At 42.4% G+C, this 72,089-nt stretch overlaps 1 protein-coding gene across 1 annotated transcript; it reads right to left on the reverse strand.

The window, feature by feature from the left end:
* Positions 1-22,506: 22,506 nt before the first annotated feature.
* Positions 22,507-30,171, reverse strand: LOC120534724 (zinc finger protein 684-like). The gene is made up of 2 exons (XM_039762308.1): positions 29,682-30,171; positions 22,507-23,439 (listed from the first exon to the last, which is right to left on the reverse strand). Exons 1-2 carry the CDS (start codon positions 30,169-30,171, stop codon positions 22,562-22,564), a joined length of 1,368 nt encoding a protein of 455 aa, XP_039618242.1. The 3' UTR covers positions 22,507-22,561.
* Positions 30,172-72,089: the final 41,918 nt, after the last annotated feature.

A 72,089-nucleotide genomic window follows, 5' to 3' on the forward strand; every position in this document is an offset into this window, starting at 1 on the left:
AAGTGTTCACTACCCAAATCGGTACTCGTGAATCTAAGATGTTTAACAGGTATTCCCGGTATTAGGTTGTGGATTTGCCTGCGAATATTTAGTGGCAGCGTGTCTATGAACTTAATTTAAACTTAAGCTTTACACCTTGCTTTCCTATTCGTTTGCATAAGCACAGTCCTTCACCAGCAATTTTAACTCCTTTACAGCAATTTTAACTCTGTTACAAATTAAGTGATCAAAAATCTCGTTTATACCCTGCGTCTTCTCATTAAACTTCTATCTCACGAAAATCGTATTTGTCGTAGGCATGACAAACGCCAGCGGCAGTGTGTCTATGAACTTAATTTAAACTTACAGTTTACACCGTGCTTTGTTTCCTCAGTAGCTGCACTTATGAATATGCTTGTATGCATCACTCGCTTCATATTCTTTTGCTGCCTTATCAATTGTGTAATGCGTTTTTTGAACAGGTTTCATTCATCGAAGTGATCACTACCCAAATCGGTATTCGTGAATCTAAGATGTTTAACAGGCATTCCTGGTATTAAGTTGTGGATTTGCCTGCGAATATTTAGCAGCAGCGTGTCTATGAATGTAATTTAAACTTAAGCTTTACACCTTGCTTTCTTATTGATATGTGTACAAAGGCTTGTTCAGCGTCAGAGGGTTGTTCGTTTCCTACTGCATCAATAAGCAGCTCATCTTCCTCTTTATCTTAGACATCACACATTGCATGCACAGGTTTACCTTTCCAAGACTGCAAAGTCAGTTCACATGAGCTGCTCAGAGTACATGCATCGAAGGTTCTCAGCTGTGCTTGTGCTATGTCGTGCGACCTTGCAATGTCCATGGCTTTATTTAATGTTAGCTAAGACCCGGCACTTAAAAGTTTCTCTCGCACTTTTCTTGAGCTATTTGCCAAACACTAGTCTATCCCTGACCATCTTATCTTTTTTTGCATAAGCTCAGTCCTTCACCCGTGAATATTTTGCGGCAGCATGTCTATTGGATAGCTGCTGACGGACGGCCTTATATGGGCAGGCACTCAATTACGTGGGAGGTGTGATGATGAGGGACGCAACTCCACCTCACATGGCGACCTAGCTTCAGGCTATGGCCGTATATATGTACGTAAGTCGGTTCCAGTTATGACCGTTACGTGTAGAATTTCAAAATGAAACCTGCCTAACTTTTGTAAGTAAGCTGTAAGGAATGAGCCTGCCAAATTTCAGCCTTCTACCTACACGGGAAGTTGGAGAATTAGTGATGAGTCAGTCAGTCAGTCAGTCAGTGAGGGCTTTGCCTTTTATTAGCATAGATTAAGCCAGAGTCAAAGATTGGGATTTAAGTGTCTGCTTTTAATAAATCCAGTTTGGTATTGTGATATTACCAAAAGAATTTTCTCAATCCTTCTAGCTAGGACTTTGGGGAATATCTTAATATCATTATTGAGAAATGAGTTTGGTCTATATGATGCACATTGTAATAAGTCATTATTTTGCATAGGAAAGATGGTAATTAATGCTTGGCAAAAAGTTTCAGGTATAATGATATTGTCCCTAGCTTCTGTAAATGTTGCTAATTAAAAGGGGAGCTAACTTATCTGAGAATTTTGCATAAAATTCAGCAGGGCAGCCATCAGGGCTTGCTTCTTTCCTACTCTGAAGTGAGTTTATAGCATCTAGTCATTCTGAGAGTGCCAGAGGTTTATCTAATTCCTATGCACCAAGAATATCTAGCTGTGGTATCCATAATGTATCAAAAAACACATTAGGTTGTGTCTTGTCATCTTTAAAGACAGTAGAGTAGAATATAAGGATTTACAGTAGTTTCTAAATGTGTGCATTATATTTTTATGGTCAATGATTTTATCTCCATCTGTGCTGGTAATTGCTGGGATTTCATTGTGAACTTGTGGATTTGTTGAGCTAAGATCTTATTAGCTTTCTCTCCATGTTCATGGTAATGATGTCTTGATTTAAAAATGAGTTGTTCTGTTTCTTTAGTTGGCAAGATGTTGAGTTCTGAATACAGAGCCTGTCTTTTCCTATGAAGTGCATCATTTGCACACCTGGCATGTTCTTGATCTATTCTGGTAATTTCACTGATTAGCTCTGATAACTTCTTGGTTTCCAATTTATTTTTGTGGGAAAGATATGAGATGATCTGTCTTCTTAAGAAATCTTTCATAGTTTCCCAAAGAAAACCTACAGAGACCTCTAAAGATGTATTTGTCTGTAAAAAAAAAAAAAAAACTTTGTTTGGATATATATTCTGCACAGTTCTCGTCTACTAATGAAAGTGGGTTAAAACGCCAGCTGTGGGATGAGTATTTGGGGCATGATGATTTGAGTTCCATAATCAAAGGGGCATGATCAGAGATAACAATAGCATCAAACACAAAAGATTTATTCGTATGCAATAAAATTGTTATCTATAAAGAAATAATCACTTCTTGAGTAGCCGCGATGCACTGGCGAGTAGAAGGAATATGATCTTGAGTATGGGTTTAGAAATCTCCAGGTGTCTTATAAGTTGCGATCAGTTACAAACTTTGTAATTGATTTTGCAGTGTTAGATCTCATTGCCCCTGTGGCAGGAGACCTATCTAAGTCTGGATTTAAAACACAATTAAAGTCCACAGCCATTTTAATTTTATGTGTGTTCACATTGGGAATGGATGTAAATACGTTCTGCATGAAGTTCCTGTCATCCACATTGGGTACATAGATATTTATCAAAAACAGTTTATAGTTAAATAAATTACCCATGACGATCGCATATCTCCCTTCAGGATCAGATACTACATCTGATACTACAAATTAGATTGTTCTGTGTATAAAAATTCCCACACCTCTAGTTGTCTTTGTAAAGCTGGAATGGAATATTTGCCAGTCTAGTCTCTGTGAGCTGAACTTAATCCTTGGTTAATAAGTGAGTCTCCTGTAAAAATACTAATTTAGCGTTTAGACCTGTTAAGTGAGAGAATATTTTCTTTCTCTTTAATTCATGATTGAGACCTTTAACATTACAGCTCATAAAGTTAACTGTTCAGTCATGGAGACATTCTGAACTTTTGTTGTCATTCTGTATTTTTAATTTAAGATAAGACATCTTTAACTGTAATTCCCAATTTTCCCAGGAGATATTGCCATGAAGCCTATTGTTACTTTGGCACTTATAAAGATTGAAAGGATAGATTAGAGATAGCTTGCTCTCTTTCCCTCCCCCACAGTCGCCCCCACCCCATTTTTGCCTCCACACTTGAGGATAGATCACACTTCAGAATGTTCCAGTTCCAGTTCCAGATAGATACTTTATTAATCCCAAGGGGAAATTCACATACTGCATCAGCATCATACTGTTAAAGAACAATATTAAATTTAAAAGTGATAACAATGCAGGTATAATAGACAGACAATAACTTTCTATAATGTTAACGTTTAGGAATGATCTCCTCAGTCTGTCAGTGGAGCAGGACGGTGACAGCAGTCTGTCGCTGAAGCTGCTCCTCTGTCTGGAGATGATACTGTTCAGTGGATACTGTGGATTCTCCATGATTGATAGGAGCCTGCTCAGTATCCGTCTCTCTGCCACGGATGTCAATCTGTCCAGCTCGGTGCCTACAATAGAGCCTGCCTTCCTCACTAGTTTGTCCAGGCGTGAGGCGTCCCTCTTCTTTATGCTGCCTCCTCAGCACAACACTGTGTAGAAAAGGGCACTCGGCACAACCATCTGATAGAACATCTGCAGCATCTTATTGCAGATGTTGAAGGATGCCAGCCTTCTAAGGAAGTATAGTTGGCTCTGTCCTTTCTTGCACAGAGCATCAGTATTGGCAGTCCAGTCCAATTTATCATCCAGCTGCACTACCAGGTATTTATAGGTCTGCACCCTCTGCACAAAGTCACCTCTGATGATCACAGGGTCCATGAGGGGTCTGGTCCTCCTAAAATCCAGCACCAGCTCCTTGGTTTTGCTGGTTTCAGTCGCATCATTTAACAAAGTCCTTGATTAGGTTCCTACACTCCTCCTCCTGCCAACTCCTGATGCAGCCCACAATAGCAGTGTCGTTAGTGAACTTTTACACGTGGCAGGACTCTGAGTTTTATTGGAAGTCCGATGTATATAGGATGAACAGGACCGGAGAAACTACAGTCCCTGTGGCACTCCTGTGTTGCTGACTACAATGTCAGACCTGCAGTTCCCAAGACGCACATACTGAGATCTGTCTGTAAGATAGTCCATGATCCATGCCACCAGGTATAAATCTACTCCCATCTCTGTCAGCTTGTCCCTAAGGAGCAAAGGTTGGATGGTGTTGAAGGCACTAGAGAAGTCCAGAAACATAATTCTTATAGCACCATTGTCTCTGTCCAAGTGAGAGAGGGATCGGTGTAGCATATAGATGATGGCATTCTCCGCTCCCACCTTCTCCTGGTATGCGAACTGCAGAGGATCGAGGGCATGGCAGACCTGTGGCTTCAGGTGGTGAAGCAGCAGCTGCTCCATGGTCTTCATTACATGTGATGTCAGAGCGACAGGCCGGAAGTTATTCAGCTCACTAGGACATTTATGTTAGGTAGAATGCCCAGAGGGGACTGGTCAGTCTAATGGTCTGGAATCCCTATGGATTTTATTTTTTTCTCCAGCCGTCTGGAGTTTTTTCTGTCCACCCTGGCCATTGGACCTTACTCTTATTCTATGTTAATTAATGTTGACTTATTTTATTTTCTTACTGTCTTTTATTTTTCTGTTCTTCATTATGCAAAGCACTTTGAGCTACTTTTTGTATGAAAATGTGCTATATAAATAAATGTTGTTGTTGTTGTTGTAGGACATGATACCTGTGGGACTGGGGTGATGCAAGATGTTTTCCGAAGTCTCAAGACTCTCCCCTGTTTCAGGCTCAGGTTGAAGATGCGCTGTAGAGGACTCCCCAGCTTCAACGCACAGGCCTTCAGCAGTCGTGGCGATACTCCATCTGGACCAACTGCTTTGCTGGCACAAAGTCTCCTTAGCTCTCTGCTTACCTGGGCTGCTGTAATTGGGGGTGGGGGGAAACTCTCTCCTATGCTGGTATCAGCAGAAGGATGGGTGGAGGGTGCAGTACTCTGAGGTGAGTGGTTTAGGATGGTAAAACCTGTTAAAGAAGTTGTTCATCTGGTTTGCTCTCTCCATGTCTCTCTCTCGATGGTGGCACCCCACTTTGATCTGCAGCCAGTGATGATCTTCATCCAATCCAACACTTCCTTCATGCTGTAATTCTTCAACTTCTGCTCCAGCTTTCTCCTGTACTCCTCCTTCACCACCCTGAGCTGGACTCAGAGTTCCTTTTGCATGCGCTTGAGCTCATGCTGATCACCGCCTTTAAAAGCCCTTTTCTTCTGGTTCAAAAGGCCCTTGATGTCACTTGTTAGCATAGCAGCGTACTGTTCTTACTGGAACTGCAATGTCCATACAGAAGGTGATGTAGTCAGTAGTGCAGTCAACAACCTCCTCAATGTTCTCCCTATAAGATCCTTGCAGGATATCCCAGTCTGTAATTCCAAAGCAGTATCTCAGAGCCTGCTCTGCTTCAGGGGACCACTTCCTGAATGAGCGTGTGGTTGTAGGTAGCGCCTTCACTCTTGGTTTGTAGTGAGACTGAAGCAGAACCAGGTTATGATCTGCTTTCCCAAGCACAGGCAGCGGAGTGGTGTTGTATGCGTCTTTAATGTTTGCGTACAGTAGGTCGATACTCCTATTTCCCCGAATGCTACAATCCACATATTGGGAGAAGGCAGGTAATGTTTTGTTTAGCGTCATATGGTTAAAGTCTCCATCGATTAGCCTCAGTGCCTCAGGGTGCTGTATTTGTATTTGCTGTAGAGGAAAACTCCATCATATATATATGAGAACTAAGCTGAGTTTGCTGTATATATTGATTTCATTTCAGGAAGGAAGAAACATTTTTGTGAAATTTAACCATTTTTAAGATCATACTAGCTGTGTGCTTCACCTCGCTGCTCGTCCCCCACCACAGCATGGCCGTTCTTTCCTCCAGCACATACTTTTCACCTGAAGATTTGTCTCCAAGCTCCATATTGATGACTGATGCCTAATTGTGAACTGCTGCCACTGTTCTGTAGGCCACTAGACTATAATCACTGAAAAGGGTCACTTAAAATAGTTCACAGTCTTTTTCTACATATGACAAAAATAATTTAAAGTTAATTAAAAACTGTTGTGAATCACATCCCAGAATTTCCTCAACATGTTACATGTCTGTCGAGAAGAAGTGAAATGTACTAATTCAGTAGGAATGATACTGTATGTGGAAGCTCTGTTGACCTCTAGTGGTATTGCAAGCACAAACCTATCTGGAACTAATAAAAGGCAAAGCCCTCACTGACTCACTCACTGACTGACTGACAGACTCATCACTAATTCTCCAACTTCCCATGTAGGTAGAAGGCTGAAATTTGGCAGGCTCATTCCTTACAGCTTCCTTACAAAGTTAAGCAGGTTTCATTTCGAAATTCTACGCATAACGGTCATAACCTACTAATGTACATTTATAAGGCAATAGCCAGCAGCTTGGTTGCCGTGTGAGGTGGAATTGCGTCCCTCATCGTCACGCCTCCCACGTAACTGAATGCCTGCCCATCTAAGGCTGTCAGTCAGCAGCAATCCAATAGACACGCTGCCGCGAAATATTCGCGGGTGAAGGACTGTGCTTATGCAAACGAAGATGAGATGGTCAAGGATAGACTAGTATCTGGCACAAACTCAGCGAAAGTACAAGAGAAACGTTTAAGTGCCGGGTCTTAGCTAACATTAAATAAAGCAATGGACATCGCAAAATCGCACAAGATAGCACAAGCACAGCTGAGAACCTTCAATTCATGTACTCCGAGCAGCTCACGTGAATTGACTATGAACGCAGTACGCAGAGAACAAGCAACACCTCCAAAGAGCACGGAGACTTTCGATCACGTGAACGTGTCTGCAAAAAGTGGCGTCTCCTGCCCTGCAAAAATACTATAAAAGTCGAGCAGCCGGCGCTCGTGCGTAGCTGTGCCGGTCTTTGAGACGCTGACTCTGCTTCTGCCTTAAGTGAATGTAAACACTTTTAATTTTTTCATACTTCCCCTGAGCTATAGCACAGACAGCTGCAAACACGGGATCCCATTTCTAGACCGCGGCAAACTAATATTAAGGCGATTCGTACTTTCTTTTGCACGTATACGATTATGAGGTCGCGGAAGACACGCACAGGAGTGGAGGACCGACAGTACCATCCAGGCTGGTTAATGTCAGGGCTGTCTCTCCAGTCTACACGAGACCAGCCACGACGGTCCCCAAAAGGCGCTCATATCATCAGAGAAGACGTCTCTCTACACTATATAAAAGTATATAAAATATATATACTGCTCAAAAGAATTAAAGGAACACTTTTTAATCAGAGTATAGCATAAAGTCAATGAAACTTATGGGATATTAATCTGGTCAGTTAAGTAGCAGAGGGGGTTGTTAATCAGTTTCAGCTGCTGTGGTGTTAATGAAATTAACAACAGATGCACTAGAGGGGCAACAATGAAATGACCCCCAAAACAGGAATGGTTTAACAGGTGGAGGCCACTGACATTTTTCCCTCCTCATCTTTTCTGACTGTTTCCTCACTAGTTTTGCATTTGGCTACAGTCAGTGTCACTACTGGTAGCATGAGGCGATACCTGGACCCTACAGAGGTTGCACAGGTAGTCCAACTTCTCCAGGATGGCACATCAATACGTGTCATTGCCAGAAGGTTTGCTGTGTCTCCCTGCACTGTCTCAAGGGCATGGAGGAGATTCTAGGAGACAAGCAGGAGAGGGAGAGGGCCATAGAAGGTCCATAACCCATCAGCAGGACCAGTATCTGCTCCTTTGGGCAAGGAGGAACAGGATGAGCACTGCCAGAGCTCTACAAAATGACCTCCAGCAGGCCACTGGTGTGAATGTCTCTGACCAAACAACCAGAAAGACTTCATGAGGGTGACCCAAGGGCCCCATGTCCTCTAATGGGCCCTGAACTCACTGCCCAGCAGCATGCAGCTCGATTGGCATTCACCATAGAATACCAGAATTGGCAGATGCACCACTGGTGCCCTGTGCTTTATACACATGAGAGCAGGTTCACTCTGAGCACGTGACAGAAGTGAAAGGGTCTGGAGAAGCCATGGAGAACATTATGCTGCCTGTAACATCATTCAGCATGAGCAGTTTGGTGGTGGGTTAATGATTGTCTGGGGAGGCATCTCCATGGAGGGTCACACAGACCGCTACAGGCTTGACAAAGGCACCTTGGCTGCCATTAGGTATCAGGATGAAATCCTTGGACCCATTGTCAGACCCTATGCTGGTACAGTGGCTCCTGGTGCACGACAATTCCTGGCCTCATGTGGTGAGAGTATGCAGGCAGTTCCTGGAGGATGAAGGAATTGATACCATTGACTGGCCACCACACTTTCCTGACCTAAATCCAATAGAACACCTCTGGGACATTATGTTTTGGTCCATCCAATGCCACCAGGTTGCACCTCAGACTGTCCAGGAGCTCAGTGATGCCCTGGTCCAGATCTGGGAGGAGATCCCCACAACACCATCTGTCATCTCATTAGAAGCATGCACCGATGTTGTCAGGCATGTATACAAGAACACAGGGGCCATACAAAGTGCTGCGTACAATTTGGAGTTGCTGCAATTACATTTTGGCAAAATGGACTAGCCTGCCACATAATTTTTTCACTCTGATTTTTGGGGCGTCTTTGAATTCAGGGCTCTGTAGGTTGATCATTTTCATTTCCATCAAACGATGTGGCATCCTTTCGTTCCTAACACATTACCCAGTCTATATCAGTATAGATATCCAGGAGGATTTCTTTTTCCAATTGAGATCTGATGTGTTTTCAAAGTGTTCCTTTAATTTTCTTGAGCAGTTTATATATATATATATGTGTGTATATGTATATATATATATGTATATATATATATGTATTGTCAGAGGAGCCAGGGTCGACGACCCGGCCGGGACGCCATAAAGGACCGGAAGAGGGCGTGTGCCCGCCTTGGATCACGTGGGGGCCACCACCCTGGTTGCTTTGGGGGCCACGGATTGAGGGCATGGAAGCCCAACCCTATAGGGGCCCGTGGTCACCGCCAGGGGGTGCCCCAATGCCTTGGGAACCCTGGACCTCAGTACTTCCGCCACACAGGAAGTGCTGGGGGGAAGAGAAGCAGGGACACCCGGAATGCACCAGACCCGGGAGTACAGCCGACACTTATGCCACATAGGGGCGTGTCGGCTGGTGATTGCCGGGGAGCACCTGGAGCATATCCGGGTGAGGATAAAAGGGGCCGCCTCCCTTCGTTCAAGGCTGGAGTCGGGTGGAAGAAGGACTAAGCAGAGGAGAGTGGAGGCGGCCTAAAGAGTGAAGGCATTGTGTGGTGTTGGCCAGGACTTTGGGGACTTGGGGTTTGTGTGCACTTGGTCTTTGTAAATAATAGTGCTGTAAATAAACATGTGGTGGTGGAAAACAACATGTCTGCCTGTCTGTGCCCGGGTAACGTTCACAGTATATGTATATATATATATATGTGTATACCTATGTAGATATATATATCTAGATATGTGTATATATATATATATATATATATATATATATATATATATATATATATATATATATATATATATATATTGTGAACGCTGGCCCCGGCACAGACAGACGGACAACATGTTTTCACCCATCACACCGTTTATTTACAATATTATACAATATAAAAGTCACGTGCACTCACACAACCCCAGTGCCTCTAGCACTGATTCCCCCAAGTCCAGGGCCCACAGTTCTGTGCCTTGCTTCCTGGCCGCCTCCTGTCCTCGCTCTCCAGCTCAGTCCGCTTCCTCCCGACTTCCACCAATGACTGGAGGGAGGCGGCCCCTTAAATAAGGCTCCCGGATGAGCCCCAGGTGTTCCGTCCTTAGCCACGCCCAGCGTGGCGGAAGTGTCGGCTGTCTTCCTGGCAGCTCTCCGGGTGCCACACAAAGTCTTCCCCCCGGCACTTCCTGGTGTGGCGGAAGTGCGGGCTCCCGGGATAATTAGGCACCGGGGCGCCGCCTGGCGGTGGCCACGGGTCCCTACAGGGCTGGGCTTCAAAGCCCTGTACCCGAGGCCCCTGCCTAACCAGGACGGGCGCCCCACTCTGTCTGGAGGAGGCACTCGCCCTCCTCCGGTCCTCCAAGCGTCCCGGCTGGGCTCCAGCCCCGACCGGCAACCGCACGGGATAAACGGGCATCGGGGCGCCGCCTGGCGGTGACCACGGGCCCCTACAGGGAAGGGCTTCCATGCCCTCAACCCGTGGCCCCCAACAGAACCAGGACGGCGCCCCTCGCGGTCTGGAGGAGGCACAAGCCCTCCCACGTCCTCCTGGCCCCGGCGGGCTCCAGCCCGGCGGGGCCACAGTGCCCCACCGTTAGCGAGCACGTGGGTCCGAACGGCACAACCCGAAAGGGCAGCACATCCCCAGCGAGGGTCCTACTATGTCCCCAGGGCCCAACACGGCACCCTGGGACATCTGTCTTCGGCACCCTCACCGGCGCAAACGTCCCCTGTGGTCTGCGCCGCTCTCGCCCCCGCTGTCCCCCCCAGCGGGGTCACCGTAGGCCTCCCGGCGTGGAGCACTCCCGCGGAGCGGCCCGTTCCAGGAGGGCAGGTCCCTGTCGACGTCGGCCTCAGCGCTCGTCGGGGCTTCGGGCCTGTAAAATAAAGGAACAGAGGGCCAGAAGCACAGCCAGGACACTCACCCCGAGCGCCCCGTCGGTCTCCGTACCGACCGTGCTCCTGCCCCCCTCCGACAGCCCCCAACTTGCCTGCTGAAGTCCTCCGCTGCAGGTTCCATGCCCGTCCGCTCGTCGGCCTCGGCACCGCTCTCGCAGGCAGCTCGCCCCGCCCAGGGTATCTCCTCTGTCCATCCAGAGGACGGCCCTTCTCCGACGCGCGCAGCAGCGCGTCCTCTCTATCGGAGGAACCGGCATTCACCCTTCGGTTCCTCCTTCTTTTCTTGGACGCGCTGACGGTCTGGGTCTGAGCACAGCGAAACCTCAAAACCAGCCCCGTCTGCGTCCCGGCAGAGCGACAGGTGACAGCCGCGGACTTGGAGCACAGGCGCTAGGACCCAGGGCACTCAGCAGCCCCGATCCTACCAGCCCCTGCATGTTCGAGCTCCTCGCCTCGCTAGCCGTCTGCACCGCGGCGTCTGCTGTCGGGAGGTTGCTTACTTGAGCTGATCGTCCCAGAAGCGGTCACAGCCATGTTCGGCAAACCCCCACTTGCTTTACGGGGACGGTAATACTCACCACCCCCGCCGTGTTCTGCCGGCCTCCGGTTCCAGCGCCGCGCCGATCCTCCGTCTCACGCGGCGTCTCTCCCGACGCGACCGCCTTTCCCGTCAGCTGCTCACACTGAGCGGCGAGAACACGTAGCAACTCCTCTAAAGACGGCTTGGCGGGCCGAAGGGACTCCTCCGACACGCCGAGCCGCTGGTGGAGAGAGAGAGACAGACGTCGGTGGGCTTACCTGTCCATCAGCTCCACGCGCGCCTGCCTCCTCTGGGCCACTCCCTCTGGCCCAATCGGGTCTCGGTTTGGCACGAGACTGGCGTTCCTTGGGCCCGCCTCTATCCAATCATCGGCGGGCACGCAAGACACACCGGCCAATCCCGTGCCTGTCAGCGGGCGGGACCTCCGGCCGCGCCATCTTGCCTCCCCTGCTCCGAGTGCGGAGACGCGCCTCTTCGCCGCGTTGTGACTGCGGCGATTCCTTGAGCTGCAGCGGCTCCCTTTCCGCAGCCTTCTTTGCTGCCGCCGACGCCGCGCTGCCGACAGCCCGTGGTCCGGCGTGCCTCTGCCACGGACGCGGATCCGGTTCGTCCCTCCCTGTCGAAACAAAGGTAAGTCCGACCCCGAAGAGCCGATGATTGCAGGGCAGGGCACTCACCTCCCGAATCCCGTCATGCCTCGGTGTGGCCTTCAGCGAAGCAACGCCGGCCTGGCTGTCCGCCTCGACAGTGTGGCTGGAGCTCGCTGCGCTCCGGCGTGTGTCGAGTCCTCCTCCGCACCCGGGGAAAGTCATCCCGCTGTCCGGCGGCGGTCTCTGGGGCGAAACGCTCCCGCGGGGTTGTGCACGGGCCGCTCCCGCGGCCAGTGTGTGGGTTCCGCTGCTGCGCCGGGCCGTTCACAGAAATTTGTTTGAATGCAGGTCCCCGCCTTGCACCAGGCGGAGCATCCTGCCGACTACGCCACTGTGAACGCTGGCCCGGACACAGACAGACGGACAACATGTTTTCACCCATCACACCGTTTATTTACAATATTATACAATATAAAAGTCACGTGCACTCACACAACCCCAGTGCCTCTAGCACTGATTCCCCCAAGTCCAGGGCCCACAGTTCTGTGCCTTGCTTCCTGGCCGCCTCCTGTCCTCGCTCTCCAGCTCAGTCCGCTTCCTCCCGACTTCCACCAATGACTGGAGGGAGGGCCCTAAATAAGGCTCCCGGATGAGCCCCAGGTGTTCCGTCCTTAGCCACGCCCCAGCGTGGCGGAAGTGTCGGCTGTCTTCCTGGCAGCTCTCCGGGTGCCACACAAAGTCTTCCCCCCGGCACTTCCTGGTGTGGCGGAAGTGCCGGGCTCCCGGGATAATTAGGCACCGGGGCGCCGCCTGGCGGTGGCCACGGGTCCCTACAGGGCTGGGCTTCAAAGCCCTGTACCCGAGGCCCCCTGCTAACCAGGACGGACGCCCCCACTCTGTCTGGAGGAGGCACTCACCCTCCTCCGGTCCTCCAAGGCGTCCCGGCCGGGCTCCAGCCCCGACCGGCAACCGCGACGGGATAAACCGGCATCGGCGCGCCTGGCGGTGACCACGGGCCCCTACAGGGAAGGGCTTCCATGCCCTCAACCCGTGGCCCCAACAGAACCAGGACGGACGCCCCCTCGCGGTCTGGAGGAGGCACAAGCCCTCCTCACGTCCTATATACTATATATATATATATATATATATATATATATATATATATATATATATATATATATATATGTATATGTGTATATGTATATATATATGTGTGTGTGTATTTATATATATATATATATATATATATATATATATATATATATATACTGTATATATGACAGCAGCACTCATAATAGTGACAAAACAATTACATTCACAATCATCTTACGTTATTTTTAAAATGTTTCCTTTTCTTTTTCATTACTTTAACACACTACTTCTCCGCTGCGAAGTGCGGGTATTTTGCTAGTCCTTGATAAAACACTCTCTCCTACAATTCTTTAGCAACATGACCTAAATGAACTCAAAAGTGTTTCAGGGTCAAGAAAAATAAAGTCAAACAACTGCTTTACTAGGTCATGAGCCCAGCCTGGACTGCACTGGATTAAGAACTTAAAGTGGTTATGCACCTTGTATTTCACCAAACTCCATTATATAGCGCCTTCCTATCCATCTGTTGCTTTGTGTGCCCTTCATGGCTCTCCTTAAAATACTTGTCACAATACGTTCTGAGGTTTATCAATTAAGGCAGAGAGAAGTTTTGAGGTCCAGGAGTTGGATTTGCTAAACATGGCACTCGAGAGTGGAGATTAGGACACGCAAGTAAGAACTTCACTGGATGCTGCACACAGGAAATAAGGAGCCAATGTACTGTAGAGTCAGGCCTGGAGGGGCACCCAGGTGATCCACTTGGCTTTCACAAGCTAAGGGGCGAGAGATATGGAGGAAGCGGTGAACTTAGGGCCCTTAAGTTTCACCCTGCAGTTTCAGATCTCTGGTCCATGCAGCAGATGTTGAGACTTTAAAAGGTTTGGTTACTCATTGCAGGCTGTTGTCTCACAGATTAGAATTTAAAAAGCCTGACCCACCTTTACCATTTAATGAAACCCATAAAATGACATCCCCACCAAATTTTTAAAACCAAAATAATAATAGAAATGTTTAGCGTATTTATAAAAGCGCAAAAATGAAATACAAAGTTTAAAAGATTAAATTAAAATATAGGCATTTAAAGATTCTATTATTAAAACAGTAAAGCAGTGATGACACAGATTCAGAGCTTCCTCTCTGTCTTCAGGATGATCTGTAACTCCATTTGAATCTCATTCTGCTTGTTTAAAATATTTTATGTCCAGATTCATCCATTTATTGATTTTTTTTAGTTGAAAAGGTCAGTTAACTGTGCAGTAGAGCACAAACTCTGGTTTCTATTTGACTTAGCCATTATGTGAAATGCACTATATAAAAGTGTATAACTTTTACCCTATAAACCTGTTACCTGCGTCTTTCTTATCTATCAGTGCTCATGGTGGTGGAGAGTGCTGACGAACTTCTTGTCAATTAGCAGATGACTTTCACTGTGCAAGTGACAATAAGGATCCAGTCAAGCTATCATTTATGGTTTATAGCAAAACAACACACCTTGCTCTGCAATTGTCAATGAACAAAAGGACCGCGTCTAGAGAGACACTGGAGGAGTCACTTGTTTCATTGCTTTGTCTGTGTGCCTACTAGATGTCTTCGTACTTTCCTTGGGTACCATGTGATGTTTTATTACAAGCTGCCCCCAATCTACCACACCATTTGGTCACTTGTTCAACGTCACAGTGATAACGTCACAGTGATCCACACATTAAAGAAACACTTTCTAAAGGTTATATAATGCAAGCATTCAAGGCAACTCAGGCCCCCACTTCAGGCAATATGTAATACAGAAACTGGAGTTCCCTGTGTTTATATACACACTAGGAAAAGTAACAGCATTGGTAAATCTTTAAGTGAGAAATCTTAAATATAAAAAGATTAATAGACCTCCTCAGGCTAAGATTCACTTAACAAGAGAGAAGAACAATGTATGGTCAAGATCTTTGGATAAAATAACTGTCTAACAAAGTCTTTTGAAGTTTATGATATGTTTTTCCATACACACAGGAACCAACAACAAGCAGTTCCATCAACCCCACCAATAAATCCACATGGACACCAGATGCTGGCAGAAACTCCACCTTGGATAATTATATAGACTTCTTCTGACAGAGAGTGAAAACAGGGATCTTAAACATGTAGCAAAATCGGATAGAAAACATTACTTTGGATGAGCGGAGAGCCATACATTCACAAAGGGAAAATCCAGAGATCATTATCAAATCAGCAGACAAAGGCGTGATTTAGTTGTCATGGACACATCAGATTATATACAAGAGGCACAAAGACAATTGTCCAATACTACACATTATTACAAACTACAAGAAGACCCAACAGATCTCTAACAAGAAGGAACTAAAAAAGATCATAAATAGCTTTCCTGATCATCAGGGAACATGTAAACAGTTTAATTCCAAAGAACCCCAAAATGGGTTACTTCTACATGGTTCCTAAAATCCACAAAGAAGGAAACCCAGGAAGGTCTCTAATCTCAGGAATTGGCTACCTTACAGAAAATGTTTCAGGTTGGGTGGAGCACATCCTTAAACCCCTCTCCTACAATACAACCAGCTACATCCAGGACACCACTGACTTCTGCTATAGGTCCCTTACCTGAGAGAACCTTACTGGCCACAATGGATGTTGAGGCACTTTACACAAATATCCCCCATGACAATGGCATATTGGCATGTGAAATGTACCTCAGACAACATGATTTACCCACAATGTCAGTAATAGAAATGATAAAATTCACTGTGACACATAATTTATTTTCTTTTTGACAAGATTTCTACTTGCAACAAATGGGGACTGCAATGGGCTGTTGGTTTGCACCTCACTATGCAAACCTATTTTTGGCAAAATCGGAAGAAGATTTTATGTCAACGTGCATCTTAAAACCAATGTTGTATCTCCGTTACATAGATGACATCTTCATAATCTTGATTGCCATTGAGAAGGACCTCCTACATTTTCATAATGAATATAATTCTTTTCTCCCCAACATAAAGCTGAAGCTGAATTACTCTAAAACAGAAGTCCCCTTCCTTGACACCAGCGTTCAACTGAAAGACAACACCCTTGTAAACTTCTGTTTTTCAAAAACCAACAGACTGACGGACATAACAGAGAAGTGATCGTTTCCACCCCAAGCATATAAGGCGCTCCACTATTTTCAGCCAAGCTATATGATACAATCTTATTTGTTCAGACCTGATAGACTGGGATAAACAACTGCAGGAGCTCAGACAAGATTTCATCAGACAAGGTTATACCCCCAAAACAACAGACACTAAAATAAGAGGAGCTATTGAGATACGCAGAGACAACCTTCTGGAATATAAAAAAAAGACAAGAACCACATCTCCCTTGTTTTCACCTACAACCCACATCTTAAAGAACTTAGAAAAATTATAAAAGAACTTCAGCCAATGCTAAACAATGACCAAATACTGAAAAATGTATTTCCTGAACCTCCCCTCCTGGCATACAGACAACCACCAAATCTTCTTCTTTCGACTGCTCCCGTTAGGGGTTGCCACAGCAGATGATCTTCTTCCATATCTTTCTGTTCTCTGCATCTTGTTCATCACCTGCATGTCCTCCATTACCACATCCATAAACCTTCACTTGGGACTCCCTCTTTTAATCTTCCCTGGCAGCTCTATCCTTAGCATCCTTCTCCCAATATACCCAGCATCTCTCCTCTGCGCATGTCCAAACCAACGCAATCTCACCTCTGTAACTTTGTCTCCCAACCGTCCAACATGAGCAGACCCTCTAATGTACTAATTTCTAATCCTATTCATCCTCGTCACACCCAATGCAAATCATAGCATCTTTAACTCTGCCACCTCTGTCTCCTGCTTTCTGGTCAGTGCCACCACCTCCAGCCCATATAACATAGCTGGTCTCACTACCATCCTGTAGACCTTCCCTTTCACTCTTGCTGATACCCGTCTGTCACAAATTACTCCTGACACTCTTCTCCACCCATTCCACCCTGCCAGCACTCTCTTTTTCACATCTCTTCCACAATCCCCAGTACTCTGTACTGTTGATCCCAAGTATTTAAACTCATCCACCTTCACCAACTCTACCCCCTCCATCCTCACCATTCCACTGACCTCCCTCTCATTCACACACATATATTCTGTCTTGTTCCTACTGACCTTCATTCCTCTCCTCTCTAGAGCATATCTCCACTTCTCCAGGGTCTCCTCAACCTGCTCCCTACTATCGCTACAGATCACAATGTTATCAGCAACCATCATAGTCCACGGGGTCTCCTGTCTAATCTCATCTGTCAACCTGTTCATTGCCATTGCAAATAAGAAAGGGCTCAGAGGCGATCCCTGATGCAATCCCACCTCCAACTTGCATGCATCCGTCACTCCTACCGCAGACCTCACCACTGTCACACTTCCCTCGTACATATCCTGTACAACTTTTACATACTTCTCTGCTACTCCCGACTTCCTCATACAATATAACAGCTCCTCTCTTGGCACCCTGTCATATGCTTTCTCCAGGTCCACAAAGACGCAATGCAACTCCTTCTGGCCTTCTCTATACTTCTCCATCAACATCGTCAGAGCAAACATTGCATCTGTGGTGCTCTTTCTTGACATGAAACCATACTGCTGCTCACTAATCGTCACCTCACTTCTTAACCGAGCTTCCACTACTCTTTCTCATAACTTCATGCTGTGGCTCATCAATTTTATTCCTCTGTGGTTACTGCAGTCCTGCATATCCCCCTTATTCTTAAATATTGGCACCAGTACACTTCCTCTCCACTCATCAGGCATCTTCTCACTTTTCCAAGATTCCATTAAACAATCTGGTTAAAAACTCCACTGCCATCTCTCCTAAACACCTCCAATGGCCTTTCCATTTTTCATCCTCTTCATAGCTGTCCTTACTTCCTCCTTGATAATCCATTGCACTCCCCGATTCACTATCTCCACATCATCTAACCTCTTCTGTCTCTCGTTCTCTTAAATTCACCAGCCTCTCAAAGTACTCTTTCCATCTGCTCAACACACTATCCTGGCTTGTGAGTACATTTCCATCTTTATCCTTTATCACCCTAACCTGCTGCACATCTTTCACAGCTCGGTCCCTCTGTCTAGCCAATCAGTACAAGTCCTTTTTTCCCTCCTTAGTGTCCAACCTCTCATACAACTCATCATATGCCTTTTCTTTAGACTTCGTCACCTCTCTCTTCACCTTGCGCCTTATCTCCTTGTACTCTAGTCTACTTTCTGCATCTCTCTGACTATCCCACTTCTTCTTTGCCGTCCTCTTCCTCTGTATACTCTCCTGTATTTCTTCATTCCACCACCAGGTTTCCTTTTCCTTCTTCCTCTTTCCAGATGTCATGCCAAGCACCCTTCTTGCTGTCACCCTTACCACATGTGATGTAGCTTCCCAGCTGTCTTGTAACTCTTCACTGCCACCCAGTGCCTGTCTCACCTCCTCCCTAAACTCAACCTTGCAGTCTTCCTTTTTCAGCTTCCACCATTTGATCCTTGGCTTTGCTCTCACTCTCTTCCTCTTCTTGATCTCCAACGTCATCCTACAGACCACCATCCTATGCTTAACTACACTTTCCCCTACCACCACTTTGTAGTCTTCAATCTCCATCAGATCAACTCTTCTGCATAGGATGTAATCTACCTGTGTGCATCTTACTCCTCTCTTGTACGTAACCCTATGTTTCTCCATCTTCTTAAAATACATATTCACCACAGCCTTGTTTGTTTGGCAAAATCCATTATCCTATGAACTTCTTCATTCCTCTCCTTGACAGCATACCTACCCATCTCCTCCTCGTCTCCACTGTTCCCTTCACCAACACCAACAGACAACCAGCAAACCTGCAGCAACTAATTGGCCGAAGCTCCCCAAGTGAACCAACAGAAAATGGCACATTTCCCTGCCTGCAGAAAAGATGTAAACCGTGTGCTCACATTTATAATGCAGACTGTGTAGTTATACCACACTGCTGACTAGAACATTACATAAAGGGATCATTTTCCTGCAGATCATCTAATGTGGTCTACCTAATTCTCTGCATGAAATGTCCTGACACTACACTCTATTTATGTATTTATTTATTTATAAAGCACTTTAAAAACAACATCAAGGCTGACCAAGGCTCTGCCACCTCCAGCACTGTCTCCTGCTTTCTGGTCAGTGCCATCCTATCCAACCCATATACTGTACAATAAAAACTCAACGTATCAGACACACAATTACCAAAGGGTAAAAGAAACAGAAACACAAACGCTGAAGAGATTCATAATAAAAAGTACTCAGATAGCCAACAAACCTACTGGGTTAAAAGCCAGGGAGTAAAAGTGTGTTTTAAAAATAAGATTTAAAGACAGCTAGGGAAGAAGCATTCCTATTGTGCAATGGCAAATCGTTCCAGAGTTTTGGGGCTGCAACTGAAAAAGCCTGATCACCTTGGAGTTTGCATCATGCCTTGGGAACACGTAAAAGCATCTTGTCTGCTGACCTGAGAGAGCGAGACGAGATATAAGGATGCAGCAGTTCTGACAAATAAAATGGGGCACAACCATTAAAGGATTTAAAAACAAATACAAGGATCTTAAATTGGATTCGCAAATGAACTGGAAGCCACTGAAAGGAAGCCAAAATCGGGGTAACGTGTTTATGATTTCTTGTGCCAGTTAAAAATTGAGCCGTGGCATTTTGCACCAGCTGTAGGTGAGCAATGGAAGCCTGGCTAATTCCAAAAAGAAGCGTGTTGCAGTAATCTAGATGAGAGGTTATAAAAGCGTGTATTGCTGTTTCAAGGTTGCGTTTAGACAAAACAGGCTTGATTTTTGACAGCCACAGTAAAAGGGTTGATGTAGGGGGGTCCCGCTGGTGTCATTGGGTCTAAATAGCATGTCTTCTGTCTTGGTCTCATTAAAATTTAGAAAATTTAATGTCATTCAACTCCATATGTCAATAAGGCAATCCAGCAGGTGACTCTTGATTACAAGTCAGCAATTCTTACCGCTACGTCATGGAAGCTGTTGTATCATCCTTGAACCTATTGTGAAAGTGTTAATTTGATCTTTGGACTTCAGGCTTCACATATTATATAGTTTATGTCTACATTTTGTCACTTATTACTAAAATATGAAAAACATTTCTGTTTTAACAATGTGTTTACACAGATTATTGCAGAAACGAAACACACATGAAATGCATGTGTTCCAAATAACGATCTAATACTTCCAGTCTAAAACTCTAGCACTTCACTCCCAGATAATCAAGGCTGGAACTGGAAGAACTTTATGGCCATTCTGTGGCGGTGGAGGAATGATTGCTGATTGTCTTTATCGGCACATTTACAGGACAAAAGACGCTAACAGAGAGGTGCGAACGGATTTAAGGTGGGCTGGATCTACGAGATTTTTCGTGGCTTTGGTAATTCTAGTCCGCCTAAAGTTTACATTGAAACCACAAGAGGACTACAAGAAGTCAATATTCCCTTCTGCTTATTATCTGTTTGCTCATTCTTTCTTACTGGACATTATTTTATACACCTAAATTACTGTTCTTGCTTTACATCATATAGAGAATTTCATACTATCATATAGAGAATTTCATACTGTTCATTATTATACACCACTTAATGATTATTATTTTTTATGTTTGTATAGCTCCTTTCAGTATAAACACTCAAACACTTCATGACTGTTCTTTCTTTCTTTCTTTCTTTCTTTCTTTCTTTCTTTCTTTCTTTCTTTCTTTCTTTCTTTCTTTCTTTCCATTATTATGTACCACTTAATACATAATCTTTCTTTATTTAATGTAGAAACTTTAATTTTAAAAAACAGAAGACAGATTGAACTTTATTTCTTCCCACGGGGAAATTTACCTTGTATGGGAAGATCTTTAAAAAAATAAACACCTAAATAGACAGATACATATATATATATATATATATATATACCTATACATACATATATACACACACAAAAACACACACACCAGAACATGCACCAGAATGTCTAAAAAGAAAGAAAATATAAAACAAAATAAGGTGTCTGACTTGGCTGTCCCAGTACCAGTGAGGTGTTCATCATACAGACATATTGCTGTTAGTGTAAGAAGCCCCAATCACGTTTCTTGACATGGATCCATGGTGTGCATATTTTGGGCGGTGCACAATACCAAAGTCTTTTAAGATATTCCAGTCCGACCATTTGCTCTGAACAAATTGTTTAATATAGAGGAATTTATCGTAAGAGTATTTCATACAGCAAAGCCAGTATTTAACTGTCAAACTGCAAACTGACGTAAAAGCAGAGCAGCACAGCGGGGAAGGTGAGAGGTGACAACAACACAGTCAAGAGTCCAGCAGAAAGCTTGGGTGTCCCAGTACACAGAAACGGGCAGTCAGCAGGTGTTATCGCCTTAGTGTCACAAGACCCCATGGAAGGCCGATGACAAATAGTCAGCAATCCACAGAAAAACACCATGAAACATGGATTGAAGTACAGAAAGAAAAAAAAAAAAAACAAATTGGCCAGAAGGGTCACCACAACCGGGAAACACTTACAGGTGGGCCAGGACATTGGGTCATTTCTTAAAGAAAGTGCGGATAGCATTCCAGTATATTAAAGAAAATGGAACTTTCCCAAATACTCGACCACCATGTCAGGCAACAGGCTGGACAATTGAAAAAAAAGTTTCATTCAGTGAAGCTCACAGAAATTCAAATCAATTGTCTCACAGGCCGCAAACGCAGCAAAGGCATAATCCCTAAAAATAAATTCAATCTGAAGACAAAAAGTATCTGTGAAAGGCTCATTGCAAATTTCAACATAAAGTGTTATTCACAGAGAGGAGCGGCAGCAAGCGTGCCTGTCTTCCCACCCTGCGTTGTCTTCAGTTGACCACTGGACTCTCTGTAGTTTCCTTAATTTATTACTCATGTTACACATTTGTGTCCTACCATGTCCACTGTGGTGGGACCAGCAATACTGTCCATTTGGACTGACACCACATTTGGAAGTCATCTGTTCATCTGAAGATGTTGCACAATCGTTACAACCATCACCTACCATGTTGCTGAGACAGTGGGTGGGCACCTTTCATTAAGGGAGGTGGACGGCCACTTTGAATTTCTTTTAGGGTCCTTTTTAAAACAGTTTTACCTTGAGGAGGTTTGGTGTGCAACAAAGCCCACAATATGAAGATACTCATCAAGCCCTGAACAGTTTATAGACTTACATTTCTCTCTTCCCTGTGCATTCTTCACCCTCCAGCTTACAACTTTAAGACTTCTATCTACATTAAATTCTCAGCAATTGACTCATTTCAGTACTTTTAAGACAGACACAAACCTAACTCTGGAATCATGATGTGATCTTTTTACTGCTACAGGCCTTGTTTTAATACTTGAGTCATCCCTATTGAGCCTTCTCTCCACTATGAGTTCTTGTGAAGATCTGGAGGTTATTCATTACGGCAAATTGTTTAAAACAATCAGAAGAACATGGTTTTCTCCCGTGTGCATTTTTACTTGTTTTGGTGTTTCTGAAGGTTGGCAATGCTGGTAAATCCCATACCACATTTTGGACAATAATATGGCTTCTCTCCAGTGTGAATTCTTCTGTGCCTATAAAGATTGCTCATTGATCGGAATCGCTTTCTACATTCTGAACAACAATAGGGCTTCTCTCCAGTGTGAATTCTTCTGTGCTCCTGAAGGTTGCCCATTGTTCGGAATTGTTTCCTACATTCTGAACAACAATAGGGCTTCTCTCCTGTATGAATTGTTATATGTTTATGCATGCTGCCAATGGTGGTAAATCCATTTCCACATTCTGGACAGGAAAAAGGCTTCTCTCCAGTGTGAATTCTTCTGTGCTCCTGAAGATTGCTCATTGTTCGGAATTGCTTCCTACATTCTGAACAACAATAGGGCTTCTCACCTGAGTGAATTTTTACATGTTTATGAAGGTTGCCAATGGTGGTAAATCCTTTTCCACATTTTGGACAGGAAAATGGCTTCTCTCCAGCGTGAATTATTCTGTATGTTTTAAGGGGGCACATTTGACTGAACAACTTGCCACATTCAGAAGACTCAAATGGCTCCTGTTGTGTTTGACAGAGATTACCATCCCTAGATTCACGTTTGCTTTTCACCCATTCACTCTGTTTCTGGTAGACTGTGGTTAGGTCCGTATTGGGTATCTGAGTTTGAGTGGTGATCACATGTACTGTGTTTAGTTTCATCACCGACTGAGAATCAATCAGCAAAAAGGCAGGTATCCCAGTCTCTGATGCTAATGTCAGGTTCTTCATATTCTTATCATCCACCGTCTGTTGAGATCTGCACTGAGGAGATGTCTGAGCCAATGGGGATAAGAAGGAGCTGCCACTGGCTTGTGAAGCTGCAGAAAAAAACAAACATGGAGTTAAAGGTGAGCTCATGAAAGAGACTGACCAAGAGACAATTATTTCCTATCAGCATTACCCCAGCTTCATTTTACTGATTCTGATTTGACTGCAAACATGACCAAAAAAAAAAAAAAAGTAAAAAAGTAAAAAACGGGGTAGTAAAGAGGATGGACATTAATTATTTTAGTTTTTAGCCATCCCTGATTATTATATTTAAGTGAAACTTAAGCAATTGAATTAGTTTGGTAATACATTTGTTATAGCAATGACTGTACATGCTTTCTGGACCTGTACAATCTTTAGAAAGAGCTGAAAGAAACATAAATAAATCTACTGGAGACAAAAATATACTTGGAAATAAAAATATGCAGAGGAGAAATAAGCCGAGTTTATGGACTGCACCAAATTACAATTGTTTTCTGAAACATTGCTTTGCTAATGTGCTTTTTTGATTGTTTCACATTTCTATGCATTTGTAATATTAAGCATTTTGTGAAATGTATATTAAAGGGTCATTTAAGATATTTAAAAGAAAGAAATGAATTTCTTAAAGTAGGCTATTGCAACTTCTATCCCTAACAGTTTTACACCTTGGATTACTGATAAGAAAATGCTAAGACCAACTGTGACATGGGTGGGGGAATATAATTGATCAGTCCAGTTCATGACTTCATTACATCCTTTGAAGCTCAAGAAAATGCTGAGAAAAGCAATTAAACCTTTGGGGGCTAATGGGGTAGGGAATTGTATTGGAGAGATTTCATTGGTGAGTCGGGGGCTACACAGCCACAAAGAGAGGAAATTTCAGGCCCTGTCATGTGCTTTCTTTAAAGTGAAACTCAACGTTTCATTGGGGATTTAGTTTTCCTCAAATCATCTTCTTATCTATAATAATAAAAGGCAAAGCACGCACGCACGCACGCACGCACGCACTCACTCACTCACTCACTCACTCACTCACTCACTCACTCACTCACTCACTCACTCACTCACTCACTCACTCACTCACTCACTCACTCACTCACTCACTCACTCACTCACTCACTCACTCACTCACTCACTCAATTCTCCAACTTCTCATGTAGGTAGAAGGCTGAAATTTGGCAGGCTCATTCCTTACAGCTTACTTACAAAAGTTAAGCAGGTTTCATTTCGGAATTCTACACGTAACGGTCATAACGGTCGATAACGGTCGACAACGTCCGCCATGTTGAACTTTCTTATTTATGGCCCCATCTTCACAAAATTTGGTAGGCAAGCCGCTTCCCTGCGCTAACCGAAACCGATGTACTTACTTATTTCGAAGGCTGAAATTTGGCAGGCCCATTCCTTACAGCTTACTTAAAAAGTTAAGCAGGCTTCATTTCGAAAGTCTACGCATAATGGTCAACAACGTCCTTGATATTGAACTTTCTTATTCATGGCCCCATCTTCACAAAATCTGGTAGGCGGCTTCCCTGCGGTAACCGAAACCAATGTACATACTTATTTCGGTGGTATGATGCCACTGTCGGCCACCATATTGAACTTTTAATGGAAACCGATGTCCGTACATATTTCGTTGGTATGACACCACTGTCAGCCGCCATATTGAACTTTCCAACATCACTAATTCTCCAACTTCCCGTGTAGGTAGAAGGCTGAAATTTGGCAGGCCCATTCCTTACAGCTTACTTAAAAAGTTAAGCAGGTTTCATTTCGAAATTCTACACGCAACGGTCATAACGGTCGATAACGGACGACAACGTCCACCATGTTGAACTTTCTTATTTATGGCCCCATCTTCACAAAATTTGGTAGGCGGCTTCCCTGCGCTAACCGAAACCAATGTACATACTTATTTCGGTGGTATGATGCCACTGTCGGCCACCATATTGAACTTTTAATGGAAACCGATGTCCGTACATATTTCGTTGGTATGACACCACTGTCGGCCGCCATATTGAACTTTCCAATGTCACTAATTCTCCAACTTCCCGTGTAGGTAGAAGGCTGAAATTTGGCAGGCTCATTCCTTACAGCTTACTTAGAAAAGTTAAGCAGGGTTCATTTCGGAATTCTACGCGTAATGGTCATAACGGTCAACAACGTCCGCCATGTTGAACTTTCTTATTTATGGCCCCATCTTCTCGAAATTTGGTAGGCGGCTTCCCTGCACTAACCAAAACCAATGTACGTATTTATTTCGGTGGTATGATGCCACTGCCGGCCGCCATATTGAACTTTTCAACAGTCTTTGTTACTTATGGGCCCATCTTCAAGAAATTTGGTACATGGGTTCCCAACGCTAACTGAATCCTACTTACGTACATATATACGTCCATAGCCTGCACCTCGGTCACCGTGTGAGGTGGCGTTGGGTCCCCCATCCCAACGCCTCCCACGTTGTTGGCTGCCTGGCTATATAAGACCGTCCGTCGCTCCGGTCTCTACATTCCCTTCCTTGCTTTGCCACGGGATTCACGTCTCCCTACTGATATCTACAGCCTTTTTGTTTAATCCACTGCTTCTCCGCTGTTTTATTGTTTGTTTATTACAATTATAGTTATTGTATAGGTATTTTACACTTACTTTACATTGCTCAGGTACCCATTTCCTTTATCATTCCAACCCCATTACCATGTCTATCGAGATGATCACTATCGATCAAAGAACTGTCACTTACCGAGTGGTTTCCATGCCCGGAGATGGCACCTACCTTTTCCATTCTCTTTGTTACATATTGCACGGCCATATCAGGCTCACTCTTGATATCCGGAGGAACATTGTGTCTTATGTATTGAATGACTGGGACAGGTTCAAGGTGTGGACTGATGACGGTACAGGAGATAATTATACTACACAGGAGCACTAGAAGAGTGAAATGCTTAAGCCCTTCACCTATGGTTCTGCATGTGAGTTGATGGCTGCCGCTAAATTGTTCGGTTGTCGCTTTCAAGTGTACCGAAATGGCCAAATATTTTACACCTTTCGACAACGGCCAATGCCTCTTAAACATCTTAGATTCACAGGTGACGATTTCAGTAGTGGACACTTTGATGTTATGAATGTTTAAACTCTCAAAAGCTGGATGTGATTTTATCGATGAAACCGGTTGTGTGCTTACAACGCTTGACAGATGCCGAATGTCACTTCAACACAACAAATCCTGCAAATACTGTCGTAATTGAAACAAACCATGAAACTCAAACCGATTATGACAGCAGCAATCCAAGCTGTGAGATTTGAGACAAGATTACTGTTCACATGGCCAACTGTAAGTTGCATGCTCAAGAGTAAGCTCAGCGCACAGCTTGGTCATATTACAACCGGAGGGCAGAACTCACAACGTGGTATAAAAAGAGATCCTTAACAAATAATTATTGGCATATTTTCCCTCAGTTTAAAAAGGTTTAATTTTCTTCTTAATTAAAATGTTAATGCAGTACTTCGCCGCTGCGAAGCGCGGTATTTTGCTAGTCATTAATAGTAGGCAAAAATTTGCCCAGCCAAACCTCTATCGCACAGTCTGTGGTACCCTTTAAACACGTGATATAAAGAGATGATATACATAGTTTTCTGAATACTTCAGCTTCTTCTTGCAGTTCGTTCTGGTCACAAGCCACTTGTCAGGAAACAATGTGGAATTAGCTATTTAAAGTCCTTATTAATTGTAAGGATCTCTATATATGTTTGCTCATATTGTACTGTTATTTAAAATACGAGGGGAAGTACAAAAGTAAAGGGATTTTTTTAATTTCTCTTTTCAGAGTTTGGTAACACTGCTCGTATCCAGCGCTGAATGAGTGTAGTCGCCAACACTTCCATACAACGTGTAACTCTTATTCCCGCATTATTCATTGGAGTGTAACAGACCGTTAAACATGACAGCTCCATTGTCGATCTGCACCAAGGAGGAAATGAGGGCAGTGATTCGCTTTTTGTTTGCGGAAGGTGTTAAACCTGCAGACATTATTCCTCGAATGCAAGCACAGTATGGTGACAACTGTTTATCGCGAAGCAAGATCTACGAATGGATAGAGCGCTTCAAACAGGGAATATCTTCTTTATGTGACGAAAGATCGGGCAGGCCATCAACGTCAACCACTGAGGACAATGTGATAGTCGTTGATTGCAAAATTGGTTGCAGATGCAACCGAAAAACTTGTTTTCCGACGGAATCAAAAAACTTGGGAAAAGTGCATTGAAGTCCAGGGAGGTTATGTAGAAAAATAAGGTATGTTTCACATTTCTCTCATTAGAATAAATGCCCCTTTTCTCAAATGTCCCTTTACTTTTTGACTTCCCCTCGTTTCACTCATCTCCAGTGCACTGCATCAAAGCTGGCATATGAATACAGAGCTGCCAGTGTCAAGGAGCTTCACAAACCTGCAGTCATAATGAGGACTAAGGGGTGTCATGAAGATAATGTGTTTCTTTATTTTCTTAAAGAATAAAAATTAATTACAATTTCAGCTTTTAATTTAACAAACATGTGAGTTAAGGAGGGAACATAAGAAACATTTGTAAGTATATGTCATGTTCTACTGATGGACACAAGCTGCACCTGCGGTATTGAAACATTAAAAATTCAGATGCCAATATCAGTAGGCTTTGTGCCCAAGGAACCAATCTACCAATCTTATTCTAGAACTTTTCAGTGATAATTTACAAGCTCTGATGCTAATCTTTCTAATCATAAAATAGGTCATTACGCATGTAATTGAAGTGAAGAATTTGTGGCATTACAAAACTAACCTCAGTTCAAGCCCCTATCCAAGAGAAAGAAAGGAAGGCCTACAATCAGAGTTTGCCTTTACATGTAAACCTGTGGCACCACTGGGCAGATCTGACCACAATTTTAATCTTTGTATTCCCTCCTTCATGCCTGTGATCAGATGGTAACAGTTCTCTTACAATAAGTCAAGCTAGAAGCTCTTGTATTTTTTGTACAGTGTTGATTTCCCCCTTTGGAGTACAAATAAAGTACTATGAGAATGTTGTGTTTCAGTGCTCCAGAGATACTTGTCCATCACTGTCCCATCATATTACACAAAGTGTGTCTGCAATAGTGAATGTCATCAAGAGTACACACAGGAGTGTGTGTTGTTAAAATGTACAAGCTGGGATGTTGGAGAGCTTTACCTGTGTGAGGGCCTAACAAGTGGGCTGTTGGATCTGCATGGGGTTATCCAGAGAAAACCACTGCTTTGACTTAATTACACCCCATTAAAATCAAAAGAACAAATCCACCTCTGGTGTAGTGATACTGTAAATTGAAGTGAAACACAGTTTTTCACTTCACAAATAATGATTCCAGCTAAATTCATTCCACTGACAAAAAGAAATAAGTTTAATTCCTGTCTGGATGTACTTTTCTTATAATCATTTCAGGTATTTGCCCCTCATTTAGTTTTTATTGAAAGATCTCTGGCGAAATAAAGAAAGTAAGTCTAAGGGCACAGGGCTCATTTCCTGACAGATGAAGACATTTTGGATGTGAGTTTTGATTGTTCTTGTAATACGATGCCTGCTTTGCTAATTATGATGACACTCACAATCCTAGATTCGAGAACATACGAAAGGAATCTTAAAGCTCCATGGAACAAAAATCAGTAAAAGGGAATTGCTACGTGAGTTTTCCATCTGAGAAAAAATGGTAATATGCCTAACGAGGCATTTTGGATTTTTTAGTACATAAAAAACGCAGTATAGTACCGTGACAAACTTTTCTACTCTCTGATGATGTAGTGGTGGAGTATAAATAGAATCGACCTGACTGATATTCAGCCAAATATCTGCATTGCACAGTGAAGGAACATGCAACGAGTAAACTTGAAAGTGTAATGAGGCTGTGCTGAGCATTACACTAATCCATTACCAGCAATGATATTAGATGGCAGTAACGTCTTACTTTGTACCGTATTGCCCCGAGCCCTGATCACCGACTTACTCTAACAAGCATTTCCAGTTTCTGCATGCTGCCCATCTGACCACACTTTTCATTTTAATGTGCCTAATGGTTGTCAATGCCATTCATGTCATTGTTTAAAAAGAGTAAAGGTTATAAATTCTCAAGGATAAAAATAATTTGCTCATTTAAAATGTGATACATATGATTTAACTTGTTGTCACAAAATGCACAAACCCAAACCAGCCAGAACGTTTGAGATCAGTGATAAAGAAAATGTTGTACATGTCAATTTAAACCCATAAGCCCAGGGCCTCAGTATAGTTTTTGTATTTTAGCACCTACCTTCTGCAGAAGGACTTGGATCTGATGCTTTGACTGCCCTCTTAATGTCAGATTCCAACTTCACATTGACAGATTGTTGCTGTAGGGGGCAGTGTCTACTGGGGGTCAATCCTAATCCAGGACCTTCTTCATCTAGATAAGAGCACTGCATGTCTGACTCAGAACTGAGGACTTCTTCCTTTATGCTGCTGACAGTTTTGTTTTTGTGCACATTAGTGATGTAAGACAACAGCTCAGAGTCTACTGTAAAATCCATAGGTCCACAATCACAGTCCTCTTGCTTGTTAATGCAGACGCTCTCCTGTTCAAGATGACCAGAACTCCATTTACAGTGCTCTTCATCAACCTCTATACCATGCATCAAAAGGAGGCCCCAGTGCATTCTGAGATATGTTTCTTGCTCATCCTCACACACTTCTTCTGAGACACCCTCTTCACATTTATATTTCACATGTTGAGGTCCTTGAACAGCTGAGTTTGCCTTCTCCATGTCGGAAACATGGAGATAGCAGCCTCCTTGTGATCTGTAGAGAGAGAAGAGTACAAATAAGAAGTTCTCCAAAATAATGTATGCTTTGGAGGTGACTCATTCAGTCATCCCTCACAGCTCATTACAATCAGACCCCTCTTAAACACTGGCACTTTTGGCTGGAAAATTGGTAAATAGAGGGTCACACAGAATAAGAGAGGCACTGTCAGAAGTGGCAGTGAGAGAAAGGCTCTGTCAGAAGAGGGAAAGTTCCTGGCTTGGATCTGCTGACTGAGTTTTGGAAAGTGACTACAGATGGGGTCTCTTCTGACCCTAACTTAGAGAATGTAATGGAAATGAATGTGAAAGCAGTGGAGATAGCAATGACAAGACCATTGGAGTTGCATGAAAGGTAGTGCTGTGAAAGATCTGAACATCAGCAGAAGAAGACGAGGGACTCCAGTAAATAGGAGGAAGAGAGGGAAAGGCACTGTGCATGAAAATGTGTTAGGCTACCAGTAGCAGTAATGAGAAAAAGTTGACAGAATAATGCCATAAAAAACACAAAAAATGAAGATCTGTGAATACAGAGTATGTGGACATACAGTAGAAGCACTAAAGCGCAAGATTAACAGATATCTCAACATCAAACACTCAACAACAAGACAGAAACCCAATAAAAAATTCATGAACTTTCAATTTTCAGTCCCTGGACAAAGTGCTGAGTCATATTGTACATACATTTAATAAATGCGATTAATGATCTTTAGGACTAAGACTTTAAAAAAATGAGTTGTACAATTTAAGGCACTCTTTATATGTACATCACAAACATTATTACACACACTCATTAACCAATAAAGGGTCTTATAATTCAAATTCCAGGCAGATCTGAGACGTTGAGGCTGCACCTGATCAAAAGTATGGAGAAGACACTGAGAATCCAAGGGCTGGAAAACAGGTGGAGAAAAAAGAGATTTTACTGGATAGGAAATAGCGCTGAGGACATCATTGGAAACCGGTAAAAAAATATATATATTATGTGAACTAAGCTGAACTTGCTGTCCATATCCATGCATTTTAGGAAGGATATATATATATATATATATATATATATGGCATACTGTACTGGCTGTTTGCTTCACCTCGCTGCTCATCCCTCACCACAGCAGGGCTGTTCTTTCCTCCAGCACGTACTTTTCACTTGAAGAGTCGTCTCCAAGCTCCATTATTGAAAAAAGACACCTGGGTGTGAACTGATGTCACTGTTCTGTAGACCACTAGACAACAGTCACTGAAAAAGCTCAAAGTCTTTTACCACAAATGACAAAAATCATTTAAATTGAATTAAAAACTGCTGTGAATCACAACACAGAATCTCAGTACCTCACCATGTCAAATGTCTACCGAGAAGAAGCAGTGACATTTGCTATTTCAGTCATACTGTATGTAGAAGCTGTGCTGCCCTCTAGTGGCATTGCAAGCAAAACTTATTTGAACTCCGAAATCCTCGATAAAACACGCTCTTCTACAATTCGTGAGCAACATGACCTAAATGAGCTCCAAAGTGTGTCGGCGACATGAAAAATAAAGTCAAACAACTGCTTTACTAGGCCATGTGCTCAGCTTGGACCTTACTGGAGTAAAAGCCTGTAGTGGTAATACACCTCGTATCAGGGACTTGCGGTCAGAATGGATGAATAGTAACTTTCTCAAGTTAAATAAAGAGAAAACTGAAATCTTAGTGATTAGCAATAACGGATACAATGAGCCTAATAGAAGTAAACTGGATACATTAGGATTAAAAGTCAAGACGGAGGTAAAAAGCTTAGGGGTAATTGTTGACTGTAATCTGAATTTTAAATCGCATATTAATCAGATCATTAGGACAGCATTTTTTCACTTAAGAAACATAAGTAAAGTTAGACCTCTTATATCACTGAAAGATGCTGAGAAATTAGTTCACGCGTTTGTTTTCAGTCGACTAGATTACTGTAACGCACTCCTCTCAGGACTACCCAAAAAAGACATAAATCACTTGCAACGAGTGCAGAATTCAGCTGCTAGAATCCTAACTAGGAAAAGAAAATCCGAACACATTTCTCCAGTTTTGATGTCACTACACTGGTTACCTGTGTCTTTCAGAATTGACTTTAAAATTCTGCTTATGGTTTATAAAGCCTTAAATAATCTCGCCCCATCTTATATATCGGAATGTCTGACACCTTATATTCCAAATCGTAACCTCAGATCCTCAAATGAGTGTCTCCTTAGAATTCCAAAAGCTAAACTTAAAAGAAGTGGTGAGGCGGCCTTCTGCTGTTATGCACCAAAAATCTGGAATAGCCTGCCAATAGGAATTCGCCAGGCTGATACAGTAGAGCACTTTAAAACACAGCTGAAAACACATTACTTTAACATGGCCTTTTTATAACTTCACTTTAACTTAATTTAACTTAATCCTGATACTCTGTATGTTCAATTTCCTCATAATAACTATTCATGGTGGCTCTAAAATCCGTACTGACCCCTACTCTCTTCTGTTTCTTTTTCCGGTTTCTTTGTGGTGGTGGTCTGCTCCACCTCCACCTACTCAAAGCATCATGATGCTCCAACAATGATGGACGGATTAAAAGGCAGAAGTCTACGTGACCATCATCATCATCAAGCCCTTCCGTGAGAACCCTAAATCCAAAGAGGACTGTTTCATTTATGTTAGGTAGAATGTCCAGAGGGGACTGGGCGGTCTCATGGTCTGGTATTCCTACAGATTTTATTTTTTCTTCAGCCGTCTGGAGTTTTTTCGGTTTTTTCTGTCCCCCCTGGCCATTGGACCTTACTCTTATTCGATGTTAATTAATGTTGATTTATTTTGTTTTCTTATTATGTCTTTTATTTTTCTATTCTTTAATATGTAAAGCACTTTGAGCTACTGTTTGTTTGAAAATGTGCTATATAAATAAATGTTGTTGTTGTTGTCAGGGGAGGTCATCATGAAAAGTAAAAAAAAAAAAAAACTAATTAGGATAACATAAATTAAATTTGTCCTCTGGTATGTGTTATAAATTTGTGTTCTGTATGATTCCAATTGTTGTATCCAGACAAAAAAACTCGTTTCACACAGGTTTTACCCAAATGTTTTTCTTTTTTTCTTTCTCTTTTTTCTCACAAACCCCCAGTTCACCACACCCCATTATTCCCATACTGCCCCTTGTCTTTTAAGAAATCAGCTATCTACAAAACTCTTAAAGAAACAATGAATTCAATTCTGGACATAACACCAATAATTGTGACAATTTTTATAGTCAAAAGCGCTGTATTGGCGTATTTCCTGTTCAAATACAGCGGAGAAACGCGAGGTGCGGCAGCGACGAGCCTCAAATCACATCAGACTGCGCTCTCCCTCACACACTGCAGGGTTGATGCATGTAATTGTCACGTGCCTGTCGCTGTCTCTCTGTATGTCGCCAATATAATTGTTTGCAGACATGTTTATTATACATCCCGACTTTCCATAGTCTGGCTGTTATCTTTAATAAATGTGTTTGACATATTTAGCCTTGCTGATCGGACATAAATCCGCAGTGAAAGGTACAAGGTGAGCAGACAGTACCGTGCCGCCCTGAAGGGGGCGCATGTGTGCATAGCAGGTTCTCGTTGCTGATGTTCTTTTACGCCAGGGGTGACGAACTCTGGGACTGAAGGGCCGCAGTGGCTGCAGGTTTTCGTTCCTTTACCTAATCAATGACCAGTTTTCACTGCTAATTAACTTCTTTTCCCTTCACTTTAATAGTCCTGATTTTAAGGATTCTGTCCCCTGAATTTATTCCTTTCTTCATTAAATGGCAGCAGCCGAAATGAAATGAAATGTGAAAGCTACAGATGACCAGCTAAACCAATTTCACTCCAACCAATCTCTTAATGAGAAGCGGATTCTTGCTGATAATTAAACGCGTTATTTAAGTCACTGCCTTGTTGCTGCTCTCTTTCAACCACAGCAGACATTTCCAAAACGGTTGATTTTTTTTTGTTTGTTTTGTTTCTAAGAACACTGTCAAAATGTTTTGGTAACCTGGGAAATCAACCTTACCAAGACCATCACCTTTCTTTATTTTAAGATAATCTGTGATTGGCACAGGTAAGATGGTCATGTGGCAGCTTGTTTTGCATTTCATTATTGTTTGGCTGCTAATTAAGGAAAAAGAACCAACTAAGGAGCCTGAGTGCAGTTAATTAGCAGCAAAAATCTGGTCACTAATGAAGAAGATGGTTAGAATGAAAACCTGCAGCCACTGCGGCCCTCCAGGACTGGAGTTCGACACCCATGTTCTACGCAGACAAGCCAATAAGTTACCGATATCAGAACGTCAAGTGCACTGCAGCGGTCCGTTTATTTTTATTTTTTGTTCCGACTGACTGCCAAAATGGAAGATTAAGATTTTTTAAACTAATGGAAAAGAAAATAAGGAGGACTTTTACAAGAACATGATGGAGATTTTCATGGAGAAGGATAGGCGCATGGACATTTACAAATAAAGGGAAGACCATAAACAGTTTTCAATTAAAAAAAGGGATCAGACTAAGAAAAAACAATTCAATATTTAAAAACTAAATTTTGACCCTAAATTAAATATTCTTTTGTTTTTCTTCTTATAAATTTGTTGAACAGAATATATTAAAATTGATTAAAGCATCAGAATAAAAAGCTGATTTTTTTTTTTTTAAATTAAAAAACTAAATATTTCAATTAAGGTCAAAATTGAAATCTGTTTTTTTGTATATCACTCAGTACTTTTATTTGTAGTTAATGAGTATGAATTGTGGAATTCCAACTGCAAATTTAGAGCACTTGGAGGCTGTTGAGTAAATGTGCGCTTTCCGCTCTCTTCCACCGCTATTAATGTAATGTTGTTTCTTAGCCAAATATGTGCCTTACCTAAGTGTGTGCAAAGAATGCTCAAGAGATATGAAACATAACCAATGTGCATGCTGCCAACTGAACAGTCAATAAGCTATTCTTTTGTGTTCACATATTTGTAAATCTGACTCTGAAGGACTCACCAGCCATGAACCTCACTGCAGCCACTGCCTTGTATTCTCCAAATTCCATTATATAGTGCCTTTCTATGCACCTTTTGCTCATAGTGTGCCCTTTATAGCTCTCCTTAAAACATCTGTCACAATATGATATTATTGTTTGTTAAAACTGTTCTGAGGTTAATCACGGAAGGCCGACAGAAGTTTCAAAGTCCAGGAGCTGGATTTGCTAACCATGGCAGTTGAAAGTGGAGATTAGCACATGTAACTTTGAACTTCACTGGACGCTGTACACAAGAAATAAGGAGCCAATAAACTGTCTATAGAGCCTGGCATGGAGGCGCACCCAGGTGATGCACTTGGCTTTCACAGGCTAAGAGGCAAGAGATGTGAAGGTAGCAGTAACCTTAGGGCCCTTAAGGTTCACCCTGCAGTTTCAGATCTCTGGTCCATGCAGGAGATGTTGAGACTTTAATAGGTTTGGTTACTCATTACAGGCTGTTGTCTCACACACCAGGAGCCTCATGTATAACGCCATGCGTAGAACTCGCACTATAACATGGCGTAAGCACAAAAGCCGAAATGTGCTTACGCACAGAAAAATCCAGTTGCAGGAATCTGTGCGTACTCCAACTTCCACGTTCTTCCGCTACATAAATCCCGATCAGCGTGAAAACTAACGCTCGTGCACGCGCATTATGTAACGCTCCAAATCCTCCCAGAATTACGCCTCTTTGAATATGCAAATCAATATAAATCGCCCTTAAGCTCAGCCTTCTGTGAAAAGACAATGGGAAAAGCACGGGGAAAATATAAGAATTTCAGCGAATACCAAGTGGAGGCAAAGGAAAAACATACTATTTGTTCAAATAAACCGTGGTATAATCAACAAAAGGAAGTTGATCGAGTGACATAGCGTGTTGGAGAAACTTGAAAGCTCACATTCACAAAATCGCACAGTGCCGGAAATAAAAAAGAAGTCACATATCAAAGTCGCCGTGAAAAGCCGAGTTGTAGCCCACTGTCTGAGTGTCATATGAAAGTTTATTAGGGTACAGAGAAAAAAGCCACACAGTGAGGAAAAAGCACGAAATGTCAACTTCAATCTCGACATTTCCACTTTAATCACGTAGTTTATTTTGTCATTAAAGTAGAGCATCATAAACTTCATCTTAAAATCGTTTAATTAACCAGTTTTTCAAATCACATCGTAATTAAAGTAGCACGTTAAATGCTTTGTTTTGTATTTGATCTTCTATGTGCTCTGTGTGTGAATCACTACTTGCTTCTTAAACCGGCTCTCTTCCTTCAACTGGACACAGAGTCCATTACATTCGTGATATTACAGCTCTCTGAATAACTAAAATACTGAGATGTATACGTGATATCATTTTCATGATGATAGGAGTTAAAGCACGTTATTAAACATGAGTTTCACGGCGCAGTGATTGTGTGCGACCTTCGATGAAATAATTTATTGCAGCAGTACTCAGGGGCGGCTCTAGGCTTGTGGTTGCACTGGGCAGAGGAAGAATCGGTGGATCCTTCGTCCGCCCGTCAGTAAAGTAGCTTATGCACGGTGGATGGCCAAGTATGTTGCAGACACTGCATAGCCGCCTCGTGCTCATGACACAAGCATTTAACTTTTGCCGAAATTTGTCGCTGCATTTTTAGCTGTGTTGTTATTTCTCTTTCTGTTTTATATTCAATATATATTGGCGTAGCCGTCACTGCAGTCAGTGCTTTTCTTTCCCCAAGTATGCACCGTTTATATATGAGGCCCCAGGTTTTAAAATCCCTGACTCAGCATAGCCCTTTAATGAAACACCTAAGGTAACACCGGCACTCCTCTCCAAAATTTTGAGATTAAAATAATAGAAACATTTAGCGTATTGATAAAAGCACAAAAATGAAATACAAAGTTAAAAAAGATTAAATGTAAAATACAGTCAATTCCGGTTAATTGGACCACCGGTTAATCGGACCAGCCGCTTATTCTGACCGAATCCTAAAGAAGCGAAACAGATCATATTACATAAGCCTAATATTGTTCGCTAATTTGGACCAAAATTCCGTTTAATCGGACCAAAGAACGTGACAGAGAATAAGAAAAAGAAGCCACAAGTCGCCCGTGGAAAGCAGAAGTAAAGCGGGTCAGTAACATCGGGAGGATCCCTGGGATCCCCAAGAGAATTTATGCTTTTATCAAAGGTCAGGAAGTCGGAAAATTTGTACCAAGTGCAAACCAGTGGGGGTGAACATGCCTGCCCTTTCTTTCCTAAAACGGACCGCCCAGTAGCCGGCGACATGAAGTCGAGCGTAAACAAGTGCAGTGCGTCAACAGAATGCGTCAGATCACACCAGACAAGTTCTTCATACGTTGACTGGAATTTGGTAATGTAACCTTTTTATTGTGCTTCGCATGCTGAGTGTTGTGTAGATCGTTTTGAAGAATTTGTAGATTTCTTTTTCAATAAACAAAGTTGTAAGCAACCGTACATGTACATGTTGTGGAGCTGACCCGGACACAGACAGGCGGACATGCTCTTGATCACCACCACACGTTTATTTACAATAATAACTATTTACAAAAGTCAAGTGCACAAACCCCAAACACAGTCCTGGCCACAATATGCCTTTCTTCGGGCCGCCTCCACTCTCCCCTCTCTCTTGCCTTGTCCTTCTTCCACCCGACTCCAGCCCTGAATGAATGGAGACGGCCCCTTTTATGCAGTCCCCGGATGAGCCCCAGGTGTTCCCGGCATTCCTCCCTTGGCGTGGCGGAAGTGCCAGCTCTTCTCCCGGCAGCTCTCCGGGTGCCGTCTTAAATCTTCCCCCCAGCACTTCCTGGGGTAACAGGTCCCCAAGGCATTGGGGCGCCTCCTGGCGGTGACCACGGGCCCCTACAGGTTGGAGCTTCCATGCCCTGTACCCGTGGCCCCCAGAGCAACCAGGAAGGCGACCCCCGCGTGATCCAGGGTGAGCACAGACCCACATCCGGTCCCTCATGGCGTCCCGGCCAGGTCATGGCCCCTGGCATCCCTGACAATGTACATAGTTCTTGTTTGTTTGTTTGCCATACGCGTGTGCAGCACAATAAAAGTCATAATGACATTTTAATATGTTACTTATAGCACATCCCATCTTGGTTGCACATATATAGGGCATGTTCGTGTAATCGGACCAGCCGGTTATTAGTACCAAAATGATTGCGTCCCGATGTGGTCTGATTAACAGGAATCGACTGTATAGGCAATTAAAAATGCTATTATTAAAGCAGGGCGGCACGGTGGCGCAGTGGTAGCGCTGCTGCCTCGCAGTTAGGAGACCCGGGTTCACTTCCCGGGTCCTCCCTGCGTGGAGTTTGCATGTTCGCCCCATGTCTGCATGGGTTTCCTCCGGGCGCTCCGGTTTCCTCCCACAGTCCAAAGACATGCAGGTTAGGTGGATTCTAAATTGGCCCTAGTGTGTGCTGTGTGTGTTTGTGTGTGTCCTGCGGTGGGTTGGCACCCTGCCCAAGATTGGTTCCTGCCTTGTGCCCTGTGTTGGCTGGGATTGGCTCCAGCAGACCCCCGTGACCCTGTGTTCGGATTCAGCGGGTTAGAAAATGGATGGATGGATTATTAAAGCAGTTCAAGTTCAGCAGTGATGACACTGAATCGGAGCTTCCTCTCTGTCTTCAAGATGAGCTCATTCAAATCTGATTCTGTTTATATAGAAAATATTTTGTGTCCGAGCGTCCAGACCCATCCAGTTATTGAATTTATTTAAAAATAAAAACATTTCAAAAGGTCACTTCACTGTGCAGTAGAGTACAATCTCTGGTTTCTAGTTGACATATGCGTTATATAAAAGGCACTATATAAAAGAGTCTTAAATGGTGACCCTACAAACCTGTTATTTAATGTCTTTCATATCTATCAGTGCTCATGATGGTGAAGAGTGCTGACAAACTGCTTGTCGTTTAACAGTCGACTTTCATTACGCACGTGACAATCAGGATCCAATGAAACTATTGTTTGAGGGAGGTTTATAGCAAAACAATACAATTTTCTCTGCAAGTGTTAAAGAACAAAGGGAGCGCGTGTAGAGAGACACTGCAGGAGTCGATTCGTTTCATTGCTTTGGCTGTCCGCCTACTTAATGTCTTCGTACATTCCTTGGATATCACGAGATGTTTAATTACAAGCCCTCAAGTCCACCACATCACTTGTTTAATGTCCCTGCGATCCATACTTTAAAGAAAAACTTTCTAAAAGTTATATGAAATCATTCCTTCACTCTCTATGGGTGCCCCGTGTTTTTTCTTTTGCACTAAATCACGAGTGTCTCTGCATGAAATAGGAAAGGCGCCCACGCAGGATGAACAGATCCTCTATGGTGACTCCAAAACCGATAATGCCTGTCCATTCCCTCAGTCCAGGTTTATCACACTGAGGTCAGCTTCACTCTTTCCAGACAGTCAGTCATTATCCAGCTCGCTATATCCTAACACAGGGTCACGGGGGTCTACTGGTTGCACAGGGCGCAAGGCAGGAAAGAAACCCCGTGCAGGGCGCCAGCCCACAGCAGGGCACACACACCCACACATCAAGCTCACACCAGGGACAATTTAGGATCGCCAATGCACCAAACATGCATGTCTTTGGACTGTAGGAGGAAATGGCATGGAAGAAGATGATCCATGGTGGCAACCCCTAACGAGGGTTAGAAGCTACAGCATGTTGTTGATGGGTTAAAAATCAAGAGTAAAAGTGATAAGACCAGTCTTTGCTGTGAAGTTTGCATTCAGGGAAAATTTACCCAGAGTAGAAAAAGGTGCCCCGACAAAAGAGCCATAGAGGTACTTGAATGAGTTCACACAGATTTAGCAGGTCCAATTGACCCAGTATCGAAGGTGGGGGTATTAATATGTGATGGTATTCACTGATGACTTTTCCAGTGTAATATTTATCTATTTTTTGAAGGATAAAAGTGGTACCGTGGTAGCTATGAAGAAGTTAATTACTGACAGTGCGCCTTATGGGAAAATCAAACATGTGCGGTCAGGCAATGGTACAGAATTTATGTGTGAAGGCTTTAAATCACTGCTGATCAAAAATGGTATCAGGCATGAGACTTCTGCACCTTACTCACCTCGCCAGAATGGTACTACTGAACGACAAGTGAAGAACACAGTTTGACATGGCCAGGTGAAAACTCATTGAGAGGAACCTCCTCAAAGAGCTATGGGTGTATGTGGTAGAAACAGCACTGGGAATCAGGAACAGGTGATACTACAGTCGCACCAAACTCTCTTGAAAGGGAAGATGCCCAATGTTTCTAGGACGCACAAGTTTGGGTCAGTGTGCTATGCATACAAACAAGACAAAAAGAAGTTAGACAGTAGGTGTGAGAAAGGTGTTTTTGTTGGTCTGACAAATAAAGCCTACATAATCTACTCTCCAGATCCTGGCAGGGTCCTAAAGCACATGACTAGTGAAATTTATTGAGAAGGGTAGGATAGAGCAGAGCACACAGACCGACCAGGAACAGATTGATGACAGTGATGATGATGACCTGAGGAGGGGTAACACTAGGCAGATTAGCAGAATTATTGGTAGTTCTGACATTACTGATGAAAAGCCAGTACAGGTTTAGGGAAATCAAACTGGAGCAGGTAACCAAGACAATCCTGGTATATGCTATCCCAGCAGAGAGCATAGGAAGCCAGTGTACTTGGATGATTATATATTTGATATAGATAACAATGACCAAACAATAGTTAATATTGATTATTGTTACAATATTATAAGTAATGTGCCACAAACATTTACAGAAACTGGAAATTCCAATAAATCCAGTGAGTGGAAGAAATGAAGTCATTGAAAGAAAACAAGACTTTCGTGTTAAGTGTTACCTGAGGGTAAAAATGCAGTGGGTGGTTGACGGGTGTATGCCATTAAGAACAATCCTGATGGGTTTGAGACGTACAAAGCGAGGTATGTAGCTAAAGGGTACAATCAGGTGGCAGGAGTAGATTATAAAATTAGTTTTTCACCGGCCACAAATATGACAAGCGTATGAGTTTTGATTGAAATAACTTCACAGAATGGTATGTTGTTACACCAGATGGATACAAAAACTGCATATTTGTACATGCCGATAGACTATGAAGTCTAAGGGAAGAGAATTTGAGGTTGATTCTGAGAAAGGAGAAAAATTGGAATGCAAACTGGAGAAATCATGAAGTGTGTTAAAACCAAGAGGGGTATATTAAGAAAATTTTGGAAAGGTTTGACTTGACAGAATGTAAAACAAGAGCAACACCATGTGAGCAGAAGCTGGAATATAACCAGGAATATGACAATTGATCCCATGAGGTTTAGAGAACTAGTTGGCAGTTTGATCTGTGTAAAGACATGCGCTAGACCAGACTTTCATTTTGTCATCAGTAAGCGCTCACAGTATTTGTCCAAACCAAGTATCCAAGAGTGGGTGACAGCAAAACGTGTTACAAAATTTGAAAGGAAGTGCTGACTAAGCTATGTGTTATAGAAAATGTGAAGATCACTTAAAACTACAGGCCTATAGTGATGCAGATTGGGCAGCAGATGATAGACACACACAGCATGACTGGATACTGTTTCAGTCTAAGTAACATGGGGGGGATTTAATGGAAAACAAAGAAGCAATCCACCGTGACATTATCTACATGTGAAGCAGATTATATGGCACTTACCACCACAGTACAGGAGAGTATGTATCTCATGCAGCTCTTAAAAGGAAAAGATTCACCATGAACCAGTGGAAATTCATGACGATAACCAGGGTGCAATTGATCTGGCAAAGAATCCTGTAAGCAGACAGAGGTGTAAACGTGTGGACATTAAGTACCACTTGACAGAGCAATGTTAAATGACGGAAAAATGACTCTGATGCACTGTCCAACAGAAGAAATGGGTGCTGACATTATGACAAAACCTGTAACAAAGAGGAAGTTGTAAAAGTTCAAAGAATGTATATTTGGTGTGCAAATTAAGAAGTCTGTTTTGTTTTCATGGAAGGCTGTTGTCAAGAATACATAGCAAAGTAAGAGCAATTGGGGGTGTTAACATATGAATGTAAAATACTCACAATTGTTAAGATGTGTTCCCTTGTTAATTGCTCGTGTGATTTTGGTGCCCGGTGGTGCGCATGTACACGTAAAGAAAAATTACAATAAAAGAGAATACAAGACCAGTGTTTTTCCCGGTCGAGAAGTTTCAGAGAGTGTTGTTATTTTTCCTCCGTCAGTATATTACCCAAGTGTACACTGTTATTAGTTTTCATACCTTTGCAAGGACATTTTGTCTACGTGTCAACAGTGTTCTATACCCTTTCAAAAAATATTACAAGCATTCAAAGACACCTTAACCTTCACAACGAAATGAACACACTGGTAAGAGATTAGTGCACGTCTGGAAGAGTAGGCATCTGCGCATGTACACTACCAACGGGCACGGCGGCTTTAGGCAAAATCAAAACGCGAAACGTCGCGCACAGGTAAGAAATGAGATATAAAACAAAGAGTCTTGAATGACATTCATGTCGGCAGTCACTATTTGCTGAAACCAAACCTACAAGTACGCACCTGTCCTCCGTTTCAAATCTTTTCTTCCACTCGAGAGACCGGCACTACATCAGCATTTCAATGTGGCCCCGATAAAGTTTTCTCTTTCTACGATCACCAGATGCTCACATAGCCAGGCTAATGGTTGTAAATAGCGGAGCAGCTCGAAGCTGCTCTCCATGTCATTCACGATCTCTGACTATCACGCCCCCTGCGCGGCATCTCACGAGAGTCACGCCCTTTCAGGTAGAGTCTCGCTCTCAGACTCCTCCCCTATAGATAAGTGTGTCAGTTGAACCAGTAGTTCGAGAAGATCTACTTGGCTAGCTGCTTACGCTTCCGTGCCTCAAAATCACGTGATGGGCGCATTTGAAACAAGCCGAGCGGCCCATCACTACAGACAACTGCAAATACGGGATTCCTTTTTTTTAACCGCGGCAAAGTATTATTAAGGCGCTTCGCACCTTCTTTTGCTCTTCTAGTGTTATGAGGTCGCGGGAGACACGCGCACGAGTGGAAAACAGACAATGCCATCCCGGCCGGTCAATGGGGGCCGCCTTTCCACACAACATGAGACCCGCCGATGCTCCCCAAATGGCGAAGACGTCTCTCTGCACTATATAAAGAAAAAGGCAAGTTTAATTTGTTTATACATTTTTTCCCTACACAAATTCCTCTCTCATAATCCTGCAGAGGACACTAAAGTAATTTTATTTAATTGCAGGTAATGAAAGTAAAGCACATTACCAAACACCCGCCCCCACAAGATTTCTGGTCATTTGTGCGGGATAAATAATCAGCCGCAAGATTTTTTTCCCAGCAACATAACGTACCTGTATGGCTGGAGTGCCAAATACCAGCAGGCCACACGAGTATTAGAATGCCTCATCCTTTGGATCCACTGCAAAGCTCAGTGGTCGCTCTCCACAATGAATTCGTTGGAAAGAAGATAATACTTTAGGCTGTCTACAGCCCATTTTATTGCTAATCCTTCCTTCTCTAAGGTAGCGTATTTCTTCTCTCGATCAAACAGCTTCCTACTGATAAACAAAATAGGCCTCTTCTTGTCACCCTCCCCTTGCATCAAGGCTGCTCCTAAACCTTCCCCAGAGGCGTCAACCTGCAAAATAAAAGGTTTTGCAAAGTCAGGACAATGCAATACATTTTTACAAAATATCTTTTTCAGAGATCAAAAGGCATTTTCACATGACTCTGTCCATTTGATGTTTCGTGGTGCAGATCCTTTAAGCAGGTCGGTGAGGGGCACTGCAATCTTAGAAAAATTGGGAATAAATCTTTTGTATCACCCCACCAAACCAAGGAAGGACCGAACCTGCTTCTTTGTTCCAGGATGCGGACGATCCTTTATAGTGGCCATTTTGTCGATTTAGGGTTGGAGCAAACCGCCCCCTATGGTGTACCCAAAGTATTGCACTTATTCTTTAGCAATGACTGTTTTCTCAGGGTTAACCACGAGCCCAGCTGTTTTTAACCTATCAAACACATCTGCCAAGTGTTGTAGATGTTCCTCCCAGGTCTTGCTGTACACACAACATCATCTATGTATGCTCTAGCATACATCTCTGCCTCTTGCAGCACTTTGTCCATGAGGCGCTGGAAGTTGACCGCAGCTCCATGCAACCCAAATGGCATGACTGTGAACTGGTACAAACCTCCGGGAGCCCTGAAAGCGGTGAGTGGTTTTGTCTCTTCTGTGAGTGGGACCTGCCAATAACCTTTGCAAAGATCAATTGTTGTTAAATATTTTGCAGGATTTAGCTGCTCTACCAGTTCGTCCACTCTAGGCATTGAGTATGTATCAAAGCTGAGATGGAGTTTAGCTTAGTGTAGTCCACACAGATCCACCTTTGTCTGTTCTTTTTAGGAACGAGTACTACAGGACTACACCAGTCACTCACAGAAGGTTCGATGATGCCTAAAGCTTTCATCTGTTCCAGTTCCTCTCTGAAAACCTCTTGTAGGTGTGCAGGGATCCTATAATATGATGTTCTCACAGGACCTGGGGAGGTAAAGTGAACATCATGTTGAATTTGAGGAGTCTTACCAGGCAAAGATCCAAACAGACCCTCTAGAATCAACTGTTGTACTTCTGCTCTTTTTGTCTCTTCTAGATGTTCCACTGTTGGTACAACTTGGACCACTCGGCATGATGGCAAGGACTGCTCCTCTGATTCCTCTTCTTCCAGAATGCTACATATTAGTAGCTGACTGGAAGGGTTAGTATATTCTTGCCATGGCTTCAGCATACTCATATGAAAAGTCTGCCTTAATTTCCTAGGGTGATCAGGCATATCAATCTCATAAGTGACAGGACCTTTTTGAGCAACTACAGTGTATGGCCCTTGCTACTTGGCTAAAAGACTGCTCTCTGAAGTGACAATAATAACAGTACCTTCTGTCCAACTGTAAGTTTTTGGTCTCTGACTGCCTTGTCATACCACGCTTTCTGCTTGGCTTGTGCGTTTTCCATGTTTTACGTCTTTTACAAACTGCGACAGGTTGGCAAATTTTTCTTGAAACTTAAGGGCAAATGTTAGCACATTTTGGGACTCCGTTCTGTCTCTATCTCCCTCTAGGGTTTCTTTTAGCACAGAAAGGGATCCTCGCACACGACGACCATACAACCGCTCAAACGGAGAGAATCCTGTGGATGCCTGCGGAACCTCCCCGTAAGCGAACAACAGGTATGGTAGCCATTGGTCCCAATCTCATTCAGTCATGCTAAAAAATTTCCTCAGCATCTTTTAGGGTAGCATTAAATCTCTCCTCTAGCCCATCCGTCTGTGGGTGATAGGAATTTTGGGGTTAAGGACCACACTCGAACAAACTATTCACCTCTCTTATCAATTTTGCTGTTAGGTTGGATCCCTGATCAGTTAACATTTCTTTTGGGATCCCCACCCTGGCAAATAGCTGTATTAAAGCTCTCACAATGTTACTTGCATTTGTCTTTTTCAGGGGAAAGGCTTCTGGGAATCGGGTTGCGTAGTTGCATACACCAGAATATATTTATGTCCAGTGCGGCTACGTTCGACAGGACCCACAATGTCAACCACTATCCTGGAAAAAGGCTCTTCCACGACAGGCAAAGGTATTAGTGGAACTTCATCTCCTCTCTTCACTGGTCCAACTTTGACATTCTGCGCATGCTTTTATATAATTTGCTACATCTTTAGGCCATCTGTTGTGCTAGCCTAACGGATGTCTTTACTTGCCCCAAATGACCTGACCAGGGAATGCTATGGCTAATATGTAGCACTTTCTCCCTCATACTAGATGGCAACACCAGTCTCTGCCCATAGTCATCTTGATGATACAGGAGGTCATTTTTAATGATAAATTTCTCTCCAGTCTTAGACTGCGAACCCTTTGTGGCTTTGTCAAAGCAGCTACGCAGACTGGGGTCGTCCCGCTGAGCGGAAGCCACATCACTCGGTAAGTCGCTACTGTTTCCTGTGAGATCCAAAGGCAATATGAACTCACCCTGCTTCTGAGGAATGCCCCAGAGCTTCTCATGCCTTCTCTGTCTATGGGCTTTATTGACGGTGCCTCTCTTGTCAGCTTCCCCAAACGGCAGCTCGTCCCAGCCATCCTGGGCATTTTGCTTGGGCCCTTGTGACCATCAGTCTCCGCCTGCAGAGTACCCTGTAAGAGATCTTTGATCCCCGGCATGTCCAACCCTAGTAGAATCGAGTAAGGTATGTTTTCTAATACGCCCATTGGTAACTCATAACCCAAGCCTTGGATCTCCAGGTTCACCCGGGGCAGACAATAAGTGACTTCTTCACCATGGACACACCTCAATACTACTACAATACTCCTCACCAAAGACTGGGTACTTCTGGTGTCTATCAATGTTTACCTGCCATAGAAACCCTTACAATCTTCCCCCTGTTTTTACAAGGCGTCTTCTTTTCAGGTAGGGGGCATGCCCTTTCTTTTTTTGGACAAAACGTAATTAGATGGCCTTTCTTTCTACATTCGTGACACAACCAACCTCCCCTATTATCTGGCTTTGCAGGTGGCTTGAAGGTGGCTTGACTAAAATGATAGGACAATGACCCATTTCACCAGGAGACATACCTGTGAGATTAGCTGTGGTTCTGGGCCTCTGAATGACTTTATCTTCCTTCTACAGGTTCCTTGGACAATGGGCAGCCAAGAACACCTCAGCCAGTTCTGCTGCTTCTTTGAAATTCTTTGGCCGATGCTCCTCTACCCATGTATGGAGTTTAATGTCAAATACCTGCAAAAGGTGTTCTAAAAAAATAAAGTAAATTATCTGGTCTATTGAGTGTTTCTGGGATTGTAACCATTTTGTGCACAATTCTTTCAACAGTGTTCGAAGTTCTTTTAGAGACAAACCTTCCTCCCTTTCAAGATGAACAGAAGCTCACCCTGTAAGTGTCGGTGCTGATCTTGTACTTCTCAAGGATGCCAGCTTTTAATGAGTCATAGATCAGGGATTCATCTACTGGCATGGCCAAAAATGCCGCCCGGGCCCCACCTGTAAGCAAAGGGACAAGACGGATTGCCCAATCTGCTCTTGGCCAGTTACACACACAGCAGCCACCCTTTCGAATGTTGAAAGGTAATGTTCTATGTCCTCGGGCTCCTGGAAGGGCATCAGCAGGCAAGGGTACTTCTTTCTACAGATTCATCGGGATTGGAGGAGTGGGACTGTTGCACCAAATTTACCTGTCCCTGTAGCTGGGTGAACTGATGCTGCAGACTTTTGAACTGCTGTTCCAACCATTGGTCCTTGTCCTCCTGCAGAGCGATGAATTGTCGCAAAAGTGCCTCTACTGTACGTATCTCCCCAGTGACTTGACACCGGAGGCCACTCCAGTGTTGTGATCCGGAGTGCCAACTCCTTCAAGTTTCTTTGGAGCCATACTGCCAAAAACTGTCTTGGTCCGTACTCTAAACTCAAAAATATTGTCTCACTTTTACCACTCCTGATTGGATCCCACCGCTGCCACCACAATGTAACACCCCGTGTAGTGGGAATTGGTGTCACCAGCCTGCACTCCAGGTGTCTAGTATGTGGGACCGAGCGTGATCAGGATGATGGTGTAAGACAGGGAGACACAGTCACAAAAAGGGTTGGGTTTTTTGAAAAAGAAAAGGGAGGTTTTATTTTCAGGTGCACTTAAAGAAAAACAAAATGTCCTGCAAAATTTAAATATCTATACACCGTCCAATACCGCAAAGGACACACAAAAACAGTAATTAAATGAAGCCCAAAAATGATGACTATATACAGTATTTATAGTGCTGACTGAAAGTCCCAAATGAAAAATTAAAACCCAATATGAAGCTGTCTTCCTCCACAGTGCTCCAAGTCAGGAACCTGCTCCTTCAAACAGTGTATAGTACAGGATTCACCAAAACAGAAATATTCAAAATACAGAAAAAAAAGTGATAATACAAAACCAAACAGTGCAGCAATAACCACAACCCAATAAATACCTCCACCAAAGTTAATTCCAAGATATCAAAAATATATACAGAAAAAATATTTACAATAATCAAGGCACAAGCAGTAGTGCTTGCTAAATTCAAACTGATGTTCTACCAAGTACCTTTCTCTTAGCAAGATCTAGTCAGAAGACCCCCACTAGAGGCTGTAACTCCCTTTTGTATTCGGCGCCCTCGCGCCGACCAATTAAACTGCTGTACGTCATCCCTCCACCAGATGCACGCGATGACGTGAATGCGTCTGCAAAAGTTGGTGTCTCCTGTCCAGCAAAATTCCTATAAAAATTCGAGCAGCCGGCGCATGCGCAAGCTTGTGTAGCTGTGCCAGCCTTTGAGACACGGACTGCGCGTCCGCCTTAAGTGAAAGTAAGCACTTTTAACAGCCCAGACAACTGCAAATATGGGATCCCCTTTCTAAGACACGACAAGCTATTATTAAGTCTCTTCGCACTTTCTTTTGCTCTTCTAGTATTATGAGGTCGCGGGAGAGACGCGCACGAGTGGAAGAAAGACAATGCCATCCCAGGCCGGTCAATGGCAGGGCCGCCTTTCCACTCTACACGAGACCCACTGCGACGCTCCCCAAAAGGCGCTAATATCGTCCGCGAAGACATCTCTCTGTACTATATAAAGAAAAGAAAAAGGCAAGTTTAATTTCTTTATAATTTCCCCCCACCCCCCCACCAACAAATGCCCCTGTCATAACCCTGCAGAAGACACTAAACTAATTTTATTTAATTGCAGGTAATGACAGTAAAGCACATTACCACAACTGACACTGTGAGGCACACGTAAAATAAATTTTTTTTTTTTTTTACCTGTAGAGCACGTCTTCCCAGTGTCCCACAGGCACAACATAGTCCCAGAACACCACCACAGAAACACTCTTCCTTTCCTCCACTCCTCTCGACTTTGGCTCTTTGACTGGTGGCTGCAGGCTCCTCTTCTTGCTCACCCAGAAGTGCATCAGGTGGTAATTAGCCTAATGTGGACTCTTTAAGTCGTTCACCTCCCACTGGCGGTGGCCACAGAGCCAAAAAGGTATGAGCTCTGGTGTTCCACGATTGTGCCCTGATACCGCCCTAGTGGGCTGCCACCAAGTGTTCCAGGGAACGTAATGAGCCCCCCATGGCAGCTTCCCCAGATTCAGTGCTAAAGGGACATCCTGGCCGGGCATGGGCCCTGCCAATCCATCAGTCTAAAAAGAAAGAAAATGTAAAATGAAATATAGTGTCTGACTTGGCCATCCCAGTACCAGTATGGTGTTCATCACACGTATTGCTGTTAGTGTAAGAAGCCCCAGTCGCATTTCTTGACACGGATCCACAGTGTGCATGTGCGGGGCACTGCACACTACCAAAGTCTTTTAAGATATTCCAGTCTGATCATTTGTTCTGAACAAATGGTTTAATGTACAGAAATTTATCGTAAGAGTATTTCATCATTCAGCAAGGCCAGGATTCACTGCCAAACAGCAAGCTGACTTAAAAGCAGAGCAGCACAGCGGGGAAGGTGAGAGAGAGGTGACAACAACACACCAAGAGTCCAGAAGAAAGATTGGGGGTCCCTTTACACAGTAACGGGCAGTCAGCAGGTGTGATCCCCATAGTGTCACAAGTCCCCAAGTAAAGGCGATGACAAATCGTCAACAATCCACAAAAAAAAATCATGAAACACGGACTGAAGTACACAAAGAAAAAAAAAAAAAAAGCCAAATTGGCCAGCAGGGCCATCACAACCAGAAAAGATTGACAGGTGGGCCAGGGGGGTATTGCACAAAACCAAGATAAGGAATTAAGCTGGGATTTTCTACTTATCCGGGCTGAATTTAGCCCTGACTCGGTTGCATGAAGGGAGGCTAAATGAATCTACATTAAGTTACTATGGAGATTTACACTTTGCAGCTAGCCTGCTCCAGAGCAGGCTAACAACCAGGCTAAGATTAATCTTAGTGATTTATCGGCTAGTTCCTCCCTAAATCCTACTAGATATTAATGTGTTTTAGTCATTTCATGGTCCTGCATTAAAAAACTAGATATACTGTCATTCATCTATTTATGCGTACTGTCATTTTAGTTATTATTGAAAACTGCTGTTCATTTCACTGTCAGAGGTTTGATGAATATATATATTATTCGAGATTTAAAGAGATTTAAAACACCCAGTGAGGAAAGCACATTTTCCTGAGCAATTATTACTTTGCTGTCCACAATGAATGCCAACACAGTGCAAAAGAACTATACTATACAATATGAGAAATAGAATATAGACTATGTATATCTATATATGCAAGTATACAGTAGAAATGTATTGTTGAATGATAAAAAATATCAATATATTATATTTTATTGCAGTTGATGAGATAATAAGAAATGGCTCCTCAATTTGCAAATGTGGTTTCAATTAAGTCCGTAACGAGGTCAATACGTAGTATATATAGACTAAAGATTTGTGTGTTTCCTATCCACAATGGCTTGCCCTTTGTTGAATGATGTAGTTGATGAGGAAGTTTTAATACTCAGACGAGCATTCAGGCATGAAAGAGTCTTCCGAGATAGGGCAGACCCATTGGCCTTTTCAGACGAATATCTGACTGAGAGGTACAGATTCTCAAGTGATGGCATCAGATATTTGTGTAGGCTGCTGGGTCCAAACATACAGCACAGGACCGCACGGAGCCATGCTCTCACTGTCCCACAGATGGTCTGCATAGCACTGCGATTCTTTGCAAGTGGCATGTTTCTGTATTCTGTCGGTGATGCAGAAAACCTCAATAAAGCCACTATTTGCCGCACAATAAGAAAAGTAAGTCTGGCATTGAAATCTCTTGTGCACATATTTATCACCTTCCTGGCCACAGAAGATTCATCCACATCAAGGAGGAGTTCTACAAGATTGCAGGTAACATGAATAATAACAGATTACTACAAAATGTTACATTAGCACAGTCACAGTATGACAGTCATTGTTTTGTGTTATAGCTTTTCCTAATGTAATTGGTACAGTGGATTGCACCCATATTCGTATCCAACGCCCCTCAGGGGCACATGAGGGAGATTATGTGAACAGGAAATCCTTCCACAGTGTCAATGTTCAGGTAAGAATAAGTAATGGTTACTGTCAGCTACATAATTATTCTGTGCATTAAATTACCTTAATAGGCTATATATTGTTACAGATGATCTGTGATGCTGACTGCCTTATCACAAATTTAGAGGCAAAGTGGCCTGGCTCAGTCCACGACTCCAGAATCTTTCGGCCAGTAGAATTTACCAGAGACTCTCTCTAGGTAAACCACCCCATTTTTTAAGCACCTTGAACAGCAAGAGTACAGTACTTGTAAGAATTATGTTTTGTATTCACAGGTGAGTTCTCTGGTGTGCTGCTGGGGACAAAGGTTATGCCTGTGAGACATTTCTGATGACTCCCTTACAGACCCCCAAACCCCAGCACAGCAAGCTTACAACCATGCCCATGCCAAAACCAGGGCTCGAATTGAAATGACCTTCGGCCTCCTGAAATCCCATTTCAGTGCCTGCACCACCTGAGGGTCTTCCCAGACAGAGCATGCGACGTGACTGTTGCCTGCACAGTGCTGCACAATATTGCCAGCCTAAGAAAAGAAAGGGCTCCCAGAGTTGCTTTGGATGTTGATTGGGACAATGCTGCCATATTCCCAGATAACAGAAATGGTAGACTTGTTAGAGAACAATACATTGCAAATTATTTCAGTTAATTTAGTTTTGATTTAGCCCATCCCTTAATAAAGGATAATGTAGGCTATATAACTTTTCATGTGTACATGCATTTTATTTGGCATCAGTAGCACACACTGTGGTTATCTTCCCAAATTCTAGTTCCACTTCACTGGATCGATCACTATAAAGTGTACCTGACAGTCATAAAAATTGTAGAAGACCACAATGGTTTTGGAATATTTTTCTTTTATTATTTTGCTGTTATCACTTGTCAGCTTGGAGCTGTGGACAGAACAAATTATGATGATTAATACATTGGGTTACAGTCATGGTTACAGTATGAACTGAAGTCACTTACTTCTGTTTGTAGTTTCTGGATTTCCAGTTCTAGTTTCCTCAGTGTCTTGCGTTTAATTTGCATGTCAAGGTCCATGTCCTGCAGCTTTCTTTTGTTCACATCAATCTTGACTTCTGAAAGCTCGATCTGTCTCTTAAGATGTGTTGTGTAGAGATGTCTGACAGTTTGTGAATTCTGTGAACACCTTTTTGTTAGCATAGCACAATTTTTGCATAATGTAAATTTACTTTAGGCAATACTCACTATGTTACCAGGCTGCTTATCAGACTGCCCAATGTCAGGATCCTTTAACAAATGATATTTTCTATTAGTACCACTTCCCTGACTTCTTATCTATTATAAACTTAAAAAATGTGTCCATTTCCACAAAATTGACATGATACCTCGAGCCTTCTAGAGTCCAACGACACGGTCTCATCATCGGCAGAAGTGCACTCCACTGCTGTAGATGTGGCTTCCCTCTGCCATATTCATTACTGGTATTGATATTTTTGACAGAACACGCAAAGCCAATGATTTAATAAAGAATACTCACCGGCAAATCATAGTCTGGGGGATCCAAAAGTGTAAGAGTGTTCCCAGCCACTGCAAGGTAAAGCAAAGTCACACAGTCCACATAACAAAATATAAATGGATTTTAATATTTTCCATGCGCAGTAGTATGGCAATAATGTACATTGTATGAAGAGGCCAGTATCCCTTGCTGGGCCAGAGTCAGTGGCTGTCCCTCCCTGGATCCCTTCAATCACTGGCTTCCCTTTATTTAAGTCCAGGGCCAGCTCCTCTGCTGGGGTGAAGTCTTGGGTTGGAGGGCCACCCCCCGTACCAGTAATATGACTTTTCTTTTTTATGGCTAAAATCAGCACAGATAATAAAATGTCAGCAAACATGTCACCTATGTTCTCAGCAAACAAGTCACTTACCAGCCTGCAAAATATTCTTGTATTTAATCTTGACTTGCTGCCAAGTCCTTTTTTGGCCAGACATGTTTGTTCTTTAAGAGGAATAGAAAGATACAAATGATAAAATAGATTAGATGGATAAAAATAGAGCAAATTATCTGATTATAGATTACATCAAATTAATTAGAAACAAAACCTACATACAAATAGATAAGAGTAAAAGGATTAAACACATTAGAGACATAAAATAAACTAAATATATCAAATAGATGCATATAGTGGGTAAGTGTTTGCAATTATTCTTCATGTTAAATGCATGTCCACTGGACACATTTAAGGCAAAGTATACAATTATTTTTGAAAATGACAAGTAACTCCTTGAATTGTAATTATGAGGGTTTCAGTGGAGCACTGGTTATTTGGACTACTTACGCATTCAATCGGTCCGCTATTGTTTGCCAGGCATTCTCTCTTTGCTTTATTACAGCAGCTGTATTGCCTTTTTTACATATTATATGTTTCACTTCTTCATACGTTTCCATAAGAAGCTGTTGCTCATTAGGCGAAAAGTATGCCGCACGGGTTTTGTCCATTTTTGCATCGGTGATTCTGTGATCTTTTTAAGAATACCATGAACGCGCATTTATCCAAACTATATACACCTGGCTTAACATATCCGCGCGTTCTCATCCTGGCTCAGCAAACGTGCAACGGATTAAGCCAGGATGCACTGATTAAACTAGGTCAAGCCGCGACTGTTCTGTTATCCTGGCTTTCTTAATTCTACTTTTGTGCAATACCCCTCAGGGCATCGGGTCATTTCTCTGTTGAAGCACATAAAGTGCGGACAGCAATCCAGTACATTAAAGAAAATGGAACTTTCCCAAAAACTTGACCTCCATGTCAGGCAGCAGGCAGGACAAAATCGAGAAAAAGTTTCATTCAGTGAAACTCACAGAAATTCAAATCAATTGTCTCACAGGCGTAATCCATAAAAATAAATCCAAAATGAGGAGAAAAAGTATCTCTTTGGATCCTTGAAGAAAACACACAGTGAGAAAAAGTGAAAAGCAATGTAAACTGTACGAGGCTCATTGCAAATTACAACAAAAAGTGTTATTCACAGAGAGGGGTGGCAGCAGGTATGCACCCGTGTTCCCTCCCTGCTTTATCTTCAGGTGACCACTGGACTCTCTACAATTTTTCCTTCATTTCTTGCTCATGTTGCACATTTGTGTCCTGACCATGTCCACTGTGGTGGGACCAGCAATATTGTCCATTTGGACTGACACCATATTTGGAGGTCTTCTGTTCATCTGAAGATGTTGCACTATTGCTACAACCATCACCTTCCATGTTGCAGAAACAGGGGGTGGGCACCTTTCATTGAGGGAGATGGATGGCCACTTTGAATTACTTTTAGGGTCCTTTTTAAAATAGATTTACCTTGAGGAGGTGTGGTATGCAACAAAGCCCACAATATGAAGATATTCATCAACCCTCGAACAGTATGGAGACTTACATTTCTCTCCTCCCTGTACACCTTCATTCTTCACCCTCCGGCTTACCACTTTAGGGCTTCTATCTAGGTTAAATTCTCAGCAATGGATTCATCTGAGTACTTTTAAGACAGACGTGAACCTCACTCTTGAAACATGAAGTGATCTTTTCACTGCTACAGGTTGTTTTTAGTACTTGTATCATGCCTATTAAGCCTTCTCTCCACTATGAGTTCTTGTGTAGATCTGGAGGTTATTCATTATAGCAAATTGTTTTCCAAAATCAGAGGAATATGGCTTTTCTCCTATGTGCAATTTTACATGTTTTTGTAGTTTCTGAAGGTTGGCAACGCTTGTAAATCCCCTACCACATTATGGACAGTAATATGGCATCTCTCCTGTGTGATGTCTTCTGTGGATCTTTAGACTGTGCAGTTGTTGGAATTGCTTACCACAGTCAGAACAACAATATGGCTTCTCTCCAGTGTGAATTCTTCTGTGCTCCTGCAGATGGTCACTTTGTCAGTATCACCTTCCATATTCTGAAGAACAATATGGCTTCTCTTCTGTGTGAATTCTTCTGTGGGCCTTTAGACTCTGCAGTTCTTTGAATTGTTTACCACAAGCAGAACAATAATATGACTTCTCTCCTTTGTGAATTCTTCTATGCTTCTGAAGATTGCTAATTTTTTGGAATTGCTTTCCACATTCTGAACAACAGTATGGCTTCTCTTCTGTGTGAATTTTTAGAAGCTTATGAAGGCTGCCAATGGTGGTATATTTTCCACATTCTGCAGAGGAAAATGGCTTCTCTCCAGTGTGAAGTTTTTGGATGCAGAAAAAGCATTTGACATGATTGAATGGAAATACCTTTTCACTATATTGGAGAAATTTGGGTTTGGCCCAAACATTTGTGCGTGGATTGAACTGCTGTATACCAATCCAGAAGCTTCAGTGTGTATTAACAACATTTAATTCAGACTACTTTAAATTAGAATGTGGTACCAGGCAAGGATGCCCCTTATCACCTTTACTTTTTGCAATCGCCATTGAGCCACTGGCAGTTCACTGTCGGAATGCTTATAAGATAAAGGGGATCATCATACAAGGACTTGAACAGAAGATTTCTCTGTATGCAGATGATATGGTACTGTATATATCAGACCTACAAAATACTGTGCCTGAAGTATTAACAGCACTAATAGAATTTCAAAAGATTTCTGGTCTCAGAATTAATTTGACTAAAATTGTGCTCTTTCCAGTGAATTCTCAAGCACACAATATTAGATTGAACACCTTCCCTTTTATCATTGCAGATCAGTTTAAATACCTAGGGGTTAACATCACAAGTAAACATAAAGCTCTTTATCAACAAAATTTTGCCATCTGTATGGAAAAAAATAAACAAGACTTGCATAGATGATCAACCCTTTATCTCACACTAGCTGGAAGAATTAACATTGTTAAGATGAAAATCCTTCCTAAGATTATCTTTTTAATTCAAAAGATTCCAATATTCATTAATGAATTGTTTTTTTAAAAAATTAGATTCAACCATAACCTCATTTATTTGGAATTCAAAACATCCACATATCCAAAGAGCGACCTTACAAAGACCTAAGGCAGAAGGTGGCATGGCTCTACCCTAACTTTCAGTTTTATTACTGGGCAGCAAACATACAAGCTATAAAAACCTGGATACAAACAGATGAACATACACAGGCCTGGTCTGCATTAGAAATAAAATCTGCAGCACTTCTTTATATTCCCTGCTTTGTGCCCCAATAAATGCAAGTTATCGCCAATATACTAGTAACCCAATTGTGCTTCACTCACTGAAAATATGGAACCAAAATAGGAAGATTTTAAGATCGAGAATCTTTTATCTGTGGCACCTCTGCACTAGGACCCCCTTTTTCCACCTTCTCAAATATATGGAGTTTTTAATGTCTGGAAAACATTTGGGATTAAATAGCTTATAGATCTTTATATAGACAACATCTTTGCATCCTACAAACAATTACACACCAAATTAAACTTTCCAGTAACACATTTCTTTTTCTACCTTTAAATTAAAAACTTTGTTAAACAAAACCTGCCCAATTTTCCTCACCTCCCTCTGTTGAAAAAATATTGCTCAGTTTTGAGGACTGAGATGTACTGTTTAAGGCATTACATCACAGACATTAAACAATAAAGGATCTTATAATTCCATCTCCAAGGCAGATATGAGACATTGAGGCTGCACCTGATCAAAAGTATGGAGAAGTCACTGAGAATGCAAGGGCTGGAGAAGTGTTTGGGGGAAAAAAATGGGAAGAAAAAAATTGATATATCTATGCTAATAAAAGGCAAAGCCCTCACTCACTCATTCACTCACTGACTCATCACTAATTCTCCAACTTCCCGTGTAGGTAGAAGGCTGAAATTTGGCAGGCTCATTCCTTACAGCTTACTTACAAAAGTTAGGCAGGTTTCATTTCGAAATTCTACGCGTAACGGTCATAACTGGAACCTACTTACGTACATATATACGGCCATAGCCTGCAGCTCGGTCGCCATGTGAGGCGGAGTTGCGTCCCTCATCGTCACGCCTCCCACGTAATTGAGTGCCTGCCCATATAAGGCCGTCCGTCAGCAGCTATCCAATAGACACGCTGCCGCGAAATATCCGCGGGTGAAGGACTGTTCTAATGCAAACGAAGATGAGATGGTCAGGGATAGACTAGTGTTTGGCACAAACTCAGCGAAAGTGCGAGAGAAACTTTTAAGTGCCGGGTCTGAGCTAACATTAAATAAAGCCGTGGACATTGCAAGATCGCACGAGATAGCACAAACACAGCTGAGAACCTTCGATGCATGTACTCTGAGTGGCTCACATGAACTGACTTTGTAGGACTGGGAAAGGTAAACCCGTGCATGCGGTGTCTGATGTCTCAGATAAAGAGGAAGACGAGCTGCTTATTGATGCAGTAGGAAAGGAACAACCCTCTGAAGCTCAAGAAGCCTTTGTAGACATATCAATAGGAAAGCAAGGTGTAAAGCTTAAGTTTAAATTACGTTTATAGACACGCTGCCACTAAACATTCGCAGGCAAACCCACAACTTAATACCGGGAATGCCTGTTAAATATCTTAGATTCACGAGTACCGATTTGAGTAGTGATCACTTCGATGAATGAAACCTGTTCAAAAAACGCATTACACAATTGAGAAGGCAGCAAAAGAATATGAAGCGAGTGACACATACAAGCATATTCATAAGTGCAGCTACTGCGGAAACAAAGCATGGCGTAAACCTTAAGTTTAAATTAAGTTCATAGACAGGCTGCCGCTGGCATTTGCCATGCCTACGACGAATACGATATTCGCGAGACACAAGTTGAATGAGAAGATGCAGGATATAAACGACACTTTTGATTACTTTGTAACAGAGTTAAAGTTGCTGGTGAAGGACTGTGCTTATGCAAACGAATAGGAAAGCAGGGTGTAAAGCTTAACTTTAAATTAGGTTCATAGACACGCTGCCGCTGGCGTTTGTTATGCCTAAGACGAATATGATATTCGCGAGATACAAGTTTAATGAGAGGACGCAGGGTATAAACAAGACTTTTCATCACTTTGTAATGGAGTTAAAATTGCTGGTGAAGGACTGTGCTTATGTAAACGAAGATGAGATAGTCAGGGATAGAATAGTGTTTGGCACAAACTCCGCAAAAGTGCGAGAGAAACTTTTAAGTGCCGGGTCTGAGCTAACATTAAATAAAGCCCTGGACATTGCGAGCTCGCACGAGATAGCACAAGCACAGCTGAGAACCTTCGATGCATGTACTCCGAACGGCTCACATTAACTGACTTTGCAGGACTGGGAAAGGTAAACCCGTGCATGCAGTGTGTGATGTCTCAGATAAACAGGAAGACGAGCTGATATTTGCAGGCAAATCCACAACTTAATACCGGGAATGCCTGTTAAACATCTTAGATTCACGAGTACCGATTTGGGTAGTGAACACTTCGATGAATGAAACCTGTTATCTTTACAACGGTTGACAAACACGGAATATAACTTGAACACAACACGTCCTCCAAATACGAACCTGATTGAAAGAAATAATGATAATCAAATCCTTGATGACAGCAACACTCATAACAGTCACAAAACAATTACATTGACAATCATGTTACGTTATTTTTAAAATGTTTCCTTTTCTTTTTCATAACTTCTTTAACACACTACTTCTCCCTGCGAAGCCTGGTATTTTAGTATATATATATATATATATATATATATATATGTATATATGTGTGTGTGTGTGTGTGTGTGTGTGTGTGTGTGAAAAAACATTTTTGTGAAATTCAACCATTTTTAAGAGCATGCTAGATTTGTGCTTCACCTTGCTGCTCGTCCCCCACCACAGCAGGGCTGTACTTTCCTCCAGCACACACTTTTCACCTAGAGAGTCGTCTCCAAGCTCCATTATTGAAAGTTGACACCTGGATGTCAACTGCCGTGACTCTTCTGTAGGCCACTAGACAATAATCACTGAAAAAGGTCACCTATAATAGCTCACAGTCTTTTGGTATATGTGACAAAAATAATTTAAACTCAATTAAAAACTGTTGCAAATCCCAACCCAGAATTACATCACCATGTTACATGTCTGTGGAGAAGGAGTGAAATGTACTGATTCAGTAGGAATGATAATGTATGTGGAAGCTCTGCTGCCCTCTAGTGGCATTGCAAGCACAAACTTATGTTGAACTAGGAAATCCTCGATAAAACACGCTCTTCTACAATTTGTGAGCAATAATATCTAAATCAACCCCAAAGCGTGTCCGAGTCTAGAAAAATAAAGTCAAACAACTGCTTTACTAGGTCATGAGCCCAGCCTGGACTGCACTGGAGTAACAGCTCTAAGTGGCTAGACACCTTGTATTTCACCAAACTCCATTATATAGGCATTCCTATCCATCTGTTGATAAGTGTGCCCTTTATGGCTCTCATTAAAATACTCGTCACAATAATTTCTGAGGTTTTTCAGTTAAGGCATAGTGAAGTTTTGAGGTCCAGGAGTTGGATTCACTAACCATGGCACTTGAGAGTGGAGATTAGGACATGCAAGTAAGAACTTCACTGGACGCTGCACACAAGAAATAAGGGGCCAATGTACTGTAGTGTCAGGCCTGGAGGGGCACCCCAGGTGATCCACTTGGCTTTCACAGGCTAAGGGGCGAGATGTGGAGGTAGCAGTAACCTTAGGTCCCTAAAGGATCAACTTGCAGTTTTAGATCTCTGTTCCATGCAGCAGATGTTGAGACTTTAACAGGTTTGGTTACTTATTGCAGGCCATTGTCTCACACACCAGGATTTAAAATGCCTGACCCAGCTTAGCCCTTTAATGAAATCCACAAGGTGACAGTCCCACCTCCCCCAAACTTTTGATACTAAAATATTAATAACATTTGTCGTATTTGTAAAATCATAAAAATGAAATACGAAGTTACAAAGATTATATGTAAGATATAGGTGTGGCTGAGTCAGTTTATGTTTTATTTTTGTGAACATTCTCAAAACTATTGACTTTTTAATACTGAAATGCTTCTGTTTTGTATGTTGTGAATTTTGTTTAATATGAATGCAATCTGTGTATCTTTTGTATTATAGTTCTAGTTCACCTATTGTAGCAGAGGGGGTTTTAATTAATGAAACACCCATAGGGCGCACATGTAGCTTAACAGCAGACTTGCGGCAAGAGCTGGATGACACTGTTGCAGGTAAGATGCTTCTTTATGCTCTCTGTCTCCTGTGTAAGCTAACAAGTTTTGAAATAGTGTATCATGTCTCAAACTGCAGAGAGAAACATCACATCATGTGGTTATTGATGTACCTTGAGGTTTTATCGTCAATGGATTTTAAAAGTGTTTAATTTGACGCAGATCCAGCCTCATTAGCATATTGTTTGGCTTGCTACAGGAGACTGAGAGAGCGTCTGTCTCTGCGTGTGTTGACTGTGCCCCTTACTGTTTGTCTTATAGCTAGATGACGATGTTGCAGAATAAACTGCAGAATCTGGATATTGGTGTGTCTGTCTTACTTCAAAGCATCAGCAACCATTTTAAAGGCACTATATAAGCAAATAAAAATGCTATTATTAAAGCAGTTCAGCAGTGATGACACAGATTCAGAACTCCCTCTCTAAGGCCATTCAAATCTCATTCTGTTTGTATAAAAAATATTTTGTGCCTGAGTGTCCAGAACCATCCATTAATTGATTTTGTTTTTTTTTTAAAGAAAAACAGTTCAAAAGGTCTGTTCATTACACAGCAGAGCACAAACTCTGTTTTCTAGTAGCCATTTTGTGAAAGGAATTATATAAAAGTGTCTTCCACGGTGACCCCATAAACCTGTTATCTAGCATCTGTCGTATCTATCAGTACCTATGGCAGTGGAGAGTGCTGACAAATTCCTTGTCGATTAACATACGATATTCACTGCGTACGTGACAATAAGGATCCAATCAAGGTATTGTTTGAGGTTAATAGCAAAACAGCACAACTTGCTTTGCAAATGTTAAAGAACAACAGGACCGTGTCTAGAGAGACACTGCAGGAGTCGACTAGTTTTATTGCTTTGTCTGTCTACCTACTAAATATCGTCGAACATTCCATCACGAGATGTTTAATTACAAGCAATCCTGTCTACCACATCACTTGTTCAACGTCTCTGTGATCACCACACTAAAGAAAAACTCTCTAAAGGTGATATGAAATCATTCCTTCAGTTGCCATCGTTTCCCTGTATTTCTTTTTTTAAGAATTTCTTTTAAAGTAACGGCTGGGCCATTGCACTAATTCACATGTGTCTCTGCACAAAATGGGAAATGTGCTCTGGTAAAGCCCACCCAGGACATACAGACGAATTATGGTGACTCAAAAACCGGTAATTCCTCAGTCCATTCTCCACAGTCGTTGTTTATCATGCCAAGGTCAGCCCCACTGTTGCCAGACATCTGGAAAGTCTTAAAGAAATCGATGAGGATGGACGTGGCCATTGTCTTCTGGACCACAGAAGTGGCTGCAAAATAATAAACGAAGAGAAAAAAAGGAACAAATTGTGTGTGTTCTTATACCCTTTAAAAATATTACAAGCTTTCAAAGACACCTTCACAACGAAATGAAAAAACCAATAAACAATTGGTGCACGTGTGGAAGAGTAAATGTCTGCGCATGTACAGAACTGAGAGGCAAAACAACTTTAGGTGAAACCAAAACGCGAAACAATGTGCACATGTATGTGATGCGATAGGAAACAACACTCATTAATGCGTCCACATTCATAGGCCATCAGACAAACAGCTAACAAAGAGTGTCCCATTCCTAACATTCACGTAAATGACCTTTACAATGGCAGACACTTTTTGCGGAAGCCAAAGCTACAAGTACACACCTGTCTTAACCCAGCCACAGGGGATGCACAAACCAGTGTGTTTCTTCGTGCCGGTCCCAAGCCCGGATAAATGGTGAGGGTTACGTCAGGAAGGGCATCCGGTGTAAATTTTTGCCAAATCAATATGCAGACAACAATACAAATTTCCTTACCGGATCGGTCGAGCCCTGGGTTAACAACGACCGCCACCAGTACTGTTAGCCAACAGGGTGCTGGCGGAAATTGGGCTTTTATTGGCCGAAAAAGAAGAAGAGCGGGGAGACGTGTCCGGAGGTAGGAGCAGAGGAGGAAAGTAAAGAGAGTGGAACTGAGGGTAGGAACTTTGAATGTTGGCAGTATGACTGGTAAGGGGAGAGAGTTAGCAGATATGATGGAGAAAAGGAAGGTTGATATATTGTGCGTGCAAGAGACTAAATGGAAGGGGAGTAAAGCCAGGTGGATTGGAGGTGGATTCAAATTGTTCTATCATGGTGTGGATCGGAGGAGAAATGGGGTAGAAGTTATTCTGAAGGAACAGTATGTCAAGAGTGTTTTGGAGGTGAAAAGAGTGGCAGGCAGAGTAATGATTATGAAGCATGGAAATTGGAGGATTAATGATGAATATTCTTAGTGCATATGCACCGCAAATTGGGTGTGCAACGGGTTTGAAAGAAGATTTTTGGAGCGAGTTGGATGAAGTGATGAACAGTATACCCAAGGGACAGAAAGTGATGATTGGAGCAAATTTCAATGGGCATGTTGGTGAAGGGAACGGTGGAGACGAGGAGGTGATGAGTAGGTATGGTGTCAAGGAGAGATGAATGAAGAAGGTCAGTGGATAGTGGATTTTGCCAAAAGGATAGACATGGCTGTGGTGAATACGTATTTTAAGAAGAGGGAAGAACATAGGGTTACGTAAAAGAATGGGGGAAGATGCACACAGGTAGATTACATCCTATGCAAAAGAGTTGATCTGAAGGAGATTGAAGACTGTAAAGTGGTGGCAGGGGAAAGTGTAGTTAAGCAGCATAGGATGGTGGTCTGTAGGATGATGTTGGAGATCAAGTAGAGGAAGAGAGTGAGGGCAGAGACAAGGATCAAATGGTTGAAGTTGAAAAATGACTGCAAGGTTGAGTTTAGGGAGGACATGAGAGAAGCACTGGATGGCAGTGAAGAGTTACCAGACAGCTGGGAAAATACAGCAGATGTAGTAAGGGTGACAGCAAGAAGTGTGCTTGGCGTGACATCTGGAAACAGTAAGGAGGAAAAGGAAACCTGGTGGTGGAATGAGGAAATACAGGAGAGTATACAGAGGAAGAGGACGGCAAAGAAGAACTGGGATAGTCAGAGAGATGCAGAAAGTAGAGAAGAGTACAAGGAGATAAGGCGCAAGGTAAAGAGAGAGGTGACGAAGTCTAAAGAAAAGGAGTATGATGAGTTGTATGAGAGGTTGGACACTAAGATGGGAGAAAAGGACCAGTGGGCTAGAGACAGGGACCGAGCTGGGAAAGATGTGCAGCAGGTTAGGATGATAAAGGATAAAGGCCTGCGCCACCACCACCTACTCAAAGCTTCATGATGCTCCAACAATGATGGACAGATTAAAAGGCAGAACTCTACGTGATCATCATCATCATCAAGCCCTTCCGTGAGAATCCTAAATCCAAAGAGGACTGTTTCATTTATGTTAGGTAGAATGCCCAGAGGGGACTGGGCGGTCTCATGGTCTGGAATCCCTACAGATTTTATTTTTTCTCCAGCCGTCTGGAGTTTTTTTGTTTTTTCTGTCCCCCCTGGCCATTGAACCGTACTCTTATTCGATGTTAATTAATGTTGATTTATTTTGTTTTATAATTGTGTCTTTCATTTTTCTATTCTTTAATATGTAAAGCACTTTGAGCTACTGTTTGTATGAAAATGTGCTATATAAATAAATGTTGTTGTTGTAAAGATGTGTTGAGCAGATCGAAAGAGTACTTTGAGAGGAGGATGAATGAACAGAACAAAAGAGAGAATAGGTTGGATGATGTGGAGATAGTGAATCAGGAAGTGCAACGGATTAGCAAGGAGGAAGTAAGGACAGCTATGAAGAGGATAAAAAATGGAAAGGCCATTGGTCCAGATGTCATACCTGTGGAAGCATGGAGGTGTTTAAGAGAGATGACAGTGGAGTTTTTAATCAGATTGTTTAATGGAATCTTGGAAAGTGAGAAGATGCCTGAGGAGTGGAGAAGAATACTGAGAGTGTACTGGTGCTGATCTTTAAGAATAAGGAGGATATGCAGGACTGGAGTAACTACAGAGGAATAAAATTGATGAGCCACAGCATGAAGTTATGGAAAAGAGTAGTGGAAGCTCGGTTAAGAAGTGAGGTGATGAGTGAGCAGCAGTGTGGTTTCATGTCAAGAAATAGCACCACAGATGCAATGTTTGTTCTAAGGATGTTAATGGAGAAATTTAGAGAAGACCAGAAGGAGTTACACTGTGTCTTTGTGGACCTGGAGAAAGCATATGACAGGGTGCCTCGAGAGGAGCTTTGGTATTGTATGACGAAGTCAGGAATGGCAGAGAAGTACATAAGAGTTGTACAGGATATGTACAAGGGAAGTGTGACAGTGGTGAGGTCTGCGGTAGGAGTGACGGATGCATTCAAGGTGGAGGTGAGATTACATCAGGGATCGGCTCTGAGCCTTTCTTATTTGCTATAGTGATGGACAGGTTGACAGACGAGATCGCTGACTATGACGTTTGCTGATGACATTGTGAACTGTAGCGATAGTAGGGAGCAGGTTGAGGAGACCCTGAAGAGGTAGAGATATGCTCTAGAAGGTCAGTAGGAACAAGACAGAATACATGTGTGTAAATGAGAGGGAGGTCAGTGGAATGGTGAGGATGCAGGAAGTAGAGTTGGCGAAGGTGCATGAATTTAAATAAGTGGGATCAACAGTACAGAGTAATGAGGATTGTGGAGGAGAGGTGAAAAAGAGAGTACAGACAGGGTGGTATGGGTGGAAAAGAGTGTCAGGATTAATTTGTGACAGACTGATATCAGCAAGAGTGAAAGGGAAGGTCTACAGGGCGGTAGTGAGACCAGCTATGTTATATGGGTTGGAGGTGGTGGCACTGACCAGAAAGCAGGAGACAGAGCTGGAGGTGGCAGAGTTAAAGATGCTATGATTTGAACTGGGTGTGACGAGGATGGATAGGATTAGAAATGAGGACATTAGAGGGTGAGCTCAAGTATGGATGGTTGTGAGACAAAGTCAGAGAGGCGAGATTGCGTTGACTTGGACATGTGCAGAGGAGAGATGCTGGGTATATTGGGAGAAGGATGCTAAGGATAGAGCTGCCAGGGAACAGAAAAAGAGGAAGGCCTAAGCGAAGGTTTATGGATGTGGTAATGGAGGACATGGAGGTGATGGGTGTAACAGAGCAAAATGCAGAAGACAGAAAGATATGGAAGAAAATGCCCTGCTGTGGCAACCCCTAACGGGAGCAGCCAAAAGGAGAAGAAGAAGAGTCTTCACCAGAAATTTATACTCACCAAGCGGATTTATCATCAGCAGAGGTTGGATAACTTGGCGGTAAAGTCATGTGACTTTCAAAGAAGTATCAGGTTGTTCATTTGAGTTATTGTCGCTGGTTAAGAGCAAAAGGTTAGTGAAGTAAAAGTAAAAAAAAAAACAAAATCACACACAAAACGAGAAATATTCAGATATTCATTTGAAATACTTAATCACACAGACTAATGTTACTCCGTTTTGCATATTTTCTGGTACACTGTATTCTCTTTTAATATTTTATCATGGCTGGCACGGTGGCGCAGCGGTATCGCTGCTGCCTCACAGTAAACCCTGTGTTCGCTTCCGGGGTCTTCCCTGTGTGGAGTTGCTTTATTGGCATGAGCCATGTTTATTTTACATAATTTAACAGAGAATGAAAAGTTTCATTCATTTAATATAAAAATATCACATTGTTTCAGAATATAATAATTTAGTGCATTAAGCATAAATTCAATTATTTTTGATAAAAACTATTTTATTTTGTGCAAGCGATGTATATATACAGGTGCCGGTCATAAAATTAGAATATCATGACAAAGTTCATTTATTTCAGTAATTCCATTCAAAAAGTGAAACTTGTATATTAGATTCATTCACTACACACAGACTGATGTATTTCAAATGTTTATTTCTTTTAATTTTGATGATTATAACTGACAACTAATGAAAGTCACAAATTCAGTATCTCGGAAAATTAGAATATCAATTAAGACCAATGCAAAAAAAGGATTTTTAGAAATGTTGGCCAACTGAAAGGTATGAACATGAAAAGTATGAGCACGTACAGCACTCATTATTTAGTTGGGGCTCCTTTGGCCTGGATTACTGCAGCAATGCGACGTGGCATGGAGTCGATCAGTCTGTGGCAGTGCTCAGGTGTTATGAGAGCCCATGTTGCTCTGATAGTGGCCTTCAACTCTTCTGAATTGTTGGGTCTGGCGTATTGCATCTTCCCCTTCACAATACACCATAGATTTTCTAATGGGGTTAAGGTCAGGCGAGTTTGCTGGCCAATCAAGAACAGGGATACCATGGTCCTTAAACCAGGTACTGGTAGCTTTGGCACTGTGTGCAGGTGCCAGGTCCTGTTGGAAAATGAAATCTGCATCTCCATAAAGTTCGTCAGCAGCAGGAAGCATGAAGTGCTCTAAAACTTCCTGGTAGACGGCTGCATTGACCTTGGACCTCAGAAAACACAATGGACCAACACCAGCAGATGACATGGTACCCCAAACCATCACTGACTGTGGAGACTTTACACTGGACCTCAAGCAACGTGCATTCTGTGCCTCTCCTCTCCTTTCTCCAGACTCTAGGACCTTGATTTCCAAAGGAAATGCAAAATTTACTTTCATCAGAGAGCATAACTTTGGACCACTCAGCAACAGTTTTGTCTTTAGCCCAGATGAGACGCTTCTGACGCTGTCTCTTGTTCAAGAGTGGCTTGACACAAGGAATTGCGACAGCTGAAACCCATGTCTTGCATACGTCTGTGTGTGGTGGTTCTTGAAGCACTGACTCCAACTGCAGTCCACTCTTTGTGAATCTCCCCCACAGTTTTGTTTCACAATCCTCTCCAGGGTGCGGTTATCCCTATTGCTTGTACACTTTTTTCTACCACATCTTGTCCTTCCCTTCGCCTCTCTGTTAATGTGCTTGGACACAGAGCTCTGTGAACAGCCAGCCTCTTTAGCAATGACCTTTTGTGTCTTGCCCTCCTTGTGCGAGGTGTCAATGGTCGTCTTTTGGTCAACTGTCAAGTCAGCAGTCGTCCCCCTGATTGTGTAGCCTACAGAACTCGACTGAGAGACCATTTAAAGGCTTTTGCAGGTGTTTTGAGTTAATTAGCTGATTAGAGTGTGGCACCAGGTGTCTTCAATATTGAACCTTCTCACAATATTCTAATTTTACGAGATACTGAATTTTCGACTTTCATTAGTTGTCAGATATAATAATCAAAATTAAAAGAATTAAACATTTGAAATACATCAGTCTGTGTGTAATGAATGAATCTAATATACAAGTTTCACTTTTTGAACGGAATTACTGAAATTAACTTTGTCATGATATTCTAATTTTATGACCGGCACCTGTATATTTTTTTATTTTAATCTGACATGTCATTTTTTTCAGTGCAGTAAGACGGTAGGGACCTTCTGAAGTTGACCTGATGACATTTTAGAAGAATTTACTCGATGGGACTGGTGAGTTTTGTTGTGCTGAAAGTGTTCTTATCCATATTTTTTAAAATTTCTAATCTACTGAAAGTGGCTCAATCTGAGAAATTTTACTTCTTCATCGACAAGTGTGATTTTTCTATTTTAAGGGGTCAAACACTTTCTACGGGTGCGGGACAAAGGAAATGTTGCATATGAAGTTGATCAATATTTTGTACATCTTTATTTGTAAGTCAGACAACCCAAATGTAATATTGGTGTTTTATTTCATTGATATGTTTTCATGTCTAAACAAACACCCAACCCCAGTCTTTTAGGATTTGCTCAGGGAGTGAATTTTATGACAGAATTGGGGGAGCTGCCTTGAAACAGTGTGGCAAGGGATTCTCTGCAGGACTCTCTCAACCAACTCCTCTAATGGAGGCCAAGCAACCTGGCTGGCAAACTTCACCTTAATAAATGGACCTGAAACCCACTGTGTTGCATCAGAATTCAACTGGTCTAAAATTGGTTGTTTGGTTTTGGTTTGAATCGGAAGCCGTTCAGTACCACAACACAATATTGGCTGTAGGGTATGGACAGAGAATCTGCACATTTGCTTGCTTCACCTCTCTTTCCCTCTCCCAGTCCTGTCCTGATGAAAGCTTGAAATGATAACTGAACTAGAAACATTTATAGTAACAATAATTTTGTGGGCCACCTGAAACTACACATCAGCATTTATCAGGTTGTATGGTTACCAATATTGAAATGGACGTTTATGAATAGTATCAGTAATATATTATTTAAAGTTGTAACTTACTCCTGCTTGTCTACTACTCTATGTAATTAGCTGAGATTATAGATGTAGAAGGGAAGATGGGAAGAAACTGTAAAGTACAATGCCTTATAAACAGTGGTTACAACAACAGCAACAACATTTATTTATATAGCGCATTTTCATACAAAAAAGTAGCTCCAAGTGCTTTACATAATGAAGAAAAATAAAAGACAAAATAAGAAATTAAAATAAGACAACATTAGTTAACATAGAAAAAGAGTAAGGTTCGATGGCCAGGGAAGACAGAAAAAACAAACAAAAAAACTCCAGACAGCTGGAGAAAAAAATAAAATCTGCAGGGGTTCCAGGCCACGAGATCGCCCAGTCTCCTCTGGGCATTCTACCTAACATAAATGAAATAGTCCTTTTTGTATTTAGGGTTCTCACAGACGCTCTTGATGATGATGGTCTTGCAGACTTCTGGCTCTTAATCCATCACTGTCGGAACATCATGGTGCTTTGAGTAGATGCCACAAAAAAGACACCGGAAAAAGAAACAGAAGAGAGAGTAGGGGTTAGTACAGATGTCAGAGCCACCATGAATAGTTATTATAATAAATTGGATAGACAGAGTATCAGAATTAAATTACAGTGAGGTTATGAGAAGGCCATGTTAAAATAATGTGTTTTCAGCAGTGTTTTAAAGTGCTCCACTGTATTAGCCTGGCAAATTCCTATTGGCAGGCTATTCCAGATTTAGGTGCATAGCAGCAGAAGGCCGCCTCACCACTTCTTTTAAGTTTTGCTCTTGGAATTCTAAGGAGACACTCATTTGAAGATCTAAGGTTACAATTTGGAGTATAAGGTGTCCGACATTCTGATATATAAGATGGGGCGAGATTATTTAAGGCTTTATAAACCATAAGCAGAATTTTAAAGTCAATCCTGAATGACACAAGTAACCAGTGTAGTGACATCAAAATTGGAAAAATGTGCTCGGATTTCCTTTTCCTGGTTAGGATTCTAGCAGCAGCATTCTGCACTCGTTGCAAACGATTGATGTCTTTTTTTGGGTATTCCTGAGAGGAGTGCGTTACAGTAATCTAGTCGACTGAAAACAAACGCGTGAACTAATTTCTCAGCATCTTTCAATGATATAAGAGGTCTAACTTTACTTATGTTTCTTAAGTGAAAAAATGCTGTCCTAGTGGTCTGATGAATATGCGATTTAAAATTCAGATTACAGTCAACAATCACCCCTAAGCTTTTTACCTCCGTCTTGACTTTTAATCCTAATGTATCCAGTTTATTTCTAATAGCCTAATTGTATCCATTATTGCTGATCACTAAGATTTCAGTTTTCTCTTTATTTAACTTGAGAAAATTGCTATTCATCCATTCTGAGATACAAGTCAGACATTCTGTTAGTGAATCAATAGAATCAGGGTCATCAGGTGCTATTGATAAGTACAGCTGTGTGTCATCAGCATAGCTGTGGTAGCTCACGTTGTGCCCTGAGATAATCTGACCTAACGGAAGCATGTAGATTGAGAAGAGCAGCGGACCCAGGATAGAGCCTTGTGGAACACCATATCGGATATCATGTGTCTTCGAGTTGTAATTCCCACAACTAACAAAGAATTTTCTCCCAGCCAGGTAAGATTCAAACCAATTTAAGACTGTGCCAGAGAGGCCCCACCCATTGACTAAGGCGATTTCTAAGAATATTATGATCAATGGTGTAACAGGTGTCTGGTCACACTTTCAGGTAATCTAACTAGACACCATCCAAATATCCGACTACGCCACCCAGTTTTATTAAGAGACTGGGAACTCCTGAAATTTACCAATGATAGCACACAGGTTTCTTAAATTGGGCGGTGAGTAAACACACAATGAAAGACACAACAGCAATTTCAGGAAGTAACAGTAACTTCTATTAAACTAGACAATAATAAGTACATGAAAAAGGTAAATGAACATAAACCAAATCTAACAGTATCATGAAGAAAATTTCTTATCTTAGAAAGGAAAGCCCACAGTCCACACTCTAAAACTCCATTAAAAACATGAATTGGATGATACAACCTGTAGTGGTGCAAAGTCCTGTTTGTTCTCAGTGTTACCCCAACACTTAATTGCTCAACTGTCCACGGATGCACTCTGTTCACCGGACACTCGTTTCCAAGAGAATCGTGGAATCCCTGTTGGCGTCTCTTCGCTGTTCCTTTTTGTCCACTCTGGGCTCCTTGTATTGCTGTGACCTAAGGCACGCCTTATTTCTTGTCTGCCAGCTTTGCTCGGTCCTTTCATGCGGCTTCCCTCTCTCGCTGGACCCACAACCGGCATCTCCTTATGGAGCTGTCTCTTCCTCCCTGGAAGTATTGCCGTCCTTGTGCCTCACGTCGTGCCAGCCACGTACCCTTGTCAGCCTGCGAGCCTCTGTGCTCTGTCCGAGTGTCTTGGCAGTGCTCTCAGTGGACTGTCCCTCCTCTTGCCTTCTCCTGGCCAGAGCTTAAATCTCCTTCAGTCCCTGCAATTATCAGTTCTGGACAACCAGATTAAACAAGTGGCACAGCTAAATTTCCTGGGTTTAACAAATAATGAAAACACGAGTTAACAAAATGTATTGTTACCAACCATTAATGAGTACAGATCTGCTGTTTAGAAACCAATATTGTCAAAAATGTTAATTGCCAAGTCAGGTAAATACAGAAATCCTCCAAGGCAAGACTTCAAAGCGGCGATTCCTTTGCAAGACAGCTAATACTTACACAAACAATCCTGGCACAATCAGTAACTGGATTATCCAGGCCCCTCCAAGGAAGCAGCAGTTCTGTTATCACACGTGGTATTGTTTGTAAATCTCAACCAGCCATAAACTTCAAAATAGCAACTCCTTTGCAAGACAGCAAATACTTACATCCTGCAGACAGCCATGACACAATGAGTAACTGGATTATCCAGGAAATTGAAAAACAAGGTCCCCTTCTGACATATGTGTTAAATGCAGCACTCAGATCTTAGAGGATGAGAACAGATAAATGGCCTCTGTCTGCATTTACCCACAAGTCATTTACTACTTTAACGAGTGCAGTTTCTGTGCCGTGATTTGTTCTAAAACCCGACTGAAATTTATCAAGAATAGCAGGTTTATTGAGGTGGTCATTTAACTGCATAATGGCTGCCTTCTCCAGATTTTTGTTTAAGAAAGGCAGGCTAGAGATGGGTCTAAAATTTTCAAAAGCAGAGCAGGGTCAAGATTATTTTTAAGTAGGGGTTTAACTACAGCAGTCTTAAGACAGTCTGGGAAGACCCCCGTATCTAATGACGAATTTACTATGTCAAGAATATTATCAATTAGCACGCCCGATACTTCTTTGAAAAAATGTGTTGGTATTGGGTCAAGGACGCAGGTGGAGGGTCT

Source organism: Polypterus senegalus, chromosome 8, assembly GCF_016835505.1.
Source record: "Polypterus senegalus isolate Bchr_013 chromosome 8, ASM1683550v1, whole genome shotgun sequence".
In the NCBI taxonomy this organism is placed as follows: Eukaryota; Metazoa; Chordata; class Cladistia; order Polypteriformes; family Polypteridae; genus Polypterus; species Polypterus senegalus.

Excerpts from the sequence above, each read along its gene's own strand:
- LOC120534724 (XM_039762308.1), bottom strand. The coding sequence starts at position 30,171 with ATGGAGAAGGCAAACTCAGCTGTTCAAGGACCTCAACATGTGAAATAT. Across the intron at positions 23,440-29,681 it reads TCCAAGTCCTTCTGCAGAAG|CTTCACAAGCCAGTGGCAGC; the intron begins GTAGGTGCTAAA and ends TTTTTTCTGCAG.